The sequence below is a fragment of the Vidua chalybeata genome, chromosome 33 (assembly GCF_026979565.1).
Source record: "Vidua chalybeata isolate OUT-0048 chromosome 33, bVidCha1 merged haplotype, whole genome shotgun sequence".
Taxonomy (NCBI): Eukaryota; Metazoa; Chordata; class Aves; order Passeriformes; family Viduidae; genus Vidua; species Vidua chalybeata.
The window spans coordinates 31,770-101,219 of record NC_071562.1 but is presented as its reverse complement, the minus strand read 5'-3'; the positions used below and the strand labels follow the sequence as shown (position 1 = coordinate 101,219).

The 69,450-nt window shown below is 51.6% G+C and overlaps 3 protein-coding genes across 4 annotated transcripts; all 3 read left to right on the top strand.

Annotated features, from left to right (window-relative positions):
* Positions 1-3,666: 3,666 nt before the first annotated feature.
* On the top strand, positions 3,667-5,883 carry LOC128802125 (endogenous retrovirus group K member 6 Pro protein-like). Its single transcript, XM_053968336.1, has 2 exons — positions 3,667-4,147; positions 4,933-5,883. Exons 1-2 carry the CDS (start codon positions 4,013-4,015, stop codon positions 5,227-5,229), a joined length of 432 nt encoding a protein of 143 aa, XP_053824311.1. The 5' UTR covers positions 3,667-4,012; the 3' UTR covers positions 5,230-5,883.
* Positions 5,884-15,447: 9,564 nt separating this feature from the next.
* On the top strand, positions 15,448-16,384 carry LOC128802068 (olfactory receptor 14C36-like; the record flags this gene model as incomplete). The annotated part of the gene is made up of 1 exon (XM_053968257.1): positions 15,448-16,384. A coding segment is annotated over one exon (885 nt), but the record flags the coding sequence as incomplete, so codon positions are not given.
* Positions 16,385-35,564: 19,180 nt separating this feature from the next.
* LOC128802060 (uncharacterized) lies at positions 35,565-41,404 on the top strand. 2 transcript variants are annotated; one of them, XM_053968256.1, is made up of 14 exons: positions 35,565-36,128; positions 36,587-36,651; positions 37,094-37,242; positions 37,565-37,712; positions 37,958-38,145; positions 38,233-38,370; positions 38,646-38,760; positions 38,934-39,074; positions 39,269-39,445; positions 39,579-39,734; positions 39,897-39,998; positions 40,365-40,467; positions 40,740-40,796; positions 41,086-41,404. In XM_053968256.1, exons 1-14 carry the CDS (start codon positions 36,008-36,010, stop codon positions 41,283-41,285), a joined length of 1,860 nt encoding a protein of 619 aa, XP_053824231.1. In that variant the 5' UTR covers positions 35,565-36,007; the 3' UTR covers positions 41,286-41,404. The 2 variants fall into 2 exon arrangements, with proteins under 2 accessions (XP_053824231.1, XP_053824230.1); XM_053968255.1 differs by lacking the exons at positions 35,565-36,128; positions 36,587-36,651 and having other exon boundaries at positions 36,679-37,242.
* The last annotated feature ends 28,046 nt before the right edge of the window (positions 41,405-69,450 follow it).

Genomic DNA, 69,450 nt, shown 5'->3' with positions numbered 1-69,450 from the left:
TTGATTCTGATCATGATTAGACAAAAGGATCTTAACCAGAGTTATTTACTCCACAGTCCAGAAGCTATAACAATTATTCTAATATAGTGCTCTGGGAACCAATTTTGAAGGCAACAGGGCCTTGCTGGAGTTCTTTGGGCCCAGTGCAGGCAGAGCCTCCTGCTCCAGCAGGAACTGCCTTTCCTGTGCCAGGAGCAGGACAGGTCCCACTGCAGGAAAAGCCCCAGGCCAGCCCCAGCCCAGGGAAGGCCTCGGGCACAAGGGCAGAGTGCCGTGCTGGGAGCTGTGCCAGGGAGAGCCTGAGGCACCAAAGGCACCTTGGCAGCAGCAGCTGCTTGCAGGGCATGGCCAGAAGCCTCCCTTGGCAACCCAGCCTGGTGGCCAGCACTGCAGAGCTGCTGCCTCAGGGCTCATTTCTGGCTGGGCTCTGGAAAGCCACTTCTGCTCCAGGAGCCTGACAGGGAAGCCATTGGCCCCAGCACCTTGGGGGCAAGATCTTAATGACAAAACTCTTCATGGCAGCAGAGACAAGGCAGGGGCAGAGGAAAGGGGAGAGCCAGGCCCAGGGGACAGGGCTGCAATGGTGATGGCTGTGAGGTCACAGCCCCTGCAGCAGCCTGGCTGCCCTCAGCAGACATTCTGGCCAGAAGCATTGTGAGGGCACCCAGCACATCAGAGAACCCACACAACAGGAATTCCATCCTTGGGGAGGGGACAGGGTTTCCCTGGGTCAGGCTGCACAAAGCTCCTGCTCTTGGAGCATTCGTGGGATGAGGCATCCACTTCTCTGGAAAAACAGTTGCAGTTTTGTGCCACGCTGTCCTAGGGTGACGGTATGGTGCTTGTATCCCAAATCGTGTGTTCTGTTTATGCCTGATATTATGTTCTGCGCCTTCAGGACTGACTCTGAAAGTGAAGGATTGTTTTGTCTTGTTATCAGCTGGCTCACCTCCCCCCATGGTCTGTGTCTAGGAGAGGCTCGGCTGGCTTGCTTGATTTTGCTTTTGCTTTTGCTTTTGCTTATTAGTTAGTTTAGCTAGGCAGTGCAATTTTTACCCTGGATTGTTTCTTTTTCCCTTCCCTCCCCCTTCCCTGCTCTGGACCTGCTCTGGATCTGGACCTGGACCTGGACCTGGGAAACATCAAGAAACACCGAGGGTCTGCATTTTGTGACCTGCAGCAGCCATCCCCAATGCCAGAGACTGATAGCTGGGCAACCACTCCCAGGAGAGACTTCCTGAATTTGTCATCTCTTCAGAACGGTGAAAGAGTTTTGTCAACTGGTGTTGTTTTTTGTATTGGGGAGTGTTTTGCTTGTTAAATAAACAGGTTTTTTTCCACTTCTCTCTGAGGAAATCCTTCCTGAACCAGGATGGGGGAAGGGCCGTGGGGGGTTTGCTTTCTGGGGGCTCCTTCTGGAGGTCTTCTCCCAAATTTGCCCTAAACTAGGACACACTCTTGTGGGAGGGGTCCCCGCCCTCCCTTGGGAGGCAACTTCAATATAGCAAAAGTTGTCAATCACATGCTGTTTCCCTCCCCAGTTGAGGCTGTCTGTCAAAGCTTAACACACTCCTCAGTTCTAGAAAGTTCTTCTCTTCTGTTAATCCCATTGGACCCTGTTAGAATGCCACTCCTCTCCTGTATCCCGATTGGTTCATTACATGTCACCCCATCCCGTCTCCTCCCCTCTACCCTTTACCCATTGGTTGGTTTGTGCCCTAGCCACTCCTATCCCTCTGCCCTTATATTCTCGGTCCCGCCCGAATGCTGTGCTCCCGAAGTCAGCTCTTCCTTCGGGAGGTTGCTGCTCCTTGCAATAAACTTCTCGGATCCTGCTGCTCGGGAGACGTCTCGTCTTTATTTGGTGGAGCTTTCCGGGTTACATCTACCCCTCCCTGCGGACCGGTCAGCCGAGGATCACTCCCCGGACTGGCTGGGAACCCAGGGAACCCCCGGAGGACCTAATTTTATACAATTGGCGCCGCGAACACGGTGATCGCTGCCCCGGTTTCCGACGAGCGTCTCCTGCCGCGTGAGGATCCGTGACCCTGCGCTGCGGGACTAAAGCGCCGTTCGCCGCCAATCCCAGGAGTAGCTGTTCTTCTGTTTTAAGAAGACTCCTATCTCCTGGATCTGCTGACAAGTCGTGGACATCCGATTCTGCAGCTTCAAGGGAAGCCCCGGATTCCACGACACCAGCAGAGCTCCACTACCCCGCCTCAGCCTTTTCTTTCGCCGCGTCGTAGTTGGGTGAGTGCAGCTGCTCGAGGAGAGCAGCCGACGCAGGCTCTTATCTTTTCCTTTCCTTTTCCTTTGCTCTGGTGGGGATTCTCTTCTGCAGTGAGGAGATGGGTAACCGCCTCTCCCCTGCAAGACGAGACTTTTATTGCCAAGTTAAAGCTACCCTTCAGTTGGGGAATGTTTCTTTTAATAAGCGGGTCCTTAAATCTTTTGTTATTTTCATTTTTGATCATTTTCCAGATGCCTTACTGAGGATGTTCTTTCTACTTCGTTCTGGGGAAAAGTTGGGCGTTATATTTATGATTTACAAGTTTCTGGGAATTTTAGGGTCGGGAGATTTTTTCCTATTTATGATATTATTTTTAATTTAGTTAAACAAAAAGGGGAAAGTTCGGGTCCCAGTTTTCCTACCCCTTATTCCGCCCCCCTCGCTCCTAACCCCATTTCCCCTAAGGGTGGATCGGGAGATAGATCCTGCCAAAATAAGGCACAGGGTTGCTACCGTCTCCCTGCTGCCTCCCGTTCCACTCTGTCCTTCTCTTGTGCTGGGACTGGCCACCCCAGCACGAGCCCTATCCATTCCCTCGATCCTCATGCCCCCAACCCCAGTTTTACTCCCAGTTCCAGTTCTGTTTTAATAATACCTCAAAATGGCGGCGGCCTCGTGGCCGATTGCCCTGAGACACAAAATGGTGCCTCCTCCTCCTCAACCCCTCCGGTTCCCGCCACTTTACCATCTCCGCCCCCTTTGTCGGTTGCCGCCCCCGCGTCGGGTCCCGCCCCCCATCATGCGTCGATCTCGGTGACGTCGGGACCCTCCCACCCTGCCTCCCTAGCCACACCCCTGGGCGGGCCCCTGGTGGGTGGGACAGGCCTACCAGAAGGCCACGCCCCAGTGGGTGGGTCAGGCCATGCCCCAGTGGGTGGGTCAGGCCACGCCCCCTCTCCTGCCACTTCCGGTTCCCACGCTACCGGAACCGGAAGTGGGCCTTGCCGGAAGCAGGCCATCTTGGCCTGCAGGGTCTCTCATAACCAGGACCCACTGGCAAGGGAGAGGCTTCGAGCCCTAGCCTGTCCTGCCTCATCTTCAGAAGAGGATGAGGACAGTGACGACCCCCGGCCAACAACCAAGCCAGGGGAGGGCTGGGCCCGGATAAGGGCCAAGGCAATTAGGGATGGGGACCTAGATCTCGCCAGGGATCTAGGCCCAATCGTGGCACCGGTTAGGCTTAAGAGGGGTAAGGAACCACGGTGGGAACAGCTGCCATACACGGAGGTGAAGGAATTGAGGAAGGCAGCCAAGGACTATGGGAGAAATTCCCCATTTTTTAAAAACATATTGGACCTTACGTTTACTGGACATACTTTGGTGCAGCATGACATTCGATATATAGCAAAGGCTCTGCTGTCCCCCACAGAATTTCTTCTGTGGGAAATACATTAGAAAAAGCTATTAAAACCTATTCTAACCAAATACGACCTTAAGGAGGTGCTGGGAGATGGCGCCGAGGGCCTGGAGGCGCTGGCAGGGGAAGGGGAATTTAGTAAACCAGAAGATCAGATCCTCCTTCCCGACAACCTGCTAAATGACATCCGAGAAGCTGGGAAGGAGGCCCTACTAAAAATACCTGATGGAACCACCCCTCTCCAGAACTTCACATCCATCCTCCAGGGCCCTGATGAGACTTTTATTAAGTATATTGACAGGTTAAAGGAGGCTATAGACCGGCAGATTGAGAACGTCGAGGCTCGAGAAGAACTGCTGCGTAAGATGGCCTTGACCAACGCTAACCTGGAGACAAAGAAGATCCTGCGAGCTCTCCCCCAGGACCCAGAGCCGACCATCGCCAAGATGGTCGAGGCGTGCACAAAAGCGGCATCGATGGAGCAGACTGTGGCGTTTGCGGTGAGCAGGGGTGTGGGGGAGGCAATGGTGGACCTCATGAACACGCGCTGCTTCGGCTGCGGCCAGCTGGGTCATATACAAGCCAATTGCCCACACTGGCCACCAGAGAGGTCCTACCCTCAGTATAACCCCTCCCCGAGACCACCTTACAGGAATCCTCGTTATCATCGGCCGGGAAACGGGAGGCGGAGCGCGCTGAGGGGCCGCGCTACGACAACAAATGGCCCGTCCCAACGCCCTGCGCTGCCATCACTCCCGGAAAACCACTGCCCCAACGGCACGTTTCTCCGGACATCCGCAGCCAGGAGGACGGGCTCCGACTCCTCAGACGGACTCAACAACTGAACAGCGCCCGCCGCCAAGTCCTCCGGAGTTCCATCCACATTATGTTTCCGGATGAGGACTTGGTCCGTGTTCCGGTAGGATTCCTGCCGCCACCATACTGTGACCACCCCGTCACAGTGCTGTTCATCGGGGACTCCATCAGCACGCCGGACGACCTCACCATCATCCCGGAGGTCGTCTACTTCGAGCCAGGGGCAGAGCTCAACGTCTCCGTGGTGTGCCATCATCCTCCGTTCTCTCTGCCGAGAGGGTCTCCTTTAGCTCTGTGCTACATCTTACATATGCACTACAAGGACACTGGCTACATCTCACATAAGCACTTCAATGACACTGGCTGCAACATTCTATCAGACTTTCCTACAGATCAAGACCCTTCTGCTTTCTTCATTCAGAACGTTAGCAGACAAAGACCAATCATTAAAACTACTTTTAACTTTCAGGGGAAAAACATTTCGTTGGACCTGATGGCAGACACCGGTGCGGACGTTACCATCGTCCCTCAGGCAGAGTGGCCGCGCGACTGGGAGTTAGTGTCCCCTTGTGGCACAATCTCCGGCGTGGGAGGAGCCGTCAATTCCCGACGCAGTAAGCACCTCGTGTGTGTAGAGGGGCCGGAGGGCCAGGTTGCCACAATTCGGCCTTTTGTGGTTGCATCTAACATCAAATTATTAGGCAGGGACGTATTGTCCCAATGGGGTGCCCGTCTCGACATCCCTAGCCCTGCGTGGGATTTTTAGTCTGGGCCACTGCGGAGCGCACCTCCCCACCGCTTAATTGGAAAACTGATACACCGGTGTGGGTGGACCAGTGGCCCTTGCCAATCGAAAAACTTAATGCGCTCAACGAACTAGTAGAGGAGCAGGTGCGCCTAGGGCATTTAATACCCTCCACCAGCCCTTGGAACACACCTGTCTTTGTTATTAAAAAACCCGGCAAAGACAGGTGGCGCCTGCTCCAAGACCTACGCAGGGTTAATGATGTTATTGAAGATATGGGACCTTTGCAACCGGGCCTTCCCTCTCCCTCTATGCTGCCCCGGGATTGGCAGCTCGCAATCCTTGATATCAAGGATTGTTTCTTCAACATCCCGTTATACCCCGGAGATGCTCCCAGGTTCGCGTTTTCGGTTCCGTCTATCAACCGAGGTGAGCCGTACAAACGGTATCAATGGACCACTCTGCCCCAGGGAATTAAGAATTCTCCGGTGCTCTGCCAAACCTTTGTGGCACAGGTCCTTTCCCCAGTTCGTCGCCTTTTCCCAGAGGCCATCATCCTTCACTATATGGATGATATTTTGATTTGTGCTGCTAACTCAACATATCTACAAGCAGCCTTAGACAGGACAGTTAAAGCCATCAAAGCTGCGGGCTTTCAAATTGCAGAAGATAAGATCCAGCTGTCGTCCCCCTGGAAATACCTGGGCTTCCTGATTACGGGAAGGACCGTCGCGCCCCAGTCTCTTGTCATCAAGGACGACCCACGGACCCTGCGGGATTTGCAGCAGCTTTGCGGTACCATCACCTGGATCCGACCTCTCCTGGGACTCACCACAGAGGAGCTGTCGCCACTTTTCCACCTGCTGAAAGGCGACGGTGACCTGGCATCCCCACGACATCTCACACCGGATGCCCGTGAGGCCTTGGAGAGAGTCGCAGCTGCTATCAAGTCCCGCCAGGCGCATCGGGTCGCGCGGTCCCTCCCAATCCAGTGTGCCATCCTGGGTAAGTCTCCCAACTTACATGCCCTGCTATTCCAGTGGGACGACAGCCAGAGACCCACTCCTTATCATCGAGTGGCTGTTCCTCCCCCACCAACCCGCCAAAACAGTAACAACATTTCCTGAAATCATGGCTAAACTAATCATTAAGGCCCGCCAGCGCCTCCGGACCCTCGCAGGGTGTGACCCAGCATGCATCTATTTACCATTAAATTTGGACCAATTGGATTTCCTCTTACAAACAAATGAAAATTTGCAGATTTCAGTAGACAGCTATCCTGGTCAAATTCGGATACACTATCCCAAGCACAAATTATTTAAAGACACTTTATATCTGGCCCCAAAAATTTTTAAAAGCAAAATACCATTAAAAAATGCTCTCACAGTGTTCACTGATGGGTCAGGAAGATCCCACAAATCAGTGATCACTTGGAAGGACCCAGACAGTCAGAAGTGGGAATCTGACGTCCAAATAGTTCAGGGATCCCCCCAAATCGCTGAACTTGCAGCGGTTGTGAGAGCCTTCAGAAAATTCCAACAACCTTTCAATTTGGTCACTGATTCGGCATATGTAGCCGGGATAGCAGAGCGGGCCGAACATGCCCTGCTCAAAGAAATTCAAAACAAAACGCTCTATAGCTTGCTCTCAGAACTAATTTGGCTGATCTCCCACAGAGAGCAACCTTATCATATTTTGCATGTTAGGTCACACACAGACCTGCCAGGAGACATCACCGAGGGCAACCGGAGAGCGGACACTCTGGCTATGTTAGTGAACACCGCAAACTCAGCAGCTTTGGCACCCACCCTGCCAGATGTTCATATGCAGGCTAAGATGAGCCACGCCTTTTACCATCAGAATGCTCCAGCTCTATGCCGCCAATTTAAGATCTCTAAGGAGCAGGCGCGAGCCATCTTAGCCACCTGCCCCAACTGCCAGTCCCACGCATTACCATCAGTAGCGACGGGGGTTAACCCCCGGGGACTGGGAGCATTGGACATCTGGCAGACAGACATTACTCATTTTCCTTCCTTTGGGCGGCTCAAATATCTCCACGTGTCGGTGGACACATTCTCGGGGGCAGTGTTCGCCTCCACACATACGGGGGAAAAAACCAAAGACATTATAAAACACCTATATATGGCTTTCTCCACTCTGGGTGTCCCAAAAACTATAAAGACTGATAACGGACCAGGGTTTGTGTCCAAACAGTTCATGGAATTTGTGCAACTATGGGGCATTGACCATGTTACTGGAATTCCACACAACCCTACAGGGCAGTCAATCGTGGAACGAAAACACCAGGAAATTAAGAAATTATTAGAACAACAAAACGATTCGGCCATCACCACGAGCCCTGTAGAGAGGTTGTGCAAGGCCCTGTATGTTCTCAATTTCATGAACTGTTCAGACCGTGAGCCAAACCCCCCGATCCTGCGCCATTTCCATAATAACACCAGGGCGCAGTTGAAGGAGAGGCCTCCTGTGCTCATAAAAGACCCTGAGTCTAAAGTTATCAAAGGTCCATACCCTCTAATAACGTGGGGGAGAGGGTATGGATGTGTTTCAACAGAACAGGGCCCCAGGTGGATCCCCGGAAAATTCATCAAACCATACCGGGAAGACATCTCTACAGAAAGCCAACCCCCGGAACACTCCCCCGAGACGCCAGCTCCATCAGAAACCGCCGTCGCGTGGAGTCGAAGGAAAAGGAAGAAGACTAGACCAGCCAATACCGCCGTCAGGACCTTAATAACGAACCTGCATTTCCCGCCCGCTTGGACTGTTTACCCTCTGACCCCATCCCCTACCATCCCTCACCCTTTTCCGTCCTACCACTTTCCTCACCCCTTCTTCCCTCATACCTGACCTGATTTTGTTTTCCTGTTTTGTTACTATTTCGATTTACACGGGGGAGGATGGGGATTCAAAGGGGTCACTATTCTTATTTCCGTTATATGTCTATTTATTAGACTTTGGTCCACCCAGAATGGCAGTCGCAGCAGCCAGAACACCCTGCAGTGATCCGGCTTCCTGCAGCAGTCACCTAGCAGGAAGCTGGATCGTACCACAGCCCAAAGAGAACGTCTGGGTCACGCTGGCAAAGTCCAGCATCCAGCGGATCCAGGCGTTAGTGAAGGACTCAAAGACTGAAACTGGGGCTGTGGATGCTGTGAACAAGATCTTTTCTCAATGGGGTGTTCCTGGGTGGGCCATTCCAATTGTTAAAGGTTTAGTTTGGGTTTTAATCATAATTTTCTTAATTTCTGTTGCGTTAACCATCTTTAAGAAATTGTTAACTAGGACAATGGGAAATGTTTTTTTAATAAACCAAAAAGGGGGAGTTGTGGGAGGGGTCCCCGCCCTCCCTTGGGAGGCAACTTCAATATAGCAAAAGTTGTCAATCACATGCTGTTTCCCTCCCCAGTTGAGGCTGTCTGTCAAAGCTTAACACACTCCCCAGTTCTAGAAAGTTCTTCTCTTCTGTTAATCCCATTGGACCCTGTTAGAATGCCACTCCTCTCCTGTATCCCGATTGGTTCATTACATGTCACCCCATCCCGTCTCCTCCCCTCTACCCTTTACCCATTGGTTGGTTTGTGCCCTAGCCACTCCTATCCCTCTGCCCTTATATTCTCGGTCCCGCCCGAATGCTGTGCTCCCGAAGTCAGCTCTTCCTTCGGGAGGTTGCTGCTCCTTGCAATAAACTTCTCGGATCCTGCTGCTCGGGAGACGTCTCGTCTTTATTTGGTGGAGCTTTCCGGGTTACATCTACCCCTCCCTGCGGACCGGTCAGCCGAGGATCACTCCCCGGACTGGCTGGGAACCCAGGGAACCCCCGGAGGACCTAATTTTATACACACTCTCGTCATTGTAAAATATTTCCTCCTTCTTACAAATGAAAATCGACCTTCATTCAGTTTAGAGAGATTGACTCTTCTTCTGTCACTGCAAGTTTTGGGAGAAAATAACTTTGATCACAGTTTCCGTTTTCATAGACCTTGGAGAGGAGCCAAAAATCTCCCAAGATGGGGTTTGGAGGCCTCATCACATAATCAGCAGGTAGAGGCTGTGGGCTCTGGGCTCAGTGGTGTGAAGACTGAGGACAGAACAGGAGTAGCCTGGGAGGGATTGGAGGGTGGTTTTAGAGAGGCTGGAGCTTTTCTTCATAGAGGACATAAGTATGAGAAGGAAATAAAGACTGCAAGTACAGGTGGGGAGGCCCAGACTGGACACCAGGAGAAAGGAATTTCCCTCCCAGGGCAGGGCTGTGGTGCAACATGTCCCCAGAAGGAGCCTGGAGCAGCCCACAACTTTGTGTGGCCAGGCAGAGGCAGGCAGGAGGCAGAGCTGTCAGCAAAGGAAGGGGCCAGCCAGGTGGGGCAGCCGGGGGATGAGGACAGCCTGCAGGGACAGAGGCGCAGGGCAGGGACACCGTAGGACAGCCTGGGCTGCAGAGGGCACAGGCATGTGCAGCAGCTGCAAGGCCCTGACAGAGCCAACCTGTGCAGCACTTTGGCCGTGGCTGCTGGCCCTGGGTCCAGGAGGGGACAAGTGACCCTTGCAGGCCTGGGGCCTCATTGCCTCCTTGTCCCTGCTCAGCAGTCACACACAGACACACAAACAGAAATTTAGAATAGGCAGGAAACACACATGGATGGATGAAGAAGATTGAGTAGGATAGGAGAGACTGTGGAGATCAGGTACCAGGACCAGCCAGCAAAGTCCACTGAGAATCCCCTTCTGCCCATGCAATCCTGGAATGGTTTGGATGGGACGAGTTCTGCAGTGCTCATCTCACCAAAACCTCACAATGAGCAGGGACATCTTTCAGCAGATCAGGTTGTTCAGAGCCCTGTCCCAGCTGGACTTGAATGTTTCCAGGGATAGGGCATTGACCACCTCCATGGGAACCTGTCCTGGTGTATCACCAACCTCATCATCAAAAATTTCCTCCTTATCTGTTCTTATCTGAACCTCCCTTCCTTTAGTTTAAAACCACTCCCCTTTGTCCTGTTGTGACAGGCCCTACTAAAACCTTTGTCCACCCTTGTATTTCCAATGAGCCGGGTTGCCATGGCAACTGCCAGGACAGGTGACCCAGGTGTCACAGCCAGTGAGGGTTGCCATGGAAACAGTGCCCAGCACGGCCCCTTTCTGTCTGGCTGACCTGGCCTTTGGCCCTGGCCCTGGCATTTGCTGCTGGTTCCGCGGCGCCTGAGCGGCCAGCACGGCACAGGGCAGGTGGCCGTGGCACAAGCCCCCATCATGGGATCCCCTCTGGCTCTGGGCAGTGACAGCAGCCCTGAGCAAGGGGCCAAGGGCAGGTTTCCATGGCAACCAACCATCACAACGCCTCCAGGCCTTGGTTGCCGTGGCACCAAACTAAGGAACGGGTCCCTGTGGCCGTGGCCATGGCGCCTGGCGGCACCAACGAGTGTCACTGCAATTGTACCTCCTTGGAGGCAGCTTGGTCTTGGCACAACCTTGAGGAGGGTGTCTGTTTTTAGTGGGCAACTTGGGAGATTTAGATTGCTTAAAAAAAGAAGAAGAAAACCCTTCTTTGGCTGTGTGCAATGAGTTCTCCAAGCAAAGCAGGCCCCAGATGAGGAAGGAGAGGCAAGATGGGTTGGGGAATGTGGAGCAAAGTTGTCCCCACTGGGTCACATCTCAAGGCACAGCTTCTCTGAGCAGGCCAGACCTTCTTAAGAGAATCTCTGGATCACTATGAATCACTGAATACTGCCATCACCTCTGCTATAAAAAGAAGAGTAATAAAATATAACCTTTAAAATAGGAATAAATATTTCTTAGAAGCTCTTTGAAATAATTCTCCATAACTGTAGTAGGAAAACTTACTGATGAACTGCACCAGGCCATGGGGAAATCAAGGCAGAGCCATGGCTTATCAGGATTTGCTTGATCCTAATGAGCCCTGTGGTGCATTTGGAGCTGAGCCCTGGAACCTCAGGGCCTCAGAGGAGATTGCAGAAACCTTTCCAGGAGTCCAAGGCAGAAGAAAAGCCCAAAGTGTCTGTCATGGTTTGACACTGGCGCAATGCCAGCGCCCCCATGAAAATACACCTTCCCAAATAAATGCTGTGAGATGTTATCAGGAACAGAGCAGAGCAGGCCCAAGCTTAATAACAAAGGGAAAAAAAAACTTTATTAAACTACTACTACAGAAAACACATGAACTAAATCCAGGATGAAGACCTTTTAAAACACCCCTCCTCCTCCCAGTTTCCAAAAAACACCCACCATGAAACATCACCCGGGATTCCTGATCAAATTACCACCCTTCAGATAATCAATACTCAAACTATCAAGGGAGAGAGAAGTCTCTCTTGCACCACAGACCCCCCAGGAAACACAGTTGCCACCTCCTGTGTTTCCCTGTCACACATGGCAACCGCCCAGAGAAAATCTGCCAGTGTGACACTCTCCTTTCCATGGCACAGTGCTCTCACCACCGTGCATGGACAGACTGCTCATAGGGCTCCTTTAAGGATGCTTTGCCACGGACCCAAAGATACAACAGTTCAGCTTCTCATCTTGGGACTACAGTCCCCCCCATTTTTCCCTGGGGCCGAGGGTCCATGAACAGAGATCATCTTCTTCCTGAAGACAGAGGGCATCACCATTCCCTCCTCAACTTTCCTCTGTTCTTGCCATTCCTTCGCTGGTGGTTGCTGAAGCAGGTCTCCTTGGGTCACCACTGCATCCCCCTAAAATGCAGTCTCTATTGCAGGAGATTTTGGTTCAGTCTATGGCTAACAAGAAAAGTCCAGCTAAAAGCTACCTCCATCATCTCCTCCCACTTAAATATTTCTTCTTCTAACATCTCAGGTCCCAGACTGTCTCTCTTCCACTACAAGTCATAGAGGAGTAATATTTTACAAAGCCCTCATTTCTTGGAAAGGGTTAAAAGTTCAGACTCCCTGGACAGCTGAAATCTCTGCTCAGCATTCTCGACTCCCACACTGGGCATCATCCCCCCCCTTTCTCCTTCTCCTCTGCCGGCAAATTTCCAGGTGCCGTCAGGCTCTCTGTCTCTTTCCCTCTCGGGGGGGGGGCAAAGGCATCTCCGCTTCTCTCCACCCTTCCGTCCAGGAGCTGGCTCGGTTCCAGACCCTCAGCCCCTCGGCCTACCTGGACAAGGCCGCGTGGCTTCTCCTCCTCCACCCAGCCCGTAGCTGGGCAGGGGAGAGTCTGCACTCTCTGACGACCAGAACCAAAGAGACAGTTCTCCTGGGAGTTCTTGGTTTTAACCCGCTGTGTTCTCAGAGGTGTGTCCATACTTTCAGTGGTCACTCCAGGTGCCAATATCCAAACCTGACCACTGATTGGTTTGACCCAACTTCCTGGAAAAAAAAAAAAAATCACTTCCATGTCAAACCACGACAGTGTCTCAAAGCATTAATGGGACCCACTGAGGTCCATCCCCAACACAGGCTCCTCATGGACTCCTTGGAGGAGAGAAGTGGAGGCCGGGATGGCACAAAAACCTCTCAGAGACTCAGTGTGGAAAGGAAAATCCAAAGTACCTTAAAAATCTTGAGTATCTCAAAGCATTAATGAGCCCCACTGAGAGTCAATACAAAGCTCTCAAGGGACTCGTTAAAGAAAATAATTGCGGCCATGATTGCACAAACCTCTCACAGAGTCTGCATCTAAAGGGAAACACCAAGTACCTTAAAATAAATGAAGTACCTTGAATCATTAATGAGCCCCACTGAGTGCTCTTCCTGACAAAGCCTCTCCAGGGACTAATTACAGCAGATAATTGGAGGCCATGATTGCACAAAGCTCTCAGAGACTCCAAGGCAAAAGCAAAAGCCAAAGTCCTTTGAAAAACCTGTAGTCCCTGGGAGCATTGTGGAGCCCCCAGGGCCATTCCTGAGCAAGGCTCCCCAGGGACTCCTTCCAGCAGATCCTTGAGGCCACTGGGATGTGGGCTAGGGGGGGATGCTGAGGGCAGGACAGGAGGGTGACAGTGCCCAGCCTGGCTGGGGCTGTGCCAGGAGGCCCCAGTGCCTCAGGACAAGGTGTCTCCTCACAGCCCTTGGCGGCACAGACCCTGCTGTGCCCCAGGCCACCAGGACTTGGCTTCTCTTTGTCCCCACCTGTCATCAGTGCCTCCAGTTCTCTGCTCTGGCTGGAGCCTGGGGACACTTTCTCAGTCGTGTCTCTCAGTGGGACCCATTAAAAGTCAAAGAAACTTTGGAGTTGGATTCTGACTTGGACTTCTGGAGAGGTTTCTTCAGCTCCCTCTTAGGGCCTGATGTTCAGGGCCTGAGCACAAAGCCCCAGAGGGTCATTCAAGTCCTTGTGCTGTGTCTGTGCTGCTGAGCTGGGCCGGGCTCCTGGCACAGAGGGTGAGCCTGGCAACCAAGAAGAGCTTCAAAAGCACATTTCTCTGGATGAGCAGCTCTTCTCCCAGCCCAGCACGGCTGGGGCACTGCCTGCAGCCAGCCCAGGCACAGCCCAGAGGCACAGAGAGCTTCAATCAGTCAGGGCTGGGAAGGTGCTGAGAAGTGCCTGGGGCAGAATCACTGCCCGCCCTTGGCACAGGAACCTCTGGCTGCAGGACAAGGCAGCTGCAGCTCCTGGAGTGATCTCCTCAAGCTGGAACATCCCAATGCCCACAGACCCTGTGAGTACAACTCTGAGTATTTCTGGTGCAGGCCAGGTGAAATGCTCATGAAGCTCTGACATGTTGAGGGGTTTGGATCACTCATAGAATATTTCCAAGACAAGGATTTTGATAAAAATGAGGAAATTTCTAAAGTTTTGGCATTAATTTTCCCAGTGTGTGAGAATGGCAAGGAGGGGGGATAAATATTAAACGTTGATTATGAATTATTAATTATGAATTTTGGCAAGTGCCTGAGACATCTGAACTGTTACTTTTAGTGATCAGTAGGTTCACAGGAGATCCCTAATGTGCTTTCAGCCACTCTGCCCATGGACAGCACCAGCATCACCTCTGCTGGAGCCATCAGGCTCAGTCTGAGCTGTCCTTTCTCCAAGCTGCAAACAGAAGCTGCCCCCAGCCAATGCCCTGCAAACAGGCAGGGTTCTGTCAGGCCAAGGAGAGGGCACAGAGATTTGGGGCCTGTGAGTGCTGGCACGGAGAGATCAGGTACAGAGAAACACCTGCAGGAGGAAAATCTCCAGGAAGCAGAGAGAAGATCAGGCAAGGAGAGAAAACAAAACCCAGAAGTGCTGTGGCAGGGAGAGTTTAGAGATGTCCAGAGGATCCCCTCCAGTGCAGCCCCTTCCTCTGCACAAGCCCCCTCCCTCCTGTGCCCCCAGCCAAGCCTCTGCCCTCAGGGCCGGGGCTCCAAGGCATGCAGCCCCTCCTGTGCAGGCAGAGCTGCAGCAGAGCCGTGGGGCAGCTCTGCAGCCCCGGGCCCAGTTCCCTCTGCAGAGCACAGGGCTGGGAGCAGCTGCCCGGCACTGGGGGCTCTGGCAGGGGGCACAACTGGCTCAGGGTGACACAGCTGTCCCCAGTGCCCGGCTCTGGGCAATGCTGGCAGTGCAGCCATGGAAGGAGCTGCATCTCCCTTCATCCAATGCCATCAGAAGGATTCTTGGAAGTCTCCCTGAGATTTCAGTCCAAGCTGGGAGCTCCAATCCAGGATGCAAACCTGTCCTAGAGCATCTCTGAGTTAGAAGATTGATGGGGAAAGACAGAGGTGTTGTGACACTGAAAATGCTGCTGGGTTGGTGAAATGAGCAATGTGAGTCCTTGGCTACAAATGTGGAGCTGGGCTGTGGTTGTGGGCTGGACTCCATCTGCTCTCCACTGTACCTGGGGATTTTTTTAGGGAAAATGTGGGAAGCTGATCAACCTCCCCCAGAGAAAGGTTAGAGCCCAGAGAAACTCAGAACAGGTGAGAATGACAGACCATCTCCCCTCACTCTCCACTCTCCACTTTGCCTCACAGAACTTGCTCTGTTCTCCCTGACGGCAGCAGAAATGCTGAGGGTTTCTGACATCCAAGAACACCAGGACAAATATAGGGGAGCTTGTGAAGAAAACCCCAGAACTCTTGAACACAGAAGTGTGTCTCTGTATTCCTGGGGAGGGTGTATGGGAAATGGCTTTGATTTTGGTTACAGGTATCTCCTCTAACTCTTCCCTGTCCTTTCTCCATGAACAGGTTCCCCTGTGCAGCCACAGCAAATGTCCAACAGCAGCTCCATCAGCCACTTCCTCCCCTGCTGGCACTGGCAGACACGTGGCAGCTGCAGCTCCTGCACTTCTGCCTCTTGCTGGGCATCTCCCTGGCTGCCCTCCTGGGCAACGGCCTCATCATCAGCGCCGTAGCCTGCGGCCACCACCTGCACACGCCCATGTTCTTCTTCCTGCTCAACCTGGCCCTCAGCCCCCTGGGCTCCATCTGCACCACTGTCCCCAAAGCCATGCACAATTCCCTCTGGGACACCAGCACCATCTCCTACACAGGATGTGCTGCACAGCTCTTTTTCTTTCTGTTCTTCATTGGAGCAGAGTATTTCCTCCTGACCATCAAGTGCTACGACCGCTTTGTGTCCATCTGTAAACCCCTGCACTACGGGACCCTCCTGGGCAGCAGAGCTTGTGCCCACATGGCAGCAGCTGCCTGGGCCAGTGCCTTTCTCAATGCTCTGCTGCTCACGGCCACTACATTTTCCCTGCCCCTGTGCCAGGGCAATGCCCTGGGCCAGTTCTTCTGTGAAATCCCACACATCCTCAAGCTCTCCTGCTCCAAATCCTACCTCAGGGAACATTGGGATCTTGTGGTTACTGCCACTTTATCCTTGTGTTGTTTTGTGTTCATTGTTTTCTCCTATGTGCAGATCTTCAGGGCTGTGCTGAGGATCCCCTCTGAGCAGGGGCGGCACAAAGCCTTTTCCACCTGCCTCCCTCACCTGGCCGTGGTCTCTCTGTTCCTCAGCACTGCCATGTTTGCTCACCTGAAGCCACCCTCAATCTCTACCCTATCCCAGGATCTGTCAGTTCTGTACTCGGTGGTGCCTCCAGCCCTGAACCCCCTCATCTACAGCCTGAGGAACCAGGAGCTCAAGGCTGCAGTGTGGAGACTGATGACTGGATGCATTCAGGAACATTAAACTTCTGGGCAATTCGCCAAATCACTTCAAATAAAAGTAATCTTTGATTCTTCTTGTTGGTTTCGTTTTGGAGGTTTGTTTTCTTTGTTTTTCTTTTTCAATATCGTCCACAAAGCAATGTCTTTGTTTCTGCCATTTCTCATTTTGTTTCTCTCCACCTTCCCTGCGGCCAGACTGTGTCAATGAGGGCCTGCGCTCTTGGTGGCTTTAAAGGAACTCAAGGATCTCCCAGCAAAGTTTTCTGCAGAGATGCCCTTTTGTTGCCTTCTCTGTGTGCAGAGCTGGGGGCAGATCAGTGCTGGCACAGCAGCTGTGCCCAGCAGCAGCAGCAGCACTTGGTGTTGCCATTGCTGCTCCTGTGGCCCTGCCCCGCTGCCCTGGTGGCCCTGGTGTTGCTGCAGGGCCTGAGTGCTCTCGGGGCCGGGCACAGTCCTGGGGGTGGCAGTGCCGGGGCTGCAGCAGGGACAGGCCATGGGCACTGCTGGGGCAGCACTGACGCCTCAGGCCAGGGCCTGGGGGCTCCAGACTCCTTGCCTTGGCTCTCTCAAGAACACGGCCAGGCCAATGCTCAGCACAGAAAACCCCTGTCAGCAGCCCCAGGCTGGCCGGGGGCAGGCTGGGGGCAAACAGCACGGCTGGTGCTCTGCCAGGGCCCTGGGGCAGACGGGAAGGAGCAGCAGAGCAGGGGCTGATCCATCCCCAGTGCGCTGGACAGCCCAGGGCAGCGTCCCAGAGTATCCTCATGGAGCTGCCAACAACATCCCCCCTCTGCAGCCCTGGCCTCTCCACCAGCTCACACAGGTGCCCCATCCTTGCAGGCACAGACACGGCAGCGCTGGCTCAGGAGCCCCTGTTTGCATTGCACACAGCAGGTGGGAGCACCCCCGTGCTCTTGCTGTGGGGAAATGAACCTGAGGGTGCACAAATGCCATCAGCCCCTGGGGCCAGGAAGGGCTGGGGGACACCAGGGAAACCACTCAGCTTTGTCCTGGCCTCTGCACTCAACCAGAAAGTTTGTTCCCATCAGCTGGGAGTTTCCTGTCCCACTGCAGACGCTGTTGCTCAGAGCCAGGGCTGCCTGGCAGCCACCCCCAAATTGCCCTGAGCATTTCCTTGGCTTTACCTTTACTTTCTTTACTCTTCCTTCTACAAATTTCTTTCTCTTGCCCAGCCCTGTTCCCTGCCCTGCACACAGCCCATCCCTGTTTGCCCTCTCCTCTCTGGCCCCACTCCCCATTGCAGTTCCTGACTTGGCACCATGGGAACGGCCCTTGGGGAGCAGGATCATCCCACAAGTGCTGCAGGAATTGTCTGCAGGCTCCTGCAGTGCCTCGTGCTACTCCCTTGCCAGAGGCACCCCAGGCCAGGGGGGCACATCTGGGCTGCTGTGTCTGCCTGTGGGGCTCCCTGTTCTGGGCAATGAGGAGGGGCTGGAGAGGCTCTGCAGGACTGGCAGGATGGGCTTTGGGGCTCTAAGGAGAAGCTGAGGGACCTGGGCTGCTGCAGCTTCTGAAGAGGAGGCCCAGGGCTCCTCCTGCAACTGCTCCAAGGGTGGTTGCAGAGAATCACAGAACCAGCCAGGCTACAAAAGACCTTGGAGATCATCAAGTCCAACCTGTGCCCTGACACCGCCTTGTCTCCCCTGAGCCTTCTATTCTCCAGGATAAACAATTCCAGCTCCCTCAGCTGCTCCTCAGAGGACTTGTGTGGCAGAGCCCACACCAGCCTTGTTGCCCTTCTCTGGACACGCTCCAGCCCCTCCATGTCCTTCCTAAACTGGGGACCCAGAAGTGGACACAGCACTCCAGGTGCTGCCCAACCAGTGCCAGCACAGGGGAAGAATCACTGCCCTGCTCCTGCTGGCCACACCATTCCTGATCCAGGCCAGGAGCCATTGGCCTTCTTGGCCACCTGGGCGCACTGTTGGCTCATGTCCAGCCTGCTGTCCATCAGTGCCCCCAGGTCCCTTTCTGCCTGGCTGTCCCGCTCTGTCCCCAGCCTTTAGCTCTGCAGGGGTTTTTGTGGCCAAAGCGCAGGACCCAGCACTTGGTCTTGTTAAACCTCACCTTGTTGGACCTGGATCCAGCCTGTCCAGGTCCCTCTGCAGAGCACTCCTACCCTCCAGCACATCCACACTCACACCCAGCTTGGTGTCATCTGCAAATTTCCTGATGGTGGATTCAGTCCCCTCATGCAGATCATCAATGCAGACATTGAAATCCACGCTGGCTGGCTCTGATCCCTCGGCCATCCTGTGGGTGCCCTGTGATGGCACTCAGGGTGATCTGTTCCAGAACCTTGCCGGGCACCGAGGTCAGGCTGACAGGCCTGCAGTTCCCCAGATCCTCCTTCCAGCCCTTCTTGGTGATGGGCTCACACTGGCACCTCCAGTCCTCTGGGGCCTCCCTGGTGAGCCAAGACTGATGAGAAATGATGGAGAGCAGCTTGGGGAGCTCATCCACCAGCTCCCTCAACCCCCTAGGATGGATTCCATCTGGTGCCAGAGACACCTGTGAGCATCTGAGTGGCTCAGCAGGTCCCCAGCTGCTCCCTCCTGGATTCCAGGGAGCTGTTCTGCTCCCTGTCCCCATCCACCAGCTCAGGAGAACACTTGTCCTGAGCATGACCTGTCCTAATGTTGAAAATTGGGACAAAGAAGGCGGCTCAAGTTAAGCCGCTCAGTTTTTCCTTATCTTTAGTTACTTTATTCCCCACTGCATCCAATAAAGAGTAGAAGTTCTATGTCGGAGAAGCGCCGCGGGAGACAAGACTCATGATATCATGATCATCAAGTCTCAGTTTATTGCAACAAATTACAAAGTTTATATATACTTGTTAATTAGTTCATGCATATTGCAAAAGCCAAGCTCATGATTGGTTGCTGTGTGATTTGTGCATCTGTCTTGTTCGGTTGCTCTTGCTGTTCTTGTGATTGATACTTTTTGGTTCTTCTCTATCTATTTCTACATACCAAGCAGTTTTCAGCATTCTGATTCTTGCAAACTCTGATTTCTACATATCCTGATTTCTATACCCAGGGTCATGCTGACTGTTGCAGCAGTCATGTAGCCCTTCATACTTTGACCAATTTTACAGTTTCATGTCCCTTGCTGTTTAACCATTCTTCTGCCAAGCTCTCTACACTTCCCGTTTTCTTTTTGCACAACAAGGTGTGCATTCAGCATTTTCTGCAAAAGTTGTTATAGAAAGTGCTGCAGACGCCTGTCTCCCTTCAATCTCAACAGTCAGCACCGGGGTACGGCTCACAAGTGTCATCCCACCAATACCGCTCACTGTGGTTGCTGCAGGCTGAGTGGGCCAAGACGCAGGCCAATGACCTGGATCGATGACGCTAGTATCTGCACCCGTATCTAAAAGTCCTTTAAGCACAATGCTATGTCCTTGATGAATCAGGCGGCAAGATTTTTTGGGGCGGGTGTTAAGGTCTAGGGTAAGCAATGCAAGACCTCCTGTCGAACCAAATCCTTCCGGGGTTCTAGGGACCTGGGACATAGGTTCCAATCCCTTGGTCATTTGTGGGAGTGGGATTAGCTGAGCAATTCTTTGACCTTTTGGTACCTTCACCGGGGGATATGACGTATGAGCGATGATCATAATTTCGCCGCAACAATCGGCATCGATGATTCCTGGTTCCACAAAGAGGCCTAATATAACGGCTGAAGAGCAGCCAATAATGCGTCCTCCCATAGTTTGTCCGTGTATTTGTAGGGGGCCATGAATTCCCGTTGGAATCTTATATGGTTTTGAGGTCAAGAGATCAGTCTCTACTGCGGCTGCCAAGTCCAAGCCGAGGCTCCCGCAGGTGGCAGGTTGGAGTTGCTGGGAGGTTTCACTCCTGCAGCTGCCATTTGTGTCCTGGCGCGGCCGCTGTTCGCGCTGCTCTGGGAGTTTCCCTGCTTGTTTCGGCATGTTTTGGAGTTGTGGGTATTTGATTGGCATCTGCGGCACCAAACTCCTGTCGCTCCGCATTCTTTTCGAATGTGACCTAAGTTTCCACAGCGGTAGCATCTTGTTCGTGCCTCTCCAGTAGTGTTAGAACGGGGGCGCGCAGCTGCAGCTTGAAGGGGAGCAAGGGCTGCTAAAACCTGATTTTGAGAGCTTATTGCTTGTTCCCGTAACCCTTGTCCTATTTCTTGTAAAGCATTAACTATTAACGCCTGAGACCCAACTGGCACTGAAGCAGCCTTCTCTAACAATGCTTGGACGGTCCAATCCCCAGGAAAGGAAGTAATCAAATTTCTGGTTGTAGAATTGCTATTCTGCAGTATACACTGTTTGAGTAGGGCATCCTGCATATAATCGGCCACCCCTGCTTTGGACAATGCTTCCATTATCTTATCCACGAAGGTGCCAAGAGGCTCCTCTCTACCCTGTTTAATCCCCATATACATTGGGACTCCACCCGGGGTTTTGACCTTGTCTATCGCTCTTCTTGCTACTATTGTGGCTTCCCTTAATTTGTCAGGTCCTAGGGCGGCCTGTTGTTCCAGACGTACATGGGCACCCTCTCCCAGAAGCTCGGCTACAGTAAGCCCTGCTAAAGGGTCGCCCTGAGCCCTAGGTAAATTGGTGCTTCTTACCGCTTCCTCTCTCCAGCGTGCCTCAAAAAGTAAGCGTTGATGCGGGGTAAAAATCAATTTGGCCATTCCCCTAACATCGGATGGTAATAAGGTATGAGCATTAAAAATAAAATCAAGCATTTGCCTAGCGGGCTCACTGGTAATACCATAGCTCTCCACAGTGGCACGCAGCTGTGTTACAATTTTCTAGTCAAGGCTCTGGACCTGCGCAGTGTACCCCCCTTGAGCATTTGGCGTAAATATCACTGGAAAAGCAAGGGTTTCCTGTGCTGCCGTGAAGAGCTCAGCGTCCCCCGTCTGCATACCCTCCCGTGCGACAGCAGCCCATACCTCACGTCTCTCTTTAGCCATGGCCTCCGCGAGGTCAGATTCTGCCCCAGGGACAGGCTCCTGGCCGGGAGACGGAGGATGTTGCAGGGCGGGTGCTACAGTAACGTTTTATATGCCTGGAGGGGGACGCGGCGGTGGGGGTAAAGGGGGAGCTGACGGTAGCACTTCAATGCCACCAGTGTCTATGGGAGGTACAGGCATTGCAGAAGCAGAGATGGGGATGGGAAAGTTTGTGAGAACCGGAGGGTTTGGCTCACTGGAGAGAAGCGAGAGTTCATATTCCTTATTTTTCTCCTGAGCTGTTCGTACCCCTTCCACCGCCCTTTTTTCTGCCTGACACATCAACAATTCGTTATGGAACACTCTCCAAAGTTTACTCATTTTCTTGCCCGGTTTATCATCATCTAACACTAATTCCCACAACTTATCCCCATATCTTCTCCATTCTGAAAGTTCATGAACAGTATGGGGGTTTACAAAAAAGCCATAAGAATGAGCATGATGTAAGAGCGAAGGGAGATCCTTATCTAAGTCAATCCCCCTAACCTGTCTTTTTCTGAGAAAAGTACTAAATAAATCATATGCTGCTTGCCTGTCCATGGTTGCGTCGGTACCGTTGCTGGCCCCTTCAAGCTTCGGCAGCATGTATCAGCTGAGCCCACCGCTGTGGTCACTCAGGGCGCGGAGCAAAAACTGGCAGCTCTGTCGCCGTCCTTCCAGCTGCAGGACCCGAACCCAACGGAGCACCTCTCCCGCCTTTGCCTTGGATCACGTCGGGGTCACCATTTGTCGGAGAAGCGCCGCGGGAGACAAGACTCATGATATCATGATCATCAAGTCTCAGTTTATTGCAACAAATTACAAAGTTTATATATACTTGTTAATTAGTTCATGCATATTGCAAAAGCCAAGCTCATGATTGGTTGCTGTGTGATTTGTGCATCTGTCTTGTTCGGTTGCTCTTGCTGTTCTTGTGATTGATACTTTTTGGTTCTTCTCTATCTATTTCTACATACCAAGCAGTTTTCAGCATTCTGATTCTTGCAAACTCTGATTTCTACATATCCTGATTTCTATACCCAGGGTCATGTTGACCATTGCAGCAGTCACGTAGCCCCTCATACTTTGACCAATTTTACAGTTTCATGTCCCTTGCTGTTTAACCATTCTTCTGCCAAGCTCTCTACAGTTCTACTTATCCCTCCTTTTGCTATTAGTTTATTTTTAAAACAATTGTTATTCTTTTTCACAGAAGTGGCCAGGTTAAGCTCTAATTGACCTTTCACCACTCTACTTTCTGCGCGACCTAACAACAATCCTGAAAGATTTCCTGACATGCCTGATCTTCTGTCCAAAGTTGATGCACCCTCTTTTTTCCTGAGCTCCCACAAAAGCTCCATGCACAGACAGAACAGTCCTTTTTCCTCTTCAGCACAGAGGGACAGAGGGACAGGCTGCTCCTTCCCCCTTAGGATTTCTTTCTTGAGATGTGTCCATCCTTCCTGAAACTCTTTGTTTTTAAGGGCTGTTTCCCTGAAAAAATCGGTACTTGATTTGCTACTCTCCAAATCTGCTTCCTGAATAAACCCAGGTCTGCCCTCCGTAATTCCTGTGTTGAAGTTTGGTTGATGCCCCTCCTTCTTTCACAGAACATTGAAAACTTGATTATTTCATGGTCACTGTGCCCCAGGCAGCCTCTGACCCCCACATTTGCCACCAGCCCTTCTCTGTTTGTGAACAGCAGGAGGCAGAGCTTTCCTTGGGAGTGGGAGTTACCAAAAATTCGGTAAAACAGAACACTCCTTAACCCCGATGTAACATTAGGAAGCAGCATTCTTTATTCAGCCGGATGCACGGGGGATAGCTCCTCCCAAAGCCAAGCATGCTGAGTGCAGGACAGTTTCTGTTCATATTCTGTATTTTGCACACATATTCATTGATTGTCCGGGACTAAACACACAGATGATAATCATTTCCCCAAAATCATGAACACATTTCCCCTCTCATTTTGCATGCGTTCTTCTGTCCTGGGGGGTCTCTCTGGTGGTCCCTGGTGGTCGTGGACACCAATGTTCCCGTCAGCCTGGCTGAGCTGGCAGGACACTGATGCTGGTGAATTTCAGTTCCCCTTCTCACACAATGGGCATTATGTGCTTTCCATAGGCCCAGGGTTTTGCAGAATGAGCATTGTGTGTGCTCAGCAGTTGGAGACAATTTATCAGCTGGGAACATGAGGTCACAGAGTGGGATATGACATCACAGAGTGGGTTATGAGGTCATTGTGCAACTATGGTATCATAGGCTGTCTCTGTGACATCACAGAGTCAGCTGTGACATCACAGGGCAGAGGTCTGACATCACAGAGCAGGCTATGACATCACAGAACAGGCTGTGACATTAGAGACCAGCTGGGTGACATCAGAGAAATGTAGAGGAGTTTCTCATGGAACAAGGGCATTATATCCTTGATGGCATTTCTTTGCAGGAACTGGACAACCCTGGCCTGCAGATTACGGAGATACTTTAGTTACTTTAGAAGTATTTAGGACATCCTTGGAAAGACAATAAGCTTTGTATGAATACAATAGTCTGTGCTGGATGCTGAAAACTGTCACGTACTATAACCTGATCAGACGCTTGTAGTATAACAGCCAATCAATAAGTGACTTGTAGATGTAATCATATGACCTTAACCAATGAATGTTAATTAGCTATTGTATGATGTAAGGCAATAAGGTATAAAATATGGATAAATTAGACCATAAAGGAGGAGGACATCTAGCCATAGTGGTTTGAGTGTCATTACTCCGGCCAGCTCCCCGTGGGACCCTCTTCATACTGGCACCATGAACAGGGACTCCTTTGCTTAAATGCGGATCGCTTAAATGCAGAAGGCTCCCAAGCATCAGGTAAGCACCTGATTTGGGAGCCGGAGAGCTGGAGGCAGGAGAGGCCTGTGTCCTTGGGTGACGGTATGGTGCTTGTATCCCAAATCGTGTGTTCTGTTTATGCCTGATTTTATGTTCTGTGCCTTCAGGACTGACTCTGAAAGTGAAGGATTGTTTTGTCTTGTTATCAGCCGTCACTCCTCCCCCCATGGTCTGTGTCTAGGAGAGGCTTGGCTGGCTTGGCTTGCTTGCTTGCTGGCTTGCTTGCTTTTGCTTTTGCTTATTAGTTAGTTTAGCTCGGCAGTCCAATTTTTACCCTGGACTGTTTCTTTTTCCCTCCCCTTTCCCTTTCCTGAATATCATCTGGACCTGCTCTGGACCTGGACCTGGGAAACATCGAGAAACACTGAGAGTCTGCATTTTGTGACCTGCAGCAGCCATCCCAAGCGCCAGAGACTGATAGCTGGGCGACCACTCCCAGGAGAGACTTTCTGAATTTGTCATCTCTTCAGAATGGTGAAAGGGTTTTGTCATCTGGTGATGTTTTTTTCTACTGGGGAGTGTTTTGCTTGTTAAATAAACAGGTTTTTTTCCACTTCTCTCTGAGGAAATCCTTCCCGAACCAGGTGGGGGAGGAGCCGTGGGGTGTTTGCTTTCTGGGGGCTCCTTCCGGATGTCTTCTCCCAAATTTTGCACTAAACTAGGACAGCCTGGTAGGCAAACGCAAGAGCAGAGTCCGGAGCTTGAGCGGCCGATCAAGCCCCTGCCAAGGTAAGACCACGATGGAATTAGACATGGCAGTTAAATTACTGACAACTATCCTCTCAAAGTAGGTGAGGACACCAAAGAAGAAGAAGTAATAGCCCTAATAAAATGGGCATGTAAAAAAAGGAAAGCTTTCTGAACCTGCCCTGCTCTTTAGTGAATCTGAGTGGCAAGAGGTAGGAAACTACCTCCAGGACATCAGGATAGAAGGTGGAAAACATGGAAAAGAAGCAAGGGAGTTAGGAGTTACTTGGAAATCTATCACCAATACTTCAGAGACTATGAAAGCTGAGAAAAAGGTAGCTGCCTTGAGCTAAGCTGAGAAAAAGGTAGCTTGCCCATTGAGGATTTGGGAGGCGATGTGAGTGGAACAAAGCAACAAGTTCCTTCCAAGTCGTCATGTCTCGCTAACTTTTTTGGAGTTGGAAAGGTCCCCATGAAAGGAATCTCTGCCCCTGATTGCTCTAATTTGCAAGAATTGCTAAATAATCCATCACAAAAAGAGGAGGTTGCCCCATCAGAGTCTGCTGCAGCTGATCAAAAATTAGAAAAAGTAACTGATCCCCCTTCAAGAGAAGCCAGAGATATGGAAGCAGAGCCTGAAGCAGCAGAAATAGAAGAAATTCCTGAGGCGGTGGGTGATGCAAGGCTGAAAAAGACAGCTTCAGCTTGCGGGCAGAGAGGAAAAGAAAAGAATGCTGCCCTTCCCTGTGCCCTCCTTTGCCTGACATAGCATCAGACAAATCTATGCTGTCGGCTGAGTCCGAGGGAGAGGAAAAAGATAGAGTTAGAAGGTCAAAGCGCTCTGAATCTAAGTACAAAGCTAAAAAATTGGATTCTAATGACTCAATTCAAGAAGTGTTAAAGAAATTAGCAGAATTATCCATACGGCAGGAACAATTGGAAAAACGAACAGAGACTGTGTCAGTGCTAAAGACTATTCCGACACCCCTTTCCGTCCTAGTCCCTGTGACACCCCCTGTGGAGCCTACTGCTCCACCGATGCCCGGATGCCTTGCAATACCCCCGCAGGCACCAAGGCCGGAAAAAGATCCAGTTCAACAGCGATGGTCGGGTGTGATTGGAGATGCTATCATAGAAGGTGAATGGCAGGCTGCCAGTTCTCTTGCTTGCCCTGTAATAGTCAGTAATAATTAAGCCAATTGGGAACCTCATGATTGGAAAATATTGCAACCAGCAAAACAAGCAGTTACTACCCATGGTATTCGATCAGAAGCTACTCGACAAATTATTCCATTTATTTCTACAGCAGATGTCCTTGCCCCTGCTGACTGTGCAAGAGTTGCTTCCCTTCTCCTCACTCTGTCTCAGTATTTGTTGTTTGAAAGAGAATTCAAAAGATTAGCATATGAAGAAGCAAATAAACATTTAATAGTAGGAGACCCTCTGTATGGTATACAGGCAGACATGCTAACTGGGCAAGGACCCTATTCTAACACACAGGTTCAGCTACAATATCCTATTCAAATGCACCAAATTGCCCAGACTTTAGCCCACTGAGCTCTTCTGTCTGTACCTGATAAGAAAAAACCTGCACCTTAGACCACTGTCCACCAGGGAAGAACAGAGCCCTATGGACTATTCCTAGACCCTTTGTCAGCAGCAATAAAAGATAATGCAGATTTGCCTCCTGAACTCCAGGAACATATGTTCCGCACTCTCGCTTTTGAAGGAGCAAATCCCAGAGCGAGAGCAATCCTGGCAACATTACCCCAAGGGAGCCCAGTGGTCAAAATGCTTATGAGAGCCACTCGGGCAGAACAGAATAATCAGACAGCCGCCTTCACGGCAGCGATGAAAGAAACATTAAAGGAACAAGGTCATGTAATTGCAGCTGCTCTGTCTGGAAACAGAGGCAAGCAAGCTAAAAAAAAGGTCAAAATAACAGAAAGATTAAAACTGCTACCTGCTTCCCATGCGGTGAATTTGGGCATATGTGGCGAACCTGTTCCAAAACTGTTTGGTGTCATGTGAGTAACTCTGACACTCATGCCACCGCTGCCTGTACTCACAAACCGTCAAGAAACATGCAGAGCAGCGCGACCTGTCTCCGCACAAAGACACAAGTACAGACCCCTTCAACCCAACACAGCCCTTCGACACAGATGGAAAATACGATTTCCTATACCAGCGCGTCCCAGCCACCCGAGGGAGTCTCAGAGTGGACTTGGCAACCACAGTGGAGGTATCCCTGAGCAACAAAGAGGTAACATTGATTCCAGCTGAAGTAAAAGGCCCTGTGCTCAGGGCTGAGTCTCCAGTCGGAGGGCTTTTACTTGCCAGGTCATCAACAAGCAAACAAGGAGTAATTGCATTACCCGAAGTAATATATGCGATTTCATAGGGCAAGTACAAACCATGGCCTGTGCTTTACAACCCCCTGTAACAATTCCTAATGGCAGCAAGATTGCACAAATACTTCCTTACACATCGAGAGTATTATGAAAAACTCAAAAAACAAGGCCAAGTAGCAAATGTAAGAGGAAATAAAGGTTTTGGATCCTCTGGATATGGTGTGTTTTTCACATTGGACCTTAATCAAAGACCATATCCAAAAATTCAACTGAAAAAGGGCAGACAACAAATTAGTTTAGAACCACTACTAGACTCTGGAGCAGATGTCACCATCATTAATCAACATATTTCGGCTCAGACATGGGAATTACAATCTCCAGTTGCCTAAGCAGTGGGGGTGGGAGGAGCAAAAGCACCAAAACAAAGTAAAGACTTAATTACTTTGCAGTTTGAAGATGGCCAAACAATTGTAATTAAACCTGATGTAATGCAACTTCCACACACTTTACCAGGATTGATTGGATGGGACGTTTTGTCACAACCGGGACTGGTCCTGACAACAGAGCAGCATTTTGTGCCACGGCCACTGGGCGGCAGCTGCCCATTCTAAAAATTACATGGTTAACTGAAAAACCAGTGTGGGTAGATCAGTGGCCGATGACCTCAGAAAGGCTGTGCATTGCAGAAGAGTTAGTGCAGGAACAGCTAAAAGCCGGTCACATTCAACCTTCCACAAGCCCGTGGAACACTCCTATATTTGTCATCCTGAAAAAAATCTGGCAAGTGGAGACTTTTGCATGATTTACGAAAAGTTAATGATCAAATGTTAGGTATGGGTGCACTGCAACCTGGCCTTCCTGCTCCTACAAAGATCCCACAAAATTGGCAAATAATAATAATAATAGACTTAAAGGACTGCTTTTTCACAATTCCTTTACACCCTGATGATACACAGAGGTTTGCATTTACTCTGCCATCTGTCAACCGTGCAGCCCCTGCCAAACACTATGAATGGGTAGTTTTACCCCAGGGGTCCAGAAAGAGTCCAAGTATGTGTCAAATCTTTGTGGATTGGGCACTTCAGCCTGTGCAAAAACGATGGTCTCACATGCTCATTTATCACCACATGGATGATATTTTGTTTGCTGCCGAAAGTGCTTTAACAGATAGTGAATTTGAGTGGATCATCAACCATTTGCACTCCTGTGGACTGACTGTCGCCCCTGAAAAGGTCCAGCGTTCTGTACCATGGAAATACCTGGGTTGGGTCATCTCGGACGCTCAGATCAGGCCACAAAAGGTAACCATCACTGTCACAGATCAGTACCCTGCATGATGCTCAAAGGCTTTTGGGAGACTTACAATGGGTTTGTAATCTAGTTGGCATCACCAATGATGACCTCCTCCCCTTCCAGTCTTGGCTGCATGGCACCGAGGCACATAGTACCCGCACCTGTTCACCAGAACAACAGGCTGCCCTGGATGCAGTAGCTCGTAAGACTCAAACAGGAGTTTGAATTTACAGGTGGAGTAATCACCGATTGCCAGATCAGCCATTATCTCTTCTGATCTGCAACGCCACCACTTCTCCCCTTGCCATTATCCTACAATGGCAAAAGAAAAAGGGGGAGGACACGGCCATCATTCTTGAGTGGGAGGTTTTGCCAATGCAACTATGGCATCATATATCATTTCAGTCAGAAGCATTAGCAGCTTTGGTAAGGAAAGGGAGGGACAGAATCATTGAACTAGATGGAGCTGAGGCTGCAGACATCAGCATCCCGGTCCGTGGAGATGATTTGGAATGGCTCCTGTGGCATTCAATTGAAGTGCAAGAAGCCTTGATAGGCTCTGCAGGAACTGTACATAATAATCGACCAAAAGGGCCTCTTTGGAAGATGCTTGAACGATACGGGTCAAAAGGCCGCTCTGTTCTGAAAGGCCAGTTAAAGGTCCAACGGTGTTTACAGATGCAGGGTGAAAAATGAAGGAGGCTGCATGTGTGTGGCAATCAGAAAATCACTGGCAGAAGCACATCATCCTTGGGCAACAGAGAGACAGCCTCCAAACCTTAGAACCCAAAGCCGTGTGCTGGGCTTTTGGAAACTGGAAAGATACGCCTGTAAACATAGCATCAGAGTCATTGTGTGTAGTCGGCGCATTGAAGATGCTTTGCTACGAGAAACAAAAAATCAGCAAGCTTGGTGAACTGTTTGTACAGTTACATATCACGCTTCAGCAAAGAGAACAAGAATTCTGCATGATGCATATCAGAATCCATCAGTGGAACATTAGATTAGGTAAAGGCAATGCACGAGCAGATGAAGCAGTCAGTTGTTTTGCAATAACACCTCCAAGAAACAAATTCGAAGAAGCCTGAAACAGCCATGAAATTGTGAAAAATGCATCTTTTATGACTGGCTTTTCACAAATACTAAATTGAATATGATATGTGTAATATTAGAAAGTTATGCTGTATTAATTCTCTTGAGTGGTGTGTTAAATATAGTTTTAGGTTATAACATAATGTTAACATAGAAACTCTGCGATGTAAGATTTTTTACTAGCTCAAGAAAGGGATAAGATATTCAAGAAACTCTCCGCAAACAGATAACAGTGACAGGACACAAAGAGTTACGGCCTCCTTATCGGAAAAGACAAACATTCTTCTACCTTCTCTCCATCTTTATGGAAGCACCAGGATTAAGGGGAAGAAGTTGACAAAAACCAGAAAAGTTCTTAATTAGCAAGGAATGTATGCATCATATATGAGATAGATGAATATGCAACAGGCTGTTGCTTTTAAGGGTTATTCCTTTGTTCGCAAGGCATGTTTTTGGCAGCTTAGTGCCCAAGAACATCCGGATGTCTGTAATTCTTTGCTTTTAATTGTCTTGTAATTGTCCTAACTCTAAATTTTTATTGCTCTAATTGTATTGCTATTTCTATAACCATTTTATTATTATTATTAAACATTTAAAAATTCTAAAAACAAGTGATTGGCATTTTTCACAAAATGTTTCATCAAAATGCATAATCATTGCATCGACAGAACAGAATCCCTTTGGCAGATGCAAATGGAATTGTTCGTTCCTGTCCTCTGTGTAGTCATCATGGGCCTGGTATAGGGTTTAAACCCAAAAGGTTTAAAAGCGTTCCAAATTTGGCAAATGGATGTAACACACGTTCCTGAATTTAGAAAGTCTAGATGTGTCCATGTAACAATTGATACATACTCTCACTTCATTTGGGCCACTGCCCAGGCTGGAGAAAAGGCGGTTCATGTTAAAAGACATTTAACAGCCTGTTTTACAGTTATGGGAGTGCCTGCAGAAATCACAACAGATAATGGCCCTGCTTACAGTAGTTTATGGGTTGCTAGATTTATGATAACATGGGGGGTGAAACATGTCAGGGGAATTCCACACTCCCCTACAGGACAGGCCATAGTCGAGAGAGCAGATTGCACAATAAAAGAATACTTGAGGAAAGAAAAGACAACTGAGATTGATGCAAGTAAACGGTTAAATAAAGTATTTTTTACATGGAATTACTTGTCTCTAACAGAAGGAAGAGAGGGGCCTCCTGTTGTTATACATCATCAGGCTATTCAAAACAGTCAAAATCAAACCATTCCTGGGATGCAAGTTCATTCTAAAAACATGTGACTATGGGCAACTGGGAGGGTCCCAGTCCAGTGTTCTTTATCGGTCAAGGATATTTCTGTATTTCCACAGGTAAAGAACCTTTGTGGGTCCCTAGCAGATTTGTCTGCCCTGCATGTCAACCTCAGAAGAATGAAGGGAATATCGATATCAACTCTACTTCTTCCCAATCTTCAAGAGAGTCCACAAAGAACTCGGACCAATCCCACCTTCCAGAGAAGACGTCGTGTCAAAAGTCATAGCAGGACAATCATTTGGACTGCTGGCTTATAATGCTGTGTTAAGAAAGTGCTGTAAAAATTCTGCTTGTGAGAATTGTGGAAAGCAAGCTGACATAGTGTTACATTGCAGCAGTTGTGGAAAGAATTTTGTTATACAGTGGAACCACTTGCAAAATGATCATGCTTTGTGCTTAGACTGCTGAGACGTCATTGTTAGTATTACCTTTGAAGAACCTGGTAGGGCATTTCTGAACCTTGAGCCAGATCAGCCTTTTCCAGAAACATGGATACCAGAAAATATTGAAGGCCTATACGAAGCTTTCTTTTGGCATCTTTTAACCAAGGCTTACACTGTTGTCTTAGCCACAAAAAGAACGCAAGCTCTTAGCCTGTGGTGTTCATTTTGCCAGTTAGGAACAAGAATTAGAAAAGGATGAAATTGTTTCATTTGATTATAGGGCTGTTAGGACTGACAAAACTCTCCTTGGAGAAGACAGCATGGATTAACATCCAACCATGAAAAAATATGTGGGTTACCTGGGCCAATCAGACAGGGCAAAAATCATTCTGTTTATCACTAGCTACCCCCTCTGATCCCTTTTGTACTTGTTTAATCAGAGTTCCTTTGAACAATCTCACAGAATTCAGGCCTTGGACAAAAAGTAAAGTATATCCCAAGCCTGAACAAGCAGCAGATGAGTTTTGTACTACCACCTGTTGTTGTTGTTGTAGCAGGACAGGAACAAAGAACTCCAGTTCAGAAGGCGAGAAGGAAAACTGATTTATTTCAAATGCACCACTCTCTTTAGTGAGAACATTGTGCAGACAAATTTCATTGGTCTTAAAGTAAAATCATCTCACACCATTGGTGCGCTCTGAATGATGCACGGTGGCAGAATATATCTATAAACAATATGAACAACAAGAGACATAGTGAATTCTTTACATTCTTTTCCAACTCTCTCCCAGGCCCAGCCTGGTAGAAATCTCTCTTTTTCTCTCTGACTGAACTGAGAATATCCACAAGAATGAAATGAAACAAAAGGCGTTCCAATTAATTGCTGCAAACAACTCAACATTTCAACAAACTTCCCTAGGGTCCCGAGCATTCTTAATTGCAAAAAGGACTGAATGTTACAGGTATAAAAAGAACCTCAGGAGCTTGACATGTCAGGGTCTGCTCCAGGAAATTACTGTCTAGTTTTTGGATTTCAGAGAAAGGACATTAGCTCCGAAAACCTTCAGGCATTCAAACCAAGAAGTAATAGTACTTGCATTGCCCCTGGATCCCCTTGGTACAACATTACTGCTGTTTGTGACAATTGGCCTGTTCCATGGTTTAGGGCCACGGCACAGATGTAACCTCCAGGAGTATTCCTCATTTGTGGGGATCGTGCCTGGCCTGCCATACCTGCTAAAGCAGCAGGAGGACCGTGTTACTTTGGCAAATTAACATCATTTGCCCCCAGCATCCAACAGGTACTCAACATAAGTCACAAATCTCAACGTGTTAAGCGTAGTGTACACCAATTAGAATTAGCTGTGAGGATTTTGAAGGAATGTGTTGCATTAATCTTTCTGATCACTCTGCTTCTATTCACAAGAGAATTTCCCTACTTCAAGAGAATATGAAAAAGCTTACTATTGTTGAAAATCTATGGACAAATGGCTCAAGAAATGTGGAATTACTGGATGGCTGAAAACCTTCTTGATGGAAGGAAGTAGAATCCTTCTTGTCACTTTTGCTGTGCTTATTATCTTTGGCAGTATTTTTTTTTGTGTATGAAGAAAACTTTAGAGTCTATTGTAAATAGAGCCTGGGTGGTCCAGAAAGAAAAAGGGGAATGTGTAGAGGAATTTCTCGTGGAACCAGAGCATGATATCCTAGATGATATTCATTTGCAGGAAGGTGCTGGTAAGAGCGTCTTGTGGGAACAGGGCTCTGGGCTGTGCCTGGAACAGCCTGGTTTTGCTGCCGTGACCCCAAGCAGGCATTCAGACAGGTGAAAAGGCAGCAGGCAGCTTGTGTTTGTAGAGGGCCCTGGGCTGCACCTCTGAACCTCCACCTGGAAACACACTTGGGGGAATACAAGCTACAGCTGGAGTGCCTGTCCTGAAAGGACCTGAAGTCACTCAGCCTTGCCAGCTTTTCTTAAGAGTGTGTTGGTGTTCCCCAGACAAATGCACTGTTTGCCAAAAGCCCTTTTACTGACCTGGCAGGAGGGCAGGGCTCTGCACCCACTGAAATGTTTCTCCACCACCTATAAATTTCAGGGGGTTGATGTAGGAATTGTATCAAACATACCATCCATCTTTACACTGCTGAGGTGATTCGATAGGCAGGGGGTTAGAAATACATTGTGTCAGATTCCTGTACTGGAAGCTGATGTCCAGGCCCTGGCCAGGAGCCGTCTCCATGCCCCAAAGCAGCACAAAGTCTTCCTCATGGCTTCCCTGCACAGGGCTGACTCCACACTTGCCCTTAGTTCTTCTAGTAGACTATGGCTAAAGCTTTTTGTCAAGTCACTCTCAGGTCAAGTTAGGCCTGCCAGGCTTTTCTTATGCTAACTGCTGCTAAGTACTTCGGTATGTCTGTGCTCATTACTTGTTTACTCCTGTGAATTGCTTGTGCTTCCTTCTGTCAAACAAAGGCCTTGTTTCCTTGCCAAAGGTGCCTGAGGCCACCCGCTCCTTGTGGCAGCAGTTGTTTTCCTGTGGAATGTTCTACCTCCCCGAGAGTAAAGAGGGAGCTGGAGAAAGAGCTTGCCAGGCTGCTCTCCATCCTTCCCCAGCACTCGTGGGTCAGTGGAGAAGTCCGAGCTGAGCACAAAGGTGCAAATGGAACAGCCGTGCACAGGAAGGCTCGGTGGGAAGGATGATCCAGGAACCATAGGCCTGGCAGCCTGAGCTTGCTCCAGGGGAAGGCCTTGGAGCAGATCCTCCTGAGTGCCATCCCACGGCACCTGCAGGGAACCAGGGCGTCTGCTGGAGGGTGGGAAAGCTCTGTGGAGGGATGGGGACAGCTGGGGCTCCTGGCAGGGTGTTGAGGGCTTCTGTGCAGGAGTTTGGGGGGGTTTCTGCTGGTGGGGTGTTGGAGAAGGAGTTGTGTGGAAGGGGAGAGGTCTAGGCTGGAATTTGAGTCACTTTGAAGGCAGCATCTGTGCTTTGGCACAGCTTTGCTTAGGGAGGGCAGAAAGAATATCTGTGACTTTTCCTCTTCATGCTCCTGATTCTGCTGCAGGGAACAAGAGGGGAGAGCTGCACTTTACTGGCCACTTAGATATCTGTACCAGGGGGAGGATTCGCCCTTCTGCCATCTACTCATTTCTTTGGGCTACTTTTGTACCACTGAGTGGACTTTCATTTCCTGAGAGCTTTTATTCCTTAAGAGAATTAGGATATTATCATCCCTTCATAGAAAACCGAAGAATGGTCCTTGTTTTTGCCCTTTTTTTGTGTAGTCTTAGGTTCTGTGAAGTGACCCTCAGTGGATGAGGTTAAGGCAAATGAGTTGCTGCTTTGAGATGGGAAGCAAAATTCCAAATCTTCACCTCCTCAGGCTATCCAAATTAATTTGGGAAGTTTGCAAATTTTTGGAACTACTTGAGTTGAACAATGGGAAGTCAAGCTTTCCTGAACTGAGGATTCTTACTTGCCAGATTTCTTCCGTGCCTTGGCCACTAAGGTGTTTTTGTGCTGAAGGCAAGAACTTCAATGAGAAAATAATTTCAGCATGGAGTAAGAGCTTCTGACAGAGACCAAGTGTTGCCAGCAGTTGCTCCAGGTGCTCCTGCCAAGAGCCCCTGCAGGCAGGAGCGCAGCCCCCAATGCACCTGGGCTTCGGCTCCCTCTGGCACAGAAGCCCCCCACGGGCACAGGTCTCTGGGGCAGGAGAAGGGCACCAGCGCTGCCAGGGCCCGGGGGGTGGCAGGTCTGCTTGGGCAGGGACTCTGCCACACATGCTGATGTCAGCGCTCCCCGGGCCCCAGGGGTCCAAGCAGCATTGGTGCTCTGGCCCACACGTTCCTTGTCTGTGTCACACCCGCGGGTTTAGGATGGCCACCAGCCAGGACGTGTCACAAGGAGGCCGTGCCAGCTTCTGTGGAAGGCCCTGTGCCCTTCCCAGCACAGCTGCGTTGGCAGCCCTGGGGGCTCCTTCTGCTGCCCTGAGCCCGCAGAGCAGGGCAGCGTTTGCTGATGGTTTCAGCCATTCCTAAAGACCCTGTCGGGCTGTCTTAGACACTTGGGGTGAGGAATTCCTTCCAACATGGGCCACTTTGGGTGGGTCGGGGGCAGCCCCAGGGCAGGGGGCAGTGTGTGCAGGGGCCCTTTGTGACACGGTGCTGCGTGGTCACCGTGTCATGGAATGGGACAGCATGTCCAAGGGCCCTTTGTGACACGGGGTGACATAGGAGCTGGCAGTGACAAGACCACGCCAGAGTGCTTGGAGCACGCGACGGGACAGGACGGGACAGAGCGGTGCCGTGAGGAGCCCCCGCACAGCACACTCGTTCGTGTCTGACCCGGACCTTTTCCCAGGCGTTATTCCTGCAGCTGACCTCGAGGCCAGACCACAGGACTTGGTGACCTGTGGCCTTCCTGAGGCTTCTCTTCTGCAGGTGCCCTTGAGGGCAGACCGTGGGACTTGGTGCCCCGGAGGCATCTTCCATCCCTGCCACCGGTGCCCTCGAGGCCTGACCACAATCCTTGACAGGACTCTCCTGTCCTTGTGGCAGGAGCCCGCGAGACCAGAGTGCAGGACTTGCTGTCCTGTAGCCTTCCTGAGGCTTCTCTCTTGAAGGTGCCTTCCAGGCACGACTGCAGGACCTGCTGACTCGGAGATTTCCGAGGCATCTCTCCTGCAAGTAGCCTCAAATCCAGTCACTGCCATGGAGCAGAGATCCCTGAGAGGGCCCAAGCTGGCCTGGGTGCAGGAGGAGGAAGAAGGCCCTGGAGCTGCCCCAATAGAGGAGATCAAAGAGGTGGTGCGGTTCAAGACTCTACAGGAGGGTGAGTGGCAGAGCTGGGCTTAGGGTTGGTGTCTGCAAGCCAGCTTGGCACCATTCCATCCCATCCCACTGCATCCCACTGCATCCCATCCCATGGCATCCCATGGGACCCCATGGCTCCCCATGGCATCGCATGCCATGCCATGCCATGCCATGCCATGTCATGCCATGCCATGCCATGTCATGCCATGCCATGCCATGCCATGCCATGCCATGCCATGCCATGCCATGCCATGCCATGCCATCCCATCCTATCCCATCCCATGGCATCCCATCCCATCTCCTGGGGACATGCCCACGGACAGGACAGAAGAGGGGCTGGGCAGACACCCCGCAGTGGCCGTGCTCCATCCCCTGGGGTATCCCGGGGTTGTCCCTGCCTGGGGAGCTCAGGGCTGGGCTGTGTTCTCCGGCCTCTCCAGCAGCCCCTCAGCTCTGGCTGCGCTCGCTCTTTGCCAGATGCAGCCGTGGACCGCACACAAGAGCAGGACCCCGCCCGTGGCCTCTTCCGCAGAACAGTGGAGGTACCTGCAGCCATCCCCACCTGGGCTGGGCCTGCTGTCATCGCTCAGCCGAGCACCGCGCTTGGAGCATTCCGTGGAACATCCCTGGCTTCCTGCCCTTCTCCTACACCTGGTTTGCTAATTCATCAAGAGGATTCAGGTGGAAGAGACCAGCACCATGGGCAGAGGGCTCAGAGCATATTTACACACCTTCAAAACCAAGACCTGTGCTGCCCTGCTTGATATGATCGTAGAGGAGGGGTTTTGCAATCCAAAGCAAATAAGCAGCCTGTGGCCAGGTTTTGATCCTCCCAGGAATTGCTTGGCCTCCCAAGCCACGCCCACTGGTCACTGGAAGCCTTTGAGGCCATGGCAGTGTGGTGGCAAGGGAAGCACTTCTCTGGGGAAGCTGGGGACATTCCTCCCTCTGGCAGCTTTCCAAGTCTCCCCGTGCCTTCTCCAGGTGCCCGCCATGGTGAGGTACATCCACCAGTGGCTCATGGACAATCAGTTTGCTGAGCACAGGCTGAACAGGGCCCTGCTGGATCTCACTGAAGAACAGCCCACTGATGTAGTAATGACACTCCTGTGTGTGGCCCCATCCTGTGGCAGGTATGGGGCCACCTGCCCAGAGGGCTCAGGGCTCCCCAGCCCATCAGCCTGTACAGCCTGTCCCAGATGTTTGACCAACAGAGAGTCCCCAGGGCCCTCTGGCTGCTCCCTTTGCCAGCCCTGGCACCTCAGCCCCCGAGCCTGCTGCCATGCTCCCTCGCTGCCCCTCAGGGGCCTGTCCCCACAGGCCTGGGCTGCCTGGGCACTGCTGGCGAGGGGCAGTGGGCAGAGGCACAGCCGGCAGCCAGCTCAGGTCCCTGCTGCTGCCCAGGCCATGGTGCTGTGTCCCAGACCCCCCTGAGACAGAGCTCTAACCCCGCAGAGCTGCTTTCACCATGTGGAAGAGCATCATGTGCTCGCCCAGGACTGCCGAGCCAGTGCAGCTGATACTCCTCGATGTGCTGGGGAGTTGGCCAGAGTACAGCACGTTCACCTCTGATGGGGGCAAAACCGGTGTCTTTGTCCTGGCTGTGAGTTTCTGCAACTGGCCTTTGCTGGCCCCAAGGCCACCTGCCCAGCAGCTCTCCATCCTCCTTGTCCCACTGCATCTCCCTGCCTCAGGCGCTGGGCTGAAACCTGGCCTCGAGGCACCTTCAGGGGCACCAGGCCCGCTGCTCCCCCTGTGTCTCTCCGGGCCTCTCCCTCCCGTGCTCGGGCCCTGCCACACAGACACCTCGGCACTGAGCGCTGTCTCGGGGGGCTTTGTCCTTTGCAGGCAACTGTGGTGATGTGGAAGATCCTCCAGGTGCCCTGTGTCCCACAGATGGTGACGGTGTATTTCCCCCACCTACTTGTGCATCTGCTCTTCCAAGTGTTCTTCAGCACTCTGGATATGCCAGAGGAGGTCGATACCTTCTGGAAGGGATGCCAGCAGCAATACGGCCTTGCCACCAGCCCCAACAGGTACTCCATCCCACTCCTCTGTCCCTGCCACATCCCTGGGCAGGAGCCAGTGCTCCCACTGTGACCTGGGCTTTGCTCTGCACGCAGGTTTGCAGTGCGGACCCTGAAGTCCCTGCTCTGCCAAATGGAGCACGAGGATGTGGTGCTGGCAATGGAACACAAGCATGGCTGGGACACGCTGCTGTGTGCTGACACCCACCACTATGCCGTGGGTCTGCTGGCCAGGTGAGACCCCGTTCTCCCCGCTGCCTCTGACATTTGTGCTCTGTGCCCAGGGTGCCCCACACAGTCCCAGTGGTCGTGGGCCAGAGGGCCTTGTCACCGAGGCACAGCCAAGCAGACTGGAAAAGGCTGGCAGAGGAGGGTACCCACAAGGAGCCGCCTCCCAGATAGCCCAGGGCCCCTTGCAGGATGCTGGGGAAAGACCAGACCTCTGTGAGTCTGTCCTGGGAGAGGTTTGTCCCCCGGCCCAAAGTCTTGGTTACTTTTTCTCCTGCCAGGGAGATATCCCGTGTCTCCATCCCCTTGTGCTCCCGGATCGCTCGCTACCTGCTCCGGCTGCTCAGCACACAGGAGCCACGCTGGGAGCTGCCCGCCCTGGCGTTCCTTGTGGAGGTGAGCCTGATGGCCAGCGCAGCCTCGCTCCGCTGCCTCCCAGCTCTCTGCCCTCTCGTAGCCGCAGCTGCCTGGGCTGGGTGCCCGCGCCCTGTGCTGCTGCCTGGGCCCAGCCCTGTGCGGTTCCGGGCTCCTGCCGGCCGGGTCCCCTGTCACTGCCCTGTGCCTTTCAGGTCCTCGAGTGCCTGAACTTGAGTGAAGGCAGTGCTAACAGCGTCCTGCAAATCTTGTCAAGGCACCTGTGGAGCAAGTGCAGGGACAGGCGTCGCCTGGTGCTCAGGGCCCTTCTCAAGCTCATTGACAATCCCTCGATGGTGAGAAGGGGACAGTGGCTGAGGCTGCGCTCGGGAATGCAGTCGCTTGGGCTTTGCTGGGCTTTAGGCGCTGGGGCAGCTGCTCCCAGCTCTCCTGCCTCCTGCTTCAGCTGCCCAAGTGCTCCGCAACAGCCCTTTGGCCTCTAGGCCCTGCGGCAGCAGGATGGCGTTTCACAAACTTGTGTTCCGCACAGAGTGAAAAAATGTGGAGCCTGACTGAAAGTCTTGCGGAGCTCCTGTGCGACGCAGATGGAGAGATAGTTAGCATGACAGTCATGCTCCTCAGCTTTATCTCCCGGGACAAGGACATGCTGATAGGCAGCTCCATTGCACTGCGGCTGGTTGAGGTGCTCCTGCCACTCTTTGACCACGTAAGGCTTGCTGCCTCCAGCCACAGCCACTGGCTGCTGCCTGGACGCTTTGTGCCCTGTGGATTTCCAGGCCTGAGCCAAGCTGAGCCTTGTGCAGCCGATGCTCAGGTCTTTTTTTCTTCCTTTCATACAGGACAATAGCCAGGTGCAGCTGCTCTCCATCCTGCTCTTCCAAGCATTGGTGTCTCTTCCACTGGGAAAGGACAAAAAGGCCCTGAAGACACACGTGCGCCAGAGCCTGCTGCCACTCTTCTTCCACTGCCATGATGAGGATGGGCGTGTGGCACAGGTGAGGACTCGTGGGCTGCTGCTGTTGTCTCCCTGGGAGGCGGCTCAGCTGCCTCCTGCCCTGGCGCCTGCTGGGCTGCAGCCTCCTCCAGGCCTTGGCACAGGGACACAGGTCCTGCACCCTGGGCTCTGGGGCCATCTCCGCGTCTCTGCTGCTCTCCAGGCTTCTCAGGAAACGCTGCTTTGTGTGGCCAAGTTCCTGAAGAGAAGGGATCTTGAAAAGGTGGTGAAGAAGAAGAAGCTGTGGAAGTTCACCGAGTGCCTGGTAAGGACGGCCTGGAAATGCCAGCCTCAGGCTGGAGAATCCCCCTGAGCGCGGTGCTCAGTGTGCGGAGCTGGCAGCTGTGCCCCTGCCCGCTGCCGCAGCCAGAGGCCGCGTGGGCTCTTCTCCAGGCTCCTGTGGGCCCGAGCCGGGGCCGATGGAGCCCCGGCCCGGCGGGGCTTCGTGGCGGGGCGGCCCCGCGGCTCCCCGGGCTGCAGCCGGCCCTCTGCCCGCTCCTGAGCCCGGTGCCAGCGGCTGCTGGCCGCGCCTCCGGGCGGTGCGGGCAGGGGAGGCCGGGGCTGGGCGCAGGGAGTGCCCGGTCCAGGGGCTGAGCCTGCGCCAACCCTTCTCTCCTGCCGCTCTCTCCAGCTGGCAGACGACAGCAGCAGAGCGGCCGAGCACCTGCGCCAGGCCATGCCCTACCTGGAGAGCCCACAGGAGCCCCTGCGAGAGGCGGCCATCAGGTTCCTGGGTGAGCCGCAAGCCCGGGCTCCCTCCCCGCCCCGCCGCAGCTCGGCCCCAGCCCCGCCTGCTGCCCCGGCAGCGCCATCCGGGCCCGGCGGGGTGGAGCCCCGGCTGGCCTGGGCGCTGCTGCCGCCCTCTCGCAGCCGTGCCCTTGGGCGGCAGCGTGCGGCAAGGGCCCGGCTGAGCCCTGCCGGGCCAGGAGGCCGTGTGGCCACAGGGCTGGCAGCGCCGCTGGCAGGGAGCTGTGCCGCTGGGCCGTGACAGGCTCTGTGTTGGCAGGGATGGCCGGGCGGCAGCTGAGGGGGAAGAAGGAAGAGCTCCAGCTCATCTGTGAGGGTGAGTGAGGGCAGCGGGCTGTCAGCGGGGGCTGGCGGGGGAGCTGCAAGCCGTGCCCCGGCTGCAGAGGGCTCTGCTCCCTGTGCGGATGAGGGGCGGCGTGGGCAGAGCACACAGAGATTTCAGGGCCACCTGGGGGATTCGTGGCCAGCAGCTTCGGGCTGATCCCGTTGGTCCCTGCTCCCTGCTGGCCGTGGCCAGAGCCGGCTGGGATGGCCCTGGCAGGGAGGTCTCCTCGGGTCCCCTCAGATCCGGGATCTGACCATGGCTCTGTTGCTCTCTCTTTCAGCCCTTGAAGGCATGACAAATGACATCAGTGTCGCCGTTGGAAGCCTGTCAATTCAAACGTTGTACGTCCTCCAGGCAGTAGAGAGAGCTGGATATTCCATCTTGGACAGCCTGCATGATCAGCTGTGCAGGGCATGGAGGACACGGCCTCGTCTGTTGGGGCTCGGCTGGCTGCGCTGCTGGAGCTCTGCAGAGTGCTGATCCCAGAGGCTCTGTCTGCTGGGGCCACCTGAGCCAGCAGGAATGTTTCATTTCTTCGAGGTTGTTCTTTCCTTTTTTTTGCTTTTCTTTAGCATATAAATATAGGATGTGTTGTAATAGACAGACTCCCAGGATCTTTCTTTTGCTGCCCAGGCTCTGCAGGGCATAGAGGAAGAGGGAGCAAAGGGTGCCTGGGCTCAGCAAGCTGCCCAGGCACGTGCAGGCTTGCAGGGAAAATGGCCAGAAGCCCCTTGGCCTTTGGTGGTTCTGCTGAAGCCTTTGTGCTGCCAACAGAGCCAGTGGGCAGGTGCCGGAGTTCCAGGGATCCCTGTGAGACCGGTGCCTGGAGACGGCCACAAGCCCTGTCCCAGGCAGGAACGGCCATCTGTGTCCTCCTGCCCGTGTGTTGCTGGCTGCATTGCTGAGGGCTCCGAGGTGCCTCTGGATGGGGCTCCTCGGGAGCTCCTGTGGGGCTGCGGCGCTGCTGCCAGGCAGGTTGGCCGGGCTGAGGGAGACCCTGAGGGGATGGGGCCAGCAAGGGATGAGGGGCTGTGAAAGCCCTGACAGGACAAGGCAGTGGGAAGTCACGGGAGGGATGTGGGAGGCAGTGGGTAACGTTGGCTCGAGGAGGAAAGTGGGTTGGAGCCAAAGAGACCACTCAGCCTGATGCTCATGGGACAAACAGAAAGCATTTGTGCTCAAGCCCTTCCTTTTAAAGGGCCTTTGAAAAAGCCAGTCTGGATAATTTCACTGGTCTGATCTCTGCGCCCCTTCAGATTCTGGCCTGTGAAATGCCTGCAGCCTTGGGAGAGATGTGATGGGCGAGGCCCCTGTCAGTCAAAGCAGGGGCTGGTGCATTCACCCAGTACAAGGCAGCCTGCACTGTGACACACGGCAACAGAGTGCCAGGCACAGCTGCGGGTGCTCCCCATGAATCTCAGCTCTGGGACCACTGTCTGCCCCAAGCTTCAGGGCTGCAGTGGGAGCCCAGCTGGGCTCTGCCCTGGGGCCATCCTGCAGGGACAGCTGCAAACAGGGAGCATTCCCTTGCCACCAAGAGCCAAGCCAGGGCTGCAGGGCAGCTGCTCCAGCCCGGACGGCACTGTTGGGTGCTGCGCTCTGGGGCTGGGGCTCCCCGCACAGGGGACTGGACTGGTGTGCCAGAGGAGACAGAGAAGCTGCAGCTTCAGCCTAACTGAGGGGGGTGCATGGGCTGGGAAGAGTGGGGAGGCCCAAGGGGATTCACAGAGCTCATCCTGCTGAAAGGACAAGGAAAAGGGAGTGGGAACTCAGCAGTGCGGAGAGCTGAGGGCTGGAGAGCAGCTCTGAATGCCACTAAAATCCAACCAGACCTCTGAGACATTGCTGCTCCTCAGCCAGTGACAGGATGAGTCCCTAAGCCAGGGGCTTGGCCTTGCTCATGGTGAGGGGCATCAAGGAAGGCAACAGTGTGATGGAGACTGCCATGTGCTGGGAACTCACTGGGGGAAAAGAGGGAGCAGTTGGGAAGTAAAGGGCAGGTGGGGGAGAGAATTGTTCAGAGAAGGCCTGAACTACAGCTTGAGCAAGCTGAAAAATGTCATTTGGGGGTCATCCCAGATTGATTTAATTTCAGAAGGTATTGAACAAGTTTAATTTTTGGGTGGTAGCATGTTTTCCCTTGGAGGTGTGCACTCTGCAAACTTGAGCTGTGTTGCTGAAATGCTCAAGCAAGTCTGTGCTGCAGGGCACACCATTTCTTCTTTGGCTGATTGGGGCCCGGTGCTGAGGCCCTGGCAGAGCCCAGAGCAGCCTCAGCATCCACAGAGCCCGTCTGCAAGGAGAGAAAGCAGAAAGTGCCCCTCAGCTGAAGGCTCCTGTCCCCTTGTCCCAGCTGCCCGCAGTGCCCAGGCCATGCTGGCCGTGCCCAGAGCAGTGCCCAGAGCTGCCCATCACTGCTGCCTTTGGCAGCAGAGCAGGAGGGCAGGACATGTGCCCAGCCTGCAGCCAGCCACGGCACATCCACCTCCTCAGCAGCTGCCCAGAGCAGGATGCTCCTGTGCTCGCTGCCATCTCCCCAAAGCTCTGATCCCACCATGCCAAGCAGACGGGACCCACCTGACGCCATCCACCGCTGGAAGAAAAGCTGGTCCCAAACGACGTCCTCAGCCATCTCCAAGGGCACGGCCCATCCACGCCGCAGCTGCTCCCGAGCACTTCCCCATCCAGACTGGACCCCACCTAGAACGCTTCCTCTAGAAAAACACACAACAAATTCTTGAAAATAGATTACAGACAAATAGGGGAAATAAGAAAACAAGAAAAATCATATCTCTGACAGGGACTTGAGGAAGGCCCAAGCCCTGCATGCCAGGGAAAAACCCATCCACAGATGAGGCAAGCCAAGGCTTTCTCCCTTCCCCCCTGCACTGTCCCCCAAAATAGCGGTGATCCCAAAGCAAACAAGGGCAGGGGAGCAGCCCAAGCCCTTCCTTGCCTGCAAAGCAAAGCAGCCCCTGCAGTGGTTCTAGACTCCCACCTGTGCTCCCACCATGGGGGTTGGTTTGTGTCGGGCTGGCTGCCCCAGCCCCAGCCCCAGCCCGGGGCACGGTGGGTGCTGGGGGCTGTTGGCAGGGCCAGGAGCCCACTCCCATTTCGTACCCACCCCAGCCCATCCCCCCAGCCCTGCCAAAAGCAGCTGGGCAGCCGACTGAAGGATCAACTGCATCCGCCCCAGCAAAGGGGGAACCTTTGGTTCCCTGCCAGGCTGTGCAATGCTCAAATCTGGGAGCATCCCCTGCATGTGGACTCATCTGCAAATTCCCTGTGGAGCCTGGCTTTGAAGAAGGTGCCAGAATGAAAGTCCATCATCTTCAGCCTGCCGGTGACCAGGTGGAGCAAGAGGTTGTCATCCTTGATGTCGTCCTTGCTGTCTCCAGCAGCAGCAGCCCGACCTGGTACAGCTTCTCCAGGGGGTCCTACTCTTTCTGTGGGGGTGAGACCAGGCTGTCAGGGCTCTGCCCAGGGCCCCAGATGTCAGGGAACCAAGGACAGCTGTCACGGAACCTCACTTAGCCCGATCTTGCCAGGAAATAAGATTTGCTGCACATTCCAAGGGCACTGCACTTTCCTGGGCAAGCTGCAACCTGCTGGCAGATGGCCATGCTCTCTGCCCACTCCTGCCCAGCTCTGGGTAGTAGTAGCGGGCACGTTGCAGCCTGGCGAAGGCAAGAAACCTGGAGAGCTGTCACAGAGCAGAAGGGCAGCTGAGATGCTGAAAAGCAGCAAAGCTGAACAGCCTGCCTCAGCTTCAGCAGTGTGTAATTGACTGAAGGCGAAAAACCAAGCAGCAGAGCAGCGGGCTTCTGTGCGCACTGAAGGCAATTGCAAGAATCCAGCAGCTGCTCCTTGCCAAGCACAGGCAGCTGCCTAGGTTCTTGCTTCTTGACCAACTCACAGTTGCCCTTCTTTTCAGCAGCTGCCACCGTGTTCTCATCATCTCGGAGCCTCTGGGGAGCAACAAGAATTTCCAAGGTGGGATGCATGACGACTATGTCAAAACCCAGGAAAGTTGTCCTGGAACACCTTCCATTGGCATGCCAAAAGTGAATTCAAGAGGCAGGAGAGCAGCAGCCACCATCCTGCAGCTGTCTGCGAGCTTCGCACACAAGCCGGCTTCTTCACGGCTTCGTTCTTCGCCTCTTGCAAGCTACCGCGATCTCCGGCTGCCGGAGGCCAAGAAGCGGCTACTTCGCGCACAGATCACTGGAGCGGCAGCGGTGCGCTCCGGAGCACCGCTTCTGCCGAAAGACGCCGGCATGCGGCACTTGCTTTCGGCCAGCTCCGCAGCTGCGTATTCTGCCTCTCTAGTCGCCTACATCTTAGCGAAAAGCTTTTCCACTCCAGTTCTCAAGGAGAAAGTGTACCAGCACTGCTCACTTAGCCCGACCTTGCCAGGAAATAAGATTTGCTGCACATTCCAAGGACACTGCATTTTCCTGGGCAAGATGCAACCTGCTGACAGATGGCCGTGCTCTCTGCCCACTCCTGCCCAGCTCTGGGTAGTAGCGGGCACGTTGCAGGCTGGCGAAGGCAAGAAACCTTGAGAGCTGCCACAGAGCAGAAGGGCAGCTGAGATGCTGAAAAGCAGCAAAGCTGAACAGCCTGCCTCAGCTTCAGCAGTGTGTGATTGACTGAAGGCGAAAAACCAAGCAGCAGAGCAGCGGGCTTCTGTGCGCACTGAAGGCAATTGCAAGAATCCAGCAGCTGCTCCTTGCTAAGCACAGGCAGCTGCCTAGGTTCTTGCTTCTTGACCAACTCACAGTTGCCCTTCTTTTCAGCAGCTGCCACCGTGTTCTCATCATCTCGGAGCCTCTGGGGAGCAACAAGAATTTCCAAGGTGGGATGCATGACGACTATGTCAAAACCAAGGAAAATTGTCCTGGAACACCTTCCATTGGCATGCCAAAAGTGAATTCAAGAGGCAGGAGAGCAGCAGCCACCATCCTGCAGCTGTCTGCGAGCTTCGCACACAAGCCGGCTTCTTCGCGGCTTCGTTCTTCGCCTCTTGCAAGCTACCGCGATCTCCGGCTGCCGGAGGACAAGAAGCGGCTACTTCGCGCACAGATCACTGGAGCGGCAGCGTTGCGCTCCGGAGCGCCGCTTTTGCCGAAAGACGCCGGGAAGCGGCACTTGCTTTCGGCCAGCTCCGGAGCTGCGTATTCTGCCTCTCTAGTTGCCTACATCTTAGCGAAAAGCTTTTCTGCTCCAGTTCTCAAGGAGAAAGTGTACCGGCACAGCTCACTTAGCCCGACCTTGCCAGGAAATGAGATTTGCTGCACATTCCAAGGACACTGCATTTTCCTGGGCAAGATGCAACCTGCTGACAGATGGCCGTGCTCTCTGCCCACTCCTGTCCAGCTCTGGGTAGTAGCGGGCACGTTGCAGCCTGGCGAAGGCAAGAAACCTGGAGAGCTGTCACAGAGCAGAAGGGCAGATGAGATGCTGAAAAGCAGCAAAGCTGAACAGCCTGCCTCAGCTTCAGTATTGTGCAATTGACAGAAGGTGAAAAACCAAGCAGCAGAGCAGCGGGCTTCTGTGCGCACTGAAGGCAATTGCAAGAATCCAGCAGCTTCTCCTTGCTGTAAGAGCCCATTTGAAGCCCCTCATTTTCCATTCTGCCTTCCGATTGCCACAAGAAAGAATCCCTTCCCCCACTGCAGTTCCGGCTTAGAACAGGACACAGCACAGGTGGAACCACTGAACCGTCATGCTGGCTGTTCCCAACAAGGCCTGGTAAGAACTTGGCGAGGAGTTGGCAAGGACTTGGCAAAGACCTGACATGGACCCAGCACGGGACCGCCTGATGCGCGGCCTGCTTCTCTTCTAATCTCCGTTCTTAAGCCAAATGAACTTTTGGGGTGACTCCCGGGGTCCTTCATTGAAGACCCTTCATCTGCCTCGTTACCACTGTGACAAACAAAGAATGAGAACCCTCCTCCCAAGGGCTGAGACTGAGACCCCTACTACAGGGAGCAGGGGAAATTGGTGGTCTGACCACTAATGACATGACCTGTTTCCCTTCAGTAATTTTAATGGACTTATTCTTCATTGCATTCATCTTGCTTTGGTGGTTTCTGTGGACTCACCTGTTCCCGCCTGGCGATTACAATGGACTTTCATTGTTACACTTGTTCCCCCCTCTTTCCTCTGTGGACTATAACTGGAGCCCCGAGTCGACCAGAACTTCGGAGACTCCCCCGACATGACAGACGGATCCCCATCGTCCGGACCACTGAGGATCTCGCCTGTGTTGGTAGCTGTTCCCATACCCCTCTTCTCTCTCTCTATCCTTCTATCTCCTTTCTAATCCCCCACTATCGCAATTACTCTTTTGGCCCCTAATAAAGGTGCATTTGTTATGATTAACTGACAGTCCCTTGTTTGCCTTTTTTGCACTTTTGGGATCGGTGAAAAGAACCATCACGACACCCCGCAAGAAGCGGATCGTGATACTTGCCAAGCACAGTCAGCTGCCTAAGTTCTTGCTTCTTGACCAACTCACAGTTGCCCTTCTTTTCAGCAGCTGCCACCGTGTTCTCTGCATCTCGGAGCCTCTGGAGAGCAGCAAGAATTTCCAAGGAAGGATTCATGACCACAACGTCAGAACCCAGGAAGGTTCTCCTGGAACACCTCCCATTGGCATGCCAAGAGTGAATTCAAGAGGCAGGAGAGCAGCAGCCACCGTCCTGCAGCTGTCTGCGAGCTTCGCACACAAGCCGGCTTCTTCGCGGCTTCGTTCTTCGCCTCTTGCAAGCTACCGCGATCTCCGGCTGCCGGAGGCCAAGAAGCGGCTACTTGACGGCCAGATGACTGGAGCGGCAGCTGTGCGCTCCGGAGCGCCGCTTTTGCCGAAAGACGCCGGGAAGCGGCACTTGCTTTCGGCCAGCTCCGCAGCTGCGTATTCTGCCTCTCTAGTCGCCTACATCTTAGCGAAAAGCTTTTCCACTCCAGTTCTCAAGGAGAAAGTATACCAGCACTGCTCACTTAGCCCGAACTTACCAGGAAATGAGATTTGCTGCACATTCCAAGGACAATGCATTTTCCTGGGCAAGCTGCAACCTGCTGGCAGATGGCCGTGCTCTCTGCCCACTCCTGCCCAGCTCTGGGTAGTAGTAGCGGGCACGTTGCAGCCTGGCGAAGGCAAGAAACCTGGAGAGCTGTCACAGAGCAGAAGGGCAGCTGAGATGCTGAAAAGCAGCAAAGCTGAACAGCCTGCCTCAGCTTCAGTAGTGTGTAATTGACTGAAGGCGAAAAACGAAGCAGCAGAGCAGCGGGCTTCTGTGCGCACTCTAGGCAATTGCAAGAATCCAGCAGCTGCTCCTTGCCAAGCACAGTCAGCTGCCTAGGTTCTTGCTTCTTGACCAACTCACAGTTGCCCTTCTTTTCAGCAGCTGCCACCGTGTTCTCTGTATCTCGGAGCCTCTGGAGAGCAGCAGGACTTTCCAAGGTGGGATGCATCAGGAGTACGTCAAAACCCAGGGAAGTTGTCCTGGAACACCTCCCATTGGCATGCCAAGAGTGAATTCAACAGGCAGGAGAGCAGCAGCCACCGTCCTGCGGCAGCCTGCGCGCTTCCCACACAAGCCGGCTTCTTCGCGGCTTCGTTCTTCGCCTCTTGCAAGCTACTGCGATCTCCGGCTGCCGGAGGCGAAGAAGTGGCTACTTGACGACCAGATGGCTGGAGCGGCAGCGGTGCGCTCCGGAGCGCCGCTTTTGCCGAAAGACGCCGGCAAGTGGCACTTCCTTTCGGCCAGCTCCGGAGGGACCCTCTTGCTCAGAGGAGGAAAATTGTAGGTCAGGTCAGCTACATTTCCTTCTCTTTCTCTGTGGCACTGCACATCACCCAGCCTGTCACGGTGGGCTTGGCCGTGGGTGCCACCCATTAGAAGGACATTGTGTGTGAAGGGGATCTTGGCTCGCTGTAAGTGCACTCTGTGTCCTGAGAGCCTCTCCAATCCCACAGCCCCTGTGCATTGTTGGCTAGAGATCATTCCCTGAGCGGCTCTTGCCCAGGAAACTTCCCCTTCAGCCGCAGAGGCTGCAAGTGCCGGCAGGTCTTTGTGCTGTGGTTCAGCTGGAGGTGCCTGGGCCGTGTTCCTGAGGGTTCCCATCTCTGCCCTGCACTCAGCAAGGGAGCTCTGCTGGTGCTTTGTGCTGGGAGGCACACGATGTGCTGCTGGTGCTCCCATTGCCATCTCAGCGAGGCTGCCTGGACAGAAACCTGGCCTGAATTTGTTCATCTGCAGGCAGTTTTACAAGACTGTAATACCAATCCTGCTCCCTCAGGTCATCCCTAGGTGAAAACAAGGATTAGCTTATTGCTATTGCTTATTCTTAGAGATAATTGGTATTTTTGTATCAACACTGGGGTGGCAGCAGGACCAGGACAGTGCCTGTCCCTTGTGCTGGCACTGCTGAGGGACCTCCAATCTTGCATCCAGTTCTGAACTCTCATGGCAAGAAAAACATGGAGGGGCTGGAGCGTGTCTGGGAAAGGAATGGAGCTGGGAAGGACTGGACAGTGCTGTGAGGAGCAGCTGGGAAAGGGACTCAGCCTGGAAAAAAGGAGGCTTAGGGGGGATCTTCTCCAGGAGGGTGGAACCACGTTGGAGTCGGGCTCTGCTCTCAGGGAACAAGGAACAAGACAAGAGGAAATGGCCTACAAGCTCTGCCAGGGCAGGCTCAGGGTGGACATCAGCGGGAATTTCTCCATGGAAGGGGTGGTCAGGCCTTGGCAGGGGCTGCCCAGGGAAGTTTGGAATGCCCATCCCTGGAGGTGTACTGGATAGGACTGGAGGTGGCACTGAGTGCTCTGGGCTGGGGACACGGTGGGCATGGGGCACAGCTTGACCTTGATGGTCTTGGAAATCTCTTCCAACCTAAACGATTCTGGAATTTGGCTTCCAGCTGGCTGCAAAGTCAGAGGCTGATGTTGGGGCTGTGGAGCTCTGGGATGTCTGTGTTCTCTCCTGGAGCAGCAGGTCAGAGCTCAGATGAGGCTCCCGGCGGATTTGTTGGAGTGGCACAGGACGGGCAGCGTGGGCTCTGTGCCAGGATGTGAAAGCACAGCAGGAGGCATTAATGAAATGTGCTCCTCTTGCTGGCTTCCTTGGAGCTGTCATTGTGACTGTGGGAGCTGCGTAGCTCCCTGTGCACAGCTCTGCCCTCAGTGCAACGACCCTGCTAATGGGGAGCACAACTCTGGGCTGCTGTTTCCCACAGACAGGGATTTCTGGAGCTGTGGAGCAGAACCTCGCAGCCAGCAACATCTCCTCCTCTGACAGGAGGGTTACTGCCAGCAGTGGAGACTTCTCAGAGTCTGACCCTTTGCTCTTTCCCTAGTATCTGATTTTGTTTGACAAAAAAGGATTATTAAGAAAAAAATCAGCCACTCCACTCTGCACAAGGGGAATTTGTGGCCTCCCTAGTCCAGCCTGGCTGCTGTATGTGCTGGATCCCCAAAGATGCCCTCAAATCCAAGCAAACATTCCCTGTGCAGATGGGGTCACCATGACCACCCTTTCTGCTTCACAGGCTGCAAGGGTTGTTTCTGGACATCCATTGTGTCCACAGAACACTCAATGTGGAAATCCTCTCCTGCCCTCTGTGTGTGTCTGTCTGTAAGGAGATGTCAGCCTGTGCAGGCTGCTCTCCAGGAGCTCCAGAACCCCCTGTTGCACATGTTGGCTCCTCCTGCCTACCTGGGACTGAAGCAAAGTGCTAATTGTTGTGCAGATGTCATCTGCCAGGCAGGCAGGAGGCTGGAGGCTTGAAAGAGGCTGTGCTGTCATTTGCTAGCAGCCTCCTCGGTACACGTGAGCTCTATTTTTATTGGGAGTGTGCATTTGCTTTCAGCCACTGCTTTGTTGAATTTCTTTTTCCTTTTTTTTTCCTTCTTTTTATTTCCAGGCTTGCAGATAAAGTTTGAGGGATACATCTATTTTTCATTATTCCAGTTTTGCTACTTGTTTTATAACTGAAAAGAACTCAGCCAAACCCAAAAACCTGTTACCTGTGTAAAAAGCAGCAGTTCATTCTGAGATGAGAAGGAATTGTGTGTTGTGGTCACGCTGGACTGAGGTCATGACTGTGGGACTGTCCAGAAGGGCACAAAGATCAAGATCTGCTGGGAGCAGAGGGCGTTTGAGGCTGTGCATTGTGCTCTGGGTGTGCCAGCTCAGGAGCCTGGGTGTTGGTTGTAGCCTGGTTTTTCTTGGCCCTGTCCCAGGAGAGAAATGGAGGCTCTGGCCACCTGTTGGCTTATGAAAATAGGGGGCTTTTCTTCTACTCCAGCTGTGGTTTAATAAGGGCTTGTGGGTCCTTGAGGTGGTTCTTTGACCGTTTAGAAAAGAGGAGGCACTGAAGGGGGAAATGGGAGGTGATGCTTTCCTGCACTGTGAGTTAAGCAGGGGAACTCATTGCTCAGGGATGCTGTGGGTATCAGAAATCCAGATCTGTTCCAAAACCAATTAATGAGAAAAATCCCGTTGATGTGGTAGAGGTGGCTCAGAGGTAGAGGCTGCTGTTCAGGAAGACCCTGCTCAGGAGTTTCTGGAAGATGCAGAAGTACATCAGGTGCACTGTTACCTCTGCTCCCTGCTCTGTCCCTCTCCTGTCCACCACTGACCAGTGGGATGTGGGGGGTTGCTTTTTCTTTTTCTGGCAAAAACCGAGCAGGGAGAGGAAGAAGTAGCAAAGTGGAGTGGAGGGACAAGGTACCAGTGAAAGAGTGGAAGGAGAGGAGGCTTCCCTCCATGTCCCTGAAGGCTTCTGGCGGCAGAGGCTCTTTGGGGGCAGGAGCTGGTGTTGGGTGCTGCTGTGGGCAGGTTTTCTGCTTTGTTGGGCACAAAGTGGTTGCTTCAAGGAGGGAAGACTCTCCTATCTGATGTGCCATCCTGATGGACAGCAAAACAAGATATTTCGGACTGTGTGTAGGGGAGGAACTTCTTTAAAACCTGGATAGGAGTAGGAGCAGACTTGATGGAGGGATGAGTAATGAAGGAGTGTTTGAACGGAACTAATCAGTCCTATCTTCTTTCAAAAGACCTCATTTAGTTTAATTTAGCAGCATGTAAATTTAGAGCCAATCAAAGGAAATACTTGTGCAGCCTGTGTGCTGGCAGGCTGCTGCACTCCCTAGCCCAGCAGCGAGCTGAGGGCTGTAGGTGGATCCCGAGCCTTGCGTGAGGCACTGGGGGCACACATGTGCGTGCTCACATGCAGGGTGGGCACACCAGCTCCGTGCCCGGGCACTGGCACCTGTGACAGCAAAACCCTTCATTTCCCCCCTCTTTTGTTCAGCAGGAGCTCTGTGGTCCATCAGGGTGGCTCTGTGGTCCATCAGGGTGGCTCTGTGCCATGGCTCTGCTCCCTGGTCCCCTGTGAGCCTGGTCAGAGCCAGTTCCTGGCCCCATGGCTGGCTGAGCCTCTGCTCTAAACAGCAGGGAAAGCCTTGTGCTGTAGGAACCACCAAGTAAACCTTGCTGACCTCTGCAAAATGTTGTTTTTCCCCAAGAAAAACCTACATATGGATTAGATGAACCCCCGATCCTTGGACAGCTGGTGGTTTTGTTTAATTTGAATTAACGCAGCTACTTCTGTGCTTAAAATGAGGCGCAGGCATAAAAAGCCTTCACGGGATTGCACTGCTTTTTATTTTTCCCTATAGCTGTCATCCATTGCACTGACACAGTGATTTTAAACAAGTCTTGCAGGTCTCCACATATTTTCCAGGAGAGCTATTATCCCCTGTGGGGTCAGTATAAGCTGCTTGGCATTACCTGTCACAAACCCCATTAGCAGTGAGCCCCCCTCGAGCCCTGTGTGCTCACACCTCGAGGTGTTGTGCTTCCTGTCGTGTCACACCCCTGATCCCACGCTGCGTTGCAAAGTGTTGTGTAAAGAGTCCTGAAACCTGTGAAAATGGAAAAAAAATGGCAAAAAAATGGAAAAAAAAAAGGCAAAAAAAACCAGTTGGGTTTGTTTTGCCTTTCATTTCAGGCTGGTGGCAATATCTCCTTGGGCCGGGCTCCTCTCCACCACTGCCAGAGTCAGCCTGCTGCTGCTGCTGGGGTCTGTGCTCTTCTCCTGCTCCAGCCTGGGCCACAGAGTGCCTGTAAGTTTTGGCTGCTCCAGCTTGACTTCAGACTGATAAAACATGGATGTTTTTTGCCTTTAAGGAAATGCCCATTATTCTTTAGGAAATCTCTTTCTTCTGCTTGAATTATGAAAACAAAACAGAAAGGGTTCTACTGATTTCTATGTAAATGAAGAATCGCTTGTATGGTGCTGCCCATTTTTGCTGGAAATGCTAATGAAAATGGGGTGTTGCAAAGCAACTGTGGCCAGGCAGTGACAGCAACACTTAAATGAACCAAGTCATATCCTTTTATCCTTATTGAGCATTTAAACCCCAGCACTCTTCCTGAGCAGAGCTGGTAAACATCAGCTGTCTCCATTATGTGTTTGAACAGATCCAGCACTGGGAGGCCTGGTGGTAAATTTACAATAGCCTGTATCACTAACTCCCTCTTGGATAATCACAGAGCTGTGGAAATCAGCTAAGTAATAACTGCTCCACTCACTGCATTTTAGTCCTGTTGAGTCTTGGCTCAGAAAATGTTAACATTGATTTTCATCTGCAGAACCTGGGCTTTTATGGCTGCGATTGTTCCTGAGCTTTAACCATTTGTTATAATTTGAACAATTCCAAGCCCGTGATGCACTCAGCAAAACCAGGAGTTAAGATCTGGTTTCTCGTGCATTTCTGAAATCGCAGTCCCTTTCCACAGCTGAAATAAAAACATTCTATAGGTTTGTCAGCCATCTTTGTGTGTTACCACAATCAGGGAATCGTGGAATGGTCTGGGTTGGGAGAGACCTTTGTGATTATTGAGTACAACCTTTAACCCAGCACTGCCAAGGCCACCACCAACCCTCGTCCCCAAGGGCCACATCCACACTGTCAATGCTACTCTGTGTGTTTTGCTCAAGTTGACATTTCTGTTGCTCAGAAAGACTCTTCTAGGCTGGAAACGGATATTTATATGCAGAGCATCCAAATTCTGACAGAAAATGTGCATGCATTTTTTTCCCAAAGAGTGGAGGAACTGAAGGCAGAATGTGTCCCAGAATTTCCAGTTAACCTCTGAATTTACTTACATTTTTCCCTGTGAAAACTTCCTAAGGATTAAGACCCAAACACTTCATGAAGTGAGCTGTAACTCCATCCTAATTGCAAACAATTAGGACTAATCATTCCCTGTAGGGTGGTTATCTCAAATTGTTCAGTAGTGACTGAATTGGTGATCTCAGAAGCTGAAAATATTCCCTTCAGCAGACACTGAGCTGTGGGGATGATAAGCCTGAACCAGTTAATGTGTTCCTGTTGGAACCAGAACAGCTCAGACCCAGGAGTCAATGCCTGGTGTGAGAGTACAGGTCATTTCTGTGCACTCTCCAGAGTTTTTTGTGACTCCCACCAGCTCCTTAGGGAAGCTTTCCATTGAACACCAAGGTTTCCCTCACAGCAAGGATTTTTTTCCCCTGCTGTTCTCCCCTGCCCTCCCCTTGGTGTAACGTTGAGCCTCTCGTGCTGGCTGCTCTCCCACACCTCTGCCAGCCTCGTGCTGCACTTGCCATGGAGGTGGTGATTAAATCCCTGCCTCATTGTTTTAAAAGGCTTGGAGAACACTGGGAGCGGGTGGAGAAGAGGATCCTCACATTTTTATCATGTGGGCAACTCAGTGTGTTTTTTCCCATGTCCTATTTTGGAAACAGCTGAACTATTTTAGCTGAAATCTTCTCCAAGCCTGAAATAAATGCATTTAAGAAAAAAAAACAAAAAAAAAAACCAACCAACCAACCAAACAAACAAACAAAAAAACCAAAAAAACAAAAAATCCCCAAAAAAACCAAACACAAAACCCAAAAAAAAAAAAAAAAAAACAAACCAACCCCCAAGCCAACCAACAAGCCTTGAGGCATTCCACTCCTGTGGAAAATTTCAGCTGAAAAAGTTAAAAGTTTGACATATTTTTAGGCAAGGGAAAATGGGTCTTAATATGTTACACAACCCTAATAATAGCCAGGGCTCCTGCCTCTGACTGAAATACAGGTGAGGCTCTGTGAGAGCTGGTTTGAAACCTGCAACCTGCTCTGGAATAGGAAATAAGCTGCATTGCTTTGTTCAGCACAAATGTCATGCTAGTTATGCATGTTTAACCTTTAATATACTTTAAATCTAAATTTAACCATGTGGAAAAAATCTCGGATGTCAAAAAAAAAAAATCTGCTGGCGAGGGAAAAATGTTGTATTCTCAGCCAGCACTAAATTACCCAGATGCAATTGCTAATGAGCTGAATCTCTTCTCTCCAAAAGGAGTTTGCCCTTACAAAAATAGAAGAGAGCGACATAAAAGATGACAGTGGGAAGGAGCCGGGGACAGAGGATGACACTGATCCTGAAGACCTGGAAGTGTTTTACCCCACAGATCAGTGGCAAACCCTGCCTCCAGGTAACTGCTGCTGGCTAATTATAGCATACCTCTGGAAGCCACCTGCCAGCACTGACAGGAGCCTTGCAGACACTCCAAGAGCTGGTTGTTCCCATAACAATGTGTGCTTTTGCTGGTGTACACATAAAGAGAAGGATGTGGTGACACAGTGCAGGGACTGGAGGCCGTGGGCAAAGCGTCCAAGGAGGGCACTGGAGCAGGAGGAGTGGGCTGCCAGCCCCCTTGTGGGTGGGAGCTGTCTCTGTCACTGGCTCCACAGCCTTTTCTCTCTTCATTTGTCAGGGGCCAGGTTTTATAACATTTACTGGCACGTGGATTCCCAGGTCTGTTGTGCTCCGGTGTGGAGCTGCTCAGTGGCAAACTGATTAGGAGCTGTCACTGGAGCACTGCACAGCTTTTAACAATGGGTTTTCTGTTCCTTGGCTGTTTGAAAGCTAGCTTTTATTTCCATCTGTGCAAACCACAAAAAACCTCTTCCCTTTCTTTGGGTTGGTGTCTTTCATTAGACATGCTGGGACTCTGTGGAGAGAGGAGCCCAGCGGAGCAGCTTGGCCTCCGTCTGCTGGGAAGGCTCTGCAGGGGCCAAACCCATTCAAACACACACAGATGCACGTGTGCATACATATTCCAACAATTAGCCTGTCCCTGGGGTCCTGAACGAGCTGTTTAATCCACTTGTGCTTTGGTGTCCTCATGTATATGCAGGTGTAATACCTTCCCACCTCACAAGGGTGCTCTGAATTTAAGAGCTTTATCCTATGCTCAGTATTATCATTGAATGAATAAGTATGGGTTCCATTTGTCTTGAAATTTCTGCCAGATATAGCAGAATGACTTTTCCAAATGTAAATCTTTATATAACATAAATGGCTACAAAAGCCCCTGTGTTCCACAGAGCTGCAGTATATACTTATATTCCATTTCTGTACCATTATGTATGGAAGGCATGTGGTGTCCCTGCTCATTATTCAGCCTGGCAGATCCCCACCAGCTTTGTTGGAGCAGAACATGTACATACTTGCAATCATTAGAAACTTCATTGCAGGGTTTGTTCACAAGCACCTTCTCCACTGCTCGGGTGCCTTATTCTGCTTCATTTTTGTAGTTATTCCATGTTGGGCACACGCAGTGAAGGGTTTGTGGAAGTGGGGAGCTTGTCAGTATTCACAGAGGAGAGTAATTTTGGTTACTCTTGTAAAGACTTTAATGGTATCCTGCCTCACGCTCTGACTGCTACAGGTCCCAGCACTGGGGACACGGCACAAAGAGGAGCCTGACTTGATCTCCTGCTGCCAGCCTGGGTTTCTGTCTCCTGGGGTTCCTCGAGTGAAATCCCTGTGAGGACTGGCACTCACACCTTCAGCACGTGTTAGCCAAGGCTGGGGACCCTGCTGCCAGCATGAGCCCATCCCTGTAGCCTCTGGCCCACATTTTCCCAGTGTGAGCACAGCTCTGGCTGGGCAGGGAGCTGACCTGGCACGAGGGAAGCTGCTGCTGTGGCTGCACAGGGATGCACCTTCTGGTCCTGCAGCAGAGCCACGCTCCTTGGCAGCGTGTCTCATCCATTGCTTCTGCATCTTGCCATGTTTTCCATGTGGTTGCACTCACTGGCAGCTGAGCAAAGCCTGGCTGGGCTGGGCTCAGAGTTTGCCTTCTGCTGCCCATCTCTCCAAGACACTCCCACTCCCTTTCCCGTTGTATCCCTGCAGCAAACTAGGCCAGTCTCTCTGGGGGGAAGCAAATGAATTTAGAACTGATCTGCAGTTCTGAACACTGGGAGGGAGCTTGGAGCTGCGCTTCGCCCATCTCACTCCTGTTTCAACTTGTTCCTGTTCTGAGCTAACGCAGGAGTTTTGTGCTTCTCTACAATGGTGCAGCAGCTCATCTTTTATCGATGTATTCCCAGTTTTCCTGTGCTGAGTTTCCAGTTCCCTGTTGCTAATTGCATCAATCCACATTTCCACTGGGACTGCAGCAGTGTCATCAACCTGTAACCTGTCAAATCCACCCCAAATTCGATTGTTATTGTGTCTGTAACACTTTGGGCGCTTGTTCCTCGCTGTCTACAGTGTGAGCTGGATTTTGATCAAGTGCTTCCTTGCACTTTGAGCACACTTCAAGCTGCTGGAGGTAGCTGGATGCAAACACAGAGAGACAGTTGCCGTAAGAGCTGTGCTGCCTGTAATCTGGAAGCAAGATCAGCTGTCTCTTCTGCCAGGCAGCCGGAGCTGACGGCTCTGGAAAGGTTGGTGAAACTTCCCAAAGCCCTTTAACACTTCGTTAGGCATTGCTTCTTTCTCACTTGGCACTAAATAATGCACCAGGTGCAGGGCTCACACTGAAAGGAGACGTGTGCCTCGGAGAGGCTTCCAGCACCTCTGCTATTGGACTTCTGGGCATCGTCTGTGGGGCTTTTCCTTCTGTCCATGGCTGGAGTCCACAGGAACCTGGAGGGTTTTTGGGGTTTAGTGAGTGGGATTGCTGTGTCCTCTGAATGAAGGTTCACAGCCCTGCTCAGACTCCTCATGGTCAGGTCACAGAGTTTGTTTGAAGTTGTGCTTCCTCTGCTCTCTTTTTTTGTTCAGAATACACTTTCTCCAGGTGATAGTACCCTTGGGAGCTGGAACATCTTTTTTCTTTTGTTATTTGGGCACCAAATTTCCCAATATTTTGTTTAGCATTCCTGATGATGATTGGAAGTTGGATTGCTCTGACCATCTAGTTGTATCACTGAGCAGCAGATTTTTCCATCCAGCATTAGGGTGGGAAATTTTCCACCCAGCAGTGGCTCCACTGGGAAGACTTTGCTGTGAAGATTCAGAAAAAGGATATCAGAGACAGGGGTTTAATTGGGAAAGGAAAAGGGTGTTAATCACCACCCCAGCAGTGAAGAGTGGAGAGCTGGGGCTGCACAGGGCCTCTGCTCTGCCCATCCCCATGGCAGCAGCACTTTGCTGCTCCCTAATGTGGTAGAAACCCTCTGGCAGCTTTTCCAGCTGACAGTTGGGAGTTAATGAGTCCAGTTTCCAATCCAGATGGACAAGTGAGAACCACCTCTGCCCAAAATATCAAAATTTTTAGATTGCTCTGCAGACAGGCAGCAGTGGGGCAGAGAGGCTGCCTTTGCTGCAGAGCAGCTCCCTGCAGACTGGAGGGATGGAGCAGAGCCTGGCACTGTGACTGGCATGGTGCAGCGTGGATCTCTCTGGGGTTTGAATGGATGTCTCAGGGCAGAGCAGAGAGCTTAGCTGGCCTGCACCTTCACTGTGGTTAAAGCTCTGCCTTGCAGAGCTGAACCTGCAGTGACTCCTCAGGGTTTGTGCTGCCCAGAATAATTTTCTAAAGTGCCCGATTATTTCACAGTTAAAAACCAAGGAGCCATGGCTGCTGCTGCTGATCAGGCTGCCAGAGTGAAGCTGATGTGAACATACTGTTGGTGCTGCTTCTGCAAAGATGAAACCATCTTATGTTCAGCAGGGAGCCAGTGATATATTGCTTGGCATTTAAATATCCATGGCTGCAGCTCTCAAGGATCCTCGGGCTATCTTTGCTGCTCCTGCTTGTCACAGGTCTTCTCCCATCTCATTTGCTGCTCAAACAAGGTTTTACACCTGTGGAAACACAGTTCTCCAGGCAGCCACGTCGGGCAGGTGTTTCCAGAGGCTGCTTTGAAGGACTTGCTGTGGAAAGAACAGGGCTGAGGATGGGCAATAACTCGGTCCAGTTTCATTTGCAGTCTGTCTTCCAGGTGACTTCAGTGGCCAAATGAGGCAGCCCTGCTTTAGGCTGAGAAGAGGTTCTTGAAGCAGGGGGAGGAAGGAGGCAGGAGGGATCTGTGCCAGGCCTGTCTCTGTAGGAATCCAGGGCATCCCTGTGGCTGCCCTAGAAGGTCTAAAACCCTGGCAGGGGTCAGAAACCCCCCTGTACAGAGCCCCGAGAGACACTGTCTTTGATCTCTGTCCATGGAAAAGAGTTTTCAATCTTACAGGATGAATTACAAGCTCTGAGTGTTTGATGTAAGTAGTAATTAGTGTAGCATGGGCGCAAAAGTAGAATTTTAGGATTCTAGGTAAGGGGTTCAAAGGGGGCAAGATGGAGGAAAATTGGGCATGCTTTGTCCTTTTTCTTCTTCTTCATGCCCTCCATGTTTCACTGTGCTGTTGGCATTTTTCTGTTGGTTTGGGCTAGGGACACACTGTTCAACATGGGTGATGGATATTGGCACGTTATTGTAAATATAGCACACATAGTTTCTAGTATAGAATGTTTGTAAAACCCCACTGAGGGGCAGAGCCCCGCACGCTGCCCTGCAGGACAGACCCGCTGCAGGTCAGAGAGAAAATATTGTAGGTAAGAAAGAATTAACAACCTTGAAAACCAGCACAGATGAATTATGACCCCTTCTTTGGCAGCGGGGCTGAAAGACAGAGACTTCTACAATCTCGGGATCATTTAAATATCACAGATCCTGACATGTCCCACAGCCCGTGGTGGTGACGTGGGTGCTGCTGAGGGTCCCCTCACACCTTGTCTGGGGGACCTTGCTCCTGCTGCTCGCTGGGATGTCCTGAGCTGCAGCAGCTCTTGCTAATTGTTTTGCTGGATTAATCACTGTCCAAACCATTGGCTTCTCACTGACCCGGACCTAACTCAGACAGTGATGGGCAGGTCTCTGAAATATTTATGGCAGCATGGTCAAGAGAGGGCTGTGAAATACAGAGTGAAACCACCAGGGTATGCTCGTTTTTGCAAAGTTTGACATGTCTGATCCAGGAAATAGGAGCCTCATCAGATCAGCACAGATTTGCATCTAGAGGGAAGGCAAATGGAATTTAAAAAAACCTCATCTATACTAGATGAAATGCTTCTTCTCTGGGTTTCTTTATAAAATGACTTGTTAGTGATGTGCGGAGGGGAGAAATCTTGAATCTGGGGTTGTTATAATCTTGTCTGGCCAGCAACAGGAGAGCTGGAGGATGATTCCAGCAGGTAGGAAAGGCCAGGCTGACTTGAGAGGAAATGTTCAGTGCTTGGAAGCTGAGTTATGGTCCCTGGTAGCTCTCCCTCTGCTTGTTTTCAATCTGACCTCTTGCATAGGAGGATTTTCATCTCCTAAATGTATCTCGTGCCTGTCCTTTTTATTGCCAGCTGCCTTCATGGGCTCCTCCCTCAGCTTCCTACCCTCGTGGGCTTTCCTTTGCCTCTCATCTCCACATCACAGGATGCACAGTGTCCCTAACACTGGCTTGTGCCTAATTCCAAGCCCTTGGCAGAAGTGCCAGGGCTGAAGCTTCAGGTGCTGCTCCTGCCTTGCGTGTGGGACAGTGCCCGGCAGATGTGGCACACCAAGCACATCCTCCATGCCCTGCTCCTGGTCTGGGTAAGGGGGATAGTGGTGTTTCCCTGTCTGCTCCAGGACTGGGGCTCAGGAGGTGCTGGGACAGTGAGCAGACAGCAGACAGGGGTTCCCAGCCCCCTGCTCCAGCAGGAGGACTGTTTGAAGGCTGCCAGCTCTGGGCAGGGAGACACGGCACGAGTGTCCCACCCTGCGCTTGGTTTCAGCATTTCTGTGATGAATTGGGAGCCAGTTTTTGCCCCCCAAATGCAGGTGAAACTTCTCTCATTTCCAAAAGTGGCAGTGTCCTGGCAGCACTGGTGTGGTGAGAAAAAGCCCTACATTGTTTGCTCGGGTTTAGGAGCAAGGTGAGCTTGGGGTGGGTTTTTGGTGTGTCCAGTCAGTCCTGTCCCTTACTGGCTGTGATGTTACTGGTTTCCTTAAACAAACTGGTTACAAAAGACTTTTGCAGTGATGCTCTTCTGCAAAAAACTAACTGTGCTTCTGAGCAGCCAGAATAAAAGTCTGAGCTTCTCTAACATGCAGCCACGGGCTAGGGATGTGGGGCACTGCCAAAACAAGGATGCAGTGCTGTGTTTTCATGAGCCAAGCCATTACTCCTGCTAGTGGTTTGTGGAATTCTGAGCCCTGCAGGGTATTCCAGGTGCTCTGGAGTGGTCATAAACCAGGGATGAGGTGCTGAGAGTCAAGCAGTGGCTTTAGTGCAACAGGAGGGGGTTAAGCTGTAGCTTTCAGAATAATTTCAAACTTCACTTTAATGATGCTCAGGCTGCTAGTGGTGTAATAGCAGTAGACATCAGCAGTGGGAATCATTCCCGAGGTTAAATGTACATTGTTTGGTGGGGGAAAAGTGCTTTGAAAGAAGAGGGACTGTTTCCCAGAGAAGACATCTCTCATTCCTTGCTTTTATCTCGTCCCTGCCAAGCTAGGGATGCTGTGAGCTGCTGAGAGGTGCTTAAATGTGTGCTGGGTGATGAGGAATGCCTTGCTGTGGTTTTTATGTGCAAGCAGGCTGGATTTCCTGCAATAGCTCCAATAACCTTCGCGTGGCTGTTTAGAAGGATGAACCTCATTAAAGAAGAGGTATTTAATAACAGGCCTATTTTTATCTCTGTCTTTATCTAACAGTCTGCACATTTATTTCAAGCTTGTAACAGTGCTTTGGAAGAAAAATGTTTTCCCTCCTCTAAAATGTTTTGGCAGTGTCTCCAGCCTTGGTTATCTTGAATTCCAGTTTGGCTATCATCCCTCCTCCTTCCACACCAGGCCCACAGCTCCAAGATTTCCTTGGGGAATGGGAAATTTCTATGGGCATATGGTTTCAAAACGTGGGACTTGGGTCCCAGGGTCACTGAAACAGTTCTGAAGGTTTGATCAAACATAATCACAGCAACTCCCTCAGGCTCCAAATATGTGATCTTGGGTGGGACAAGCACTGCAAGCATTGCAGTGTTTGCTGCAGGATATGATTGACCACATGCTCTGGGAGAGGCTGGCAGCTCTGGGGGTCAGGCATTCCTGCTGAGATTTTTTTTTTTTTTCCTAAATTTGTCAACTTTATTCTTTAATTTACAAATTAAACCCTGACCTATAGATCTCCTGCAGACATTGTGTTTTCAGCCTACTCTCCTGTATTTACTCTCAGTTGCTGGTGGTGATGGAGGCAGCCCCAGCCCTGAGGGGATGCACCATCTTTCCAGCTCTTTCCACATTCATCCCTTTGGCATTGCTGGCTCTGTATCCAGACCCTGCCCTGGCTGAAGGTTTGCTGGAGCACAAGTGCCTGAGCCTGTGGCCAGGATGACCATTTCTGAGCCCTTTTCCCAGGACACATGTGGCCACATGCTCCAGGAGATGCTGGATCTGGGCCCTGGGATGTGTGTGGCAGTGTTTACAAAAGAACTTGGCTCTAGGCACTAATCCCTGGCTTTTCCTTGCTGTTCAGTCTGGATCATGTACATCCCTTAACCACAGTTCTGCAGCATTATCTTGTTTCCATAATTAAGGAGTATTTTCCATGGTCTTGCTCAGGCCCTTCCTCCCTGCAGATTTCCCCCACGGGCTAAGGCCTGACTTACTGAAACTTCCACAGAACTGATTCTGAGTGGACAAGGTCAGAGGGTTTTTCAGGCAGTCAGCACAGTCAGATGGCTCCTGTGAGGAATATTTCACTTGCCCCTTCACAGTTCTTGCCTGCAAATTGTCCTCTTGCTCAGATGGGGCTCCAGCTTTTTTTTTTTTTTTTCCCTCATTTTTCTTTCCTAAGTTATTCAATTTTCCATACATTTATTTATAGGGTTGTTGGAGAAGCGCCACGGGAGACAAGACTCATGATATCATGATCATCAAGTCTTGTTCGGTTGCTCTTGCTGTTCTTGTGATTGATACTTTTTGGTTCTTCTCTATCTATTCCTACATACCAAGCAGTTTTCATCATTCTGATTCTTGCAAACTCTGATTTCTACATATCCTGATTTCTATACCTAGGGTCATGCTGACCGTTGCAGCAGTCACGTAGCCCCTCATACTTTGACCAATTTTACAGTTTCATGTCCCTTGCTGTTTAACCATTCTTCTGCCAAGCTCTCTACACTTCCCCTGTTTTCTTTTTGCACAACAAGGTGTGCATTCAGCATTTTCTGCAAAAGTTGTTATAGAAAGTGCTGCAGACGCCTGTCTCCCTTCAATCTCAACAGTCAGCACCGGGGTACGGCTCACAAGTGTCATCCCACCAATACCGCTCACTGTGGTTGCTGCAGGCTGAGTGGGCCAAGACGCAGGCCAATGACCTGGATCGATGACGCTAGTATCTGCACCCGTATCTAAAAGTCCTTTAAGCACAATGCTATGTCCTTGATGAATCAGGCGGCAAGATTTTTTGGGGCGGGTGTTAAGGTCTAGGGTAAGCAATGCAAGACCTCCTGTCGAACCAAATCCTTCCGGGGTTCTAGGGACCTGGGACATAGGTTCCAATCCCTTGGTCATTTGTGGGAGTGGGATTAGCTGAGCAATTCTTTGACCTTTTGGTACCGTCACCGGGGGATATGACGTATGAGCGATGATCATAATTTCGCCGCAACAATCGGCATCGATGATTCCTGGTTCCACAAAGAGGCCTAATATAGCGGCTGAAGAGCGGCCAATAATGAGTCCTCCCATAGTTTGTCCGTGTATTTGTAGGGGGCCATGGATTCCCGTTGGAATCTTATATGGTTTTGAGGTCAAGAGATCAGTCTCTACTGCGGCTGCCAAGTCCAAGCCGAGGCTCCCGCAGGTGGCAGGTTGGAGTTGCTGGGAGGTTTCGCTCCTGCAGCTGCCATTTGTGTCCTGGCGCGGCCGCTGTTCGCGCTGCTCTGGGAGTTTCCCTGCTTCTTTCGGCATGCATTGGAGTTGTGGGTATTTGATTGGCATCTGCGGCACCAAACTCCTGTTGCTCCGCATTCTTTTCGGATGTGACCTAAGTTTCCACAGCGGTAGCATCTTGTTCGTGCCTCTCCAGTAGTGTTAGAACGGGGGCGCGCAGCTGCAGCTTGAAGGGGAGCAAGGGTTGCTAAAACCTGATTTTGAGAGCTTATTGCTTGTTCCCGTAACCCTTGTCCTATTTCTTGTAAAGCATTAACTATTAACGCCTGAGACCCAACTGGCACTGAAGCAGCCTTCTCTAACAATGCTTGGACGGTCCAATCCCCAGGAAAGGAAGTAATCAAATTTCTGGTTGTAGAATTGCTATTCTGCAGTATACACTGTTTAAGTAGGGCATCCTGCATATAATCGGCCACCCCTGCTTTGGACAATGCTTCCATTATCTTATCCACGAAGGTGCCAAGAGGCTCCTCTCTACCCTGTTTAATCCCCATATACATTGGGACTCCACCCGGGGTTTTGACCTTGTCTATCGCTCTTCTTGCTACTATTGTGGCTTCCCTTAATTTGTCAGGTCCTAGGGCGGCCTGTTGTTCTAGACGTACATGGGCACCCTCTCCCAGAAGCTCGGCTACAGTAAGCCCTGCTAAAGGGTCACCCTGAGCCCTAGGTAAATTGGTGCTTCTTACCGCTTCCTCTCTCCAGCGTGCCTCAAAAAGTAAGCGTTGATGCGGGGTAAAAATCAATTTGGCCATTCCCCTAACATCGGACGGTAATAAGGTATGAGCATTAAAAATAAAATCAAGCATTTGCCTAGCGGGCTCACTGGTAATACCATAGCTCCCAACAGTGGCACGCAGCTGCGTTACAATTTTCCAGTCAAGGCTCTGGACCTGCGCAGTGTACCCCCCTTGAGCATTTGGCGTAAATATCACTGGAAAAGCAAGGGTTTCCTGTGCTGCCGTGAAGAGCTCAGCGTCCCCCGTCTGCATACCCTCCCGTGCGACAGCAGCCCATACCTCACGTCTCTCTTTAGCCATGGCCTCCGCGAGGTCAGATTCTGCCCCAGGGACAGGCTCCTGGCCGGGAGACGGAGGATGTTGCAGGGCGGGTGCTACAGTAACGTTTTGTATGCCTGGAGGGGGACGCGGCGGTGGGGGTAAAGGGGGAGCTGACGGTAGCACTTCAATGCCACCAGTGTCTGTGGGAGGTACAGGCATTGCAGAAGCAGAGATGGGGACGGGAAAGTTTGTGAGAACCGGAGGATTTGGCTCACTGGAGAGAAGCGAGGGTTCATATTCCTTATTTTTCTCCTGAGCTGTTCGTACCCCTTCCACCGCCCTTTTTTCTGCCTGACACATCAGCAATTCGTTATGGACCACTCTCCAAAGTTTACTTATTTTCTTGCCCGGTTTATCATCATCTAACACTAATTCCCACAACTTATCCCCATATCTTCTCCATTCTGAAAGTTCATGAACAGTATGGGGGTTTACAAAAAAGCCATAAGAATGAGCATGATGTAAGAGCGAAGGGAGATCCTTATCTAAGTCAATCCCCCTAACCTGTCTTTTTCTGAGAAAAGTACTAAATAAATCATATGCTGCTTGCCTGTCGATGGTTGCGTCGGTACCGTTGCTGGCCCCTTCAAGCTTCGGCAGCATGTATCAGCTGAGCCCACCGCTGTGGTCACTCAGGGCGCAGAGCAAAAACTGGCAGCTCTGTCGCCGTCCCTCCAGCTGCAGGACCCGAACCCAACGGAGCACCTCTCCCGCCTTTGCCTCGGATCACGTCGGGGTCACCATTTGTTGGAGAAGCGCCGCGGGAGACAAGACTCATGATATCATGATCATCAAGTCTTGTTCGGTTGCTCTTGCTGTTCTTGTGATTGATACTTTTTGGTTCTTCTCTATCTATTCCTACATACCAAGCAGTTTTCATCATTCTGATTCTTGCAAACTCTGATTTCTACATATCCTGATTTCTATACCTAGGGTCATGCTGACCGTTGCAGCAGTCACGTAGCCCCTCATACTTTGACCAATTTTACAGTTTCATGTCCCTTGCTGTTTAACCATTCTTCTGCCAAGCTCTCTACATAGGGTTACACAAGCAGCAGGTCTGCTTTTTCCACAGATCATCCCAGAGCCATGTGCTGTGCCTGCTCCATTCTGGTGCAAAAGCACCTTGCTCCTCTGAGGAAAACTCAGAATATCCATCCAGCTGTCTTGACTGAGCGAGGCATTTTCTCTGAACCCTACCCTCTGTTCATTTCAAAATCTGCAGGGAATTTGGGACATAAATTGAAAAGCTATTTGATGCTACTTGAGGTCTAGAAGCTGGTTTTGCATTTGTTCTTACTTGAACGTACACCGAGACAAATGGCTCTGTTTTACTGAAGCTGCTTGATTTAATATCCTGAGGAAACTTCCCAGTTAAAAATGGCTCTGTTTTTCCAGCCCTGCTTTACCAGCAAAAGCTGGGGAAGAAAATGTAATCTCCTTGGGTCTGTCCTGATGTTTTGTAGAACTAATTCCCATTTATTGGAAGAACTCTTCCACGCTAGATTCACGTTTAATTTTTTATTATGTGTTTACATTTTGGAAGGAGTAAGGGTGGTGGTGTTGGAAATTCTAATGAGGGACAACATTTCTGATTCAAAAGACTCAGGCTCATCTCTCCTGATTTTTCTGCCTGCTCCTAAAGACTGCAGGAAGTTTTGCTTGGGTCATTCACTTGCAACAGGATGTTATCTGAATACAGAATTAATGTATGCAGCCTGTCACTTGGAATTGCTGCTGTTCTGCTGCTGGAGAGCTCCCGGGGTTGCAGAGTCCTTGCAAGCAGCAATAACAGGAATGTGCCTGTGATCCTGCAAAGCCAGAGGAGGAACAGGGAGCTGCAAGTCTCCCCCATCACTGCAGGGTGTGAATAAATAGATCTAATCAACAATTTACATGTTAGCCCCAGACCAGGTTTTATTTTTAGGATGTGTCATTCAGCCCAAGTGAAACCTCTGCATCTCGGGCTGGTGGTGTTTCTGAAAGCACCTCAAAGTGATCACCGAGGCTGGATTTTAATCTGCATTTACATTTTGATAGAATCTGCTGCTTTCCTTATCTGAAACAAAGCCCACCTGATCTTCATTAATTACACGATCATTTCACCTGCTAACCAGGGTGCTCCTAATTACAGTTATCTCTCTGTTCTTCACCAGATAATACACAAAAAATTGTTATCCCAGGCTGTATCTGGATTAGCTGGAGCTGCGAGGAGGTTGCACATGGTGATGGTTTTACAGGTGGAGTGAAGGTATTTATAGACTGTCTGAAGGAACGCTGGAGGAGTGGCTGCTGTCCCGCTGGCTGTGCTGCCATTCCAAGACACCTCCACGGCAAAACACACAGAAAACACTGCTTAAACATAGAAAAATCTGGTTACTGCAGGGTGACTGGGGCAAGCCAGCTCCACAGGAGAGGTGGTGGAGTCCTGGGACATCCCAGACCCTCCTCAACACAGGCCTAGGGCTGGAGGGGACACTGCTTGAGCAGGGGTTGATCCCAGAGGTGTTTCCAGCCTCAGCTCTCAGGGACTGTCTGGCAGTGCCTTTTTTAAGACAGAAAATCTCATGGTGGCTTCACAGAGAGCTGCAAGCCCTGGTGGTGGTGCTGACTGCTCCCCCACTAACATCAGCTGCAGTCTGAGTGGGGCAAGCACAGAAGGGTCTTCTCTGAAAAGAGGCAGCAGGAAATGTCTGAGCTGCTGGGGATTTGTGGGTCCAGAGGGCTGGAGCCAGGAGCCAGAGGCTGCAGGGAAGACGCCCCATGAGGGCAGAGCCTTTGCTGGAAGAGAAGTCAAGGGGCTTTCACTTGACTCCTGTTTCATCATCCTTCCACACACTGATCTCTTCAGATGCTCTCTAAACCTTTGGGTTGCTTTCTGAAGGGGAAAGGACTTGTCCTGGAGGAGGAGCAGGGCCAGGCTGCTGAGGATAGCTGGTAAGCTGTCAGCTGGCAAGAGAGGAGGGACATGGAGGCTCCTGCAGCCCAGGCTGTGCTCAGAGGTGTGAACACTGCATGAGGAGATGCACACACTCTCCTCCATCCACTGCGAGTGTTCTCAGGCCAAACACACCTGCACTGCCTGTTTGTACTGTTTGCTATACTTGATTAAATGATATATGCGACTTTGGGGGTTTTTGTTGCCTTTTCTTAATCTGAAGAGAACTAAACATAGTTCACATGATTTCTTTTGTGCCTTCTGCAGTGCAGGTGATGCAGGCAGGGATGGAACAACGGCATCTTTATACTTGTCAAGTCTCTATCCACACCCGAGGAGCTGCCTGAAGCTCAAAGGTGATTTTCTTGCAGGCTTAGAACACTACACCAGCAGGGAGAACAAGAAGCTCAGTGGAGATTGTGCTCTAGAAAATCTGTATCTGTGGTCCAAAAGCTAAATATGGAACCATGGAAGTGCACACTGCAGTGGCAGAGGAGCTAGGAATGCTGAATGGGGAGGTTTCCTGCCCTTCTTGCATGAGGAGCCAGGGGTCCTCTAGTTTTCCATGAGGATCTCTGGTTCTCCATGGTCCTCCATGAGGACCTCTGGTTGTCCATGGTTCTCCCTGAGGACCTCTGGTTCTCCATGAGGACCTCTTGTTCTCCATGGTTCTCCCCGAGGACCTCTGGTTCTCCATGAGGACCTCTGGTTCTCCATGATTCTCTCTGAGGACCTGTTGTCCATGAGGACCTCTGGTTCTCCATGGTTCTCCCTGAGGACCTCTGGTTGTCCATGGTTCTCCATGAGGACCTCTGGTTCTCCACAAGGACCCCTGGTTCTCTGTGGTTCTCCACAGGCATGTGCTGATGCCCTGCCCAGAGCTTGCTGTGACAGCAGGCAGTAGTTTCAGGTGGGGCTGCTCTGCTGGCAGGGTTATGGTGCTCCCAGCAGGACAGGGCAGGGATGCTCCTGTCCCAGCAGGTCACTGGGCATGCAGGTACCACCCTACAGCAGCTGCTCCTCCTCTGCATTGCTTCCAGGGACAAAACTCCTGTCCTGGAGGGACAGGAAGCCCTGCAGAGCCAGCACGGAGGGGATGGGCTGGGCAGCACCTGGGCAGCACTGGTTTAATCATTTCTGCCTGTTCCTGCCACGGAGGCTGTGTGCTGGGTGGAGATGTGTGTGTTTGGGGAGGGTTGGCTGACCATTAGCTTGTCAGGGTTTGCAACACTGGCAGCTGGGGAGAAAACTCTTATTAAGTGTAACGTGGCACCTTGGAGATGGAAGCATGGGGAGATAATACAGCCTTCCGTAATGCCATTTTATGGTGTCACTCTTCAGAATTTATTAAGACTTAGTTGCAGCCATGCCTGCAGCCTCCTGTGCTGGA

What these genes read in the sequence shown, in the direction of transcription:
- LOC128802125 (XM_053968336.1), top strand. Translation starts at nt 4,013, where the DNA reads ATGGCCTTGACCAACGCTAACCTGGAGACAAAGAAGATCCTGCGAGCT. An exon ending in AGCAGACTGTGGCGTTTGCG is followed by an intron (nt 4,148 to 4,932) that starts GTGAGCAGGGGT and finishes TTTAACTTTCAG; the next exon opens with GGGAAAAACATTTCGTTGGA.
- LOC128802060 (XM_053968255.1), top strand. Translation starts at nt 36,809, where the DNA reads ATGGGCAGAGGGCTCAGAGCATATTTACACACCTTCAAAACCAAGACC. An exon ending in CCGGTGTCTTTGTCCTGGCT is followed by an intron (nt 37,713 to 37,957) that starts GTGAGTTTCTGC and finishes TGTCCTTTGCAG; the next exon opens with GCAACTGTGGTGATGTGGAA. An exon ending in CCCTGGCGTTCCTTGTGGAG is followed by an intron (nt 38,761 to 38,933) that starts GTGAGCCTGATG and finishes TGTGCCTTTCAG; the next exon opens with GTCCTCGAGTGCCTGAACTT.